This window comes from Perognathus longimembris, chromosome 10 (assembly GCF_023159225.1).
Source record: "Perognathus longimembris pacificus isolate PPM17 chromosome 10, ASM2315922v1, whole genome shotgun sequence".
NCBI classification, from domain to species: Eukaryota; Metazoa; Chordata; class Mammalia; order Rodentia; family Heteromyidae; genus Perognathus; species Perognathus longimembris.
In genome coordinates this window covers 20,301,467-20,360,253 of record NC_063170.1, presented here as the reverse complement: position 1 = coordinate 20,360,253, position 58,787 = coordinate 20,301,467, and the positions used below count along the sequence as shown (strand labels likewise).

Below are 58,787 nucleotides of genomic sequence, written 5' to 3'. Positions count from 1 at the left end.
AACTCCTCCACATCCACAGAGACACCCCACCACACACACACACACACACACACACACACACACACACACACACACACACACAGCCCAGCTCTGCTGTCTCCCCAGCTCGAGCCCCCAACGCAGGCCGGGAGTGTTGCATGGAGTTCTTCAAGGGCGCCATTCCCGTCAAAAGGCTGGCGGCATGGTATAGGACCTCAACCGAGTGTCCCAAGGATGCCATCGTGTGAGTCTCCCCCTCACCACCCCTACTTCTGAGACTGAATGTGCGGAGTGGGTGGGCCCTGGAGCTCCCAGGTGGTTGCTAGGGAAGGGTAGGGAGGAACGGCCCATGTCCCCTGTGCCCCTAGTCCCAGCAGGCCCCAAAAGGGCCACAGGCTGTGAGGTCCAACCTTGGGATGGGACAATCAGGCCACAGCAATGTGGTCACTGTCGCCATCCTGGGCCTGGGCCTTAGCCAGGCAGAGGGCAGCCCCCACCCCTGGTCCCTGGCCCCTGCCAGGGCCTGGGTGTTCTAGGGGCACAGTGCCCTGCAGGCCTGGCCCTGGGGATGGCTGGAACCAGGCAGAGCCATGGGGGAAGGAGGGTGAGTCACTAAGTCCTCAGAGCCTGGGGTCCAAGATCTGTGACAGATGGCTGTGTAACTGATTCTTGCCTCTAGGGACCCTGGAGATCTGGTCAGCAATGGGCGAGGGCTGCCTGTGAGGCTCTAGAAAGCTCTTCCCACCCTGATATTCCACTTCCCTCTGCATAGGTTTGTGACCACCCAGGGCAAGTTCATCTGCTCGGACCCCAAGAACAGGCACACGAAGAAGGCTGTGAGATATTTGGAAAACCTCAAGAGATCTCAGGCCTCTAAATCATCGTGATTTTCCCCCTGGGCCTCATGGAGATGCCCAGCCCTGTGCTCTGGGTCCAGAGACCTCCACGGGCCTCCACGGGCCCCTTGGCACAAAGGAGCCCCGAATAAAGCCTTTCCCCCTCAATCTGAGTCAGCCTGTTCTGTCCCATGGTGCAGGCCACCCTTCCACTCTGGCCTGTCCCAGGTCAGAAAGGGAAACAGAGACCAAGAGGGAGCCATCTGGTGAAGGAAGGCCCCGCCGAGAAAGGCCTGGGTTGTGGGGAGCAGGTAAGGGTGAACAGAGGCTCAGTGGGGAGTAGGCGAGCATCCCCCCTCTCAGGGTATGAGTTGAGCAGGGAAGGGTAGACAGAGGCTCAGTGGGGAGCAGCAGGCGTCCCCCCTCCCAGGGTATGAACTGGCAGCTGGTCTGGATCTTCTCTCTGTAGGCTAAGATGCTGACAGTGGCAGTGAACCCGCTTCTCTGTGATCCCAGGGTCCCCCCTGCCCTGAGGCTGAGTTTTCCTCCATCACAGTCCTGAGTTGGTGGGAAAACAATGCATGGGGTGAAGGAAGAAAGATCTAAAAGGGGAGAGGAGAAGAGGAGCCCCTAAGACAGCAGGGAGAGCAATGGCTGGGCCCCTGTACCCTGAAAGCCAAAGCCAGATGATCTGAGTACTGAGTATATGTGTCCCTGGGCTTCTTGTAAGAAGCAAGATCTTTTTCTTACCTAGCCCCCCATGTGCTAAACTCAGTAGGGCCCTGAGGAGACCGAGAAGAGGGGAGTACGTGAGAGATCAGGACTGCTGCAAGCCCGTGTCAGGGTGTGAGGAGGGTGGGGTAAGAGCTATGGGAGCCCTAGGGGCCCTGACACATTTTGCCTGCCCCCTCTGGTCACCTGTCTAATCTTGGCCCCCAGCTGTGTCTGTCCTTGTAATTGCTTTGCTGGGGAAAGGGGACAGAAGGGGCATAGAGACTCCCAATCAACTCACTGGGGGCAGCTATTTGGGTCAAGCAACTCAGTACATGACTCATTGGCAAGAGGGAGGGAGGTGCTTGGTGCACAGTGGACATCATTGTCATCAGCACAGTGTGGGTGAATTCCACCAGGGGCACCAGAGCAGAGGGGGAAGTTGCCCCAGAAGCCCTAATTGCTGGGGCGGCAGCACCACCTATGGTGCAAAGTGGGAATTCCAAGCAGAATGTTCCAAGAATGCCCACTAGAGGACACTCGGGCCCCATGATAAAGACCCAAGGTCAGAGTGGCTGCAGCGGGACACCTGTACTGTATATGGCCTCAGTACAGGTGTACTGGATGGTTGTAGCTGATGGCTCCTGTCCTAGGGGCCAGGAGCAGGGAAACCACCAAGTGGGATGCCTGGCCTGGAGGGATGGAGAGGAAAGCTGCAGAATCTTGTGAGGGAGGGGGTCCTAGGCAGTGCCAGGAGCACCAGGCAGTGCTGCTCTGCGATTCCTTACTGTCTATGTCTATTTGGCATCCATTCCTGGCAGGGAGAGATGAGCACCGAGGCTGTTCTATGCCCCTGCTCTTGTGGTATTCAAAAATCATCTCCTCCTCCTCCTCCTCTTCTCTTCTCCTCCTCCCCATCCTCCTTTTTTGCACTGCAGAGATTGAGTGAACTCAGAGCCTCACACTTGCTAGACAAAAATTACAAGGCCAGGTACAGTGGCTCACACCTTGCATTTCAGCTAACATGTAGGCTGAGGCAGGCAAGAAGATCCCTAGAGCTTAAGAGTTTAAAACCAACCTGGGCACCATTTTAAAAATGTGTGTGGTGGCTAGGCACCAGTGGCTAGCACCTGTAATCCTAGCTACTCAGGAGGCTGAGATCTCAGGGTTGCAGTTTGATGCCAGCCCAGGCAGGAAAGTCTTCAAGACTCATCTCCAACTAACCAACCAGAAAACAGAAAGTGGCTGGGTTCAAGCCCCAAGAAAAAGTGTGTGTGTGTGTGTGTGTGTGTGTGTGTGTGTGTGTGTGTGTGTGTGTGTGATTGTAAACCTTCCAAGCATCCCTTTCCCCCAGGCTTCTCCTTTATGAACTCACACACCCAAGTCAGTATTTCCGCTGCTTTAAATGACCTGGGCCAGGTACCAGCTCAGAACAACCCAGGCCCCCTGGAGCGTTCCCTCTCAGTGATACTAACTCGACTTCCTCCACACCCAGTCTGGCTCCTTTCTCCTGGCTCCCTTCTGCTTCTTGACTGGCTCCAGTGCATTCCTTGTGGATCTGTGCAGTGTGGTATGCCCGTCTTCTCTTGTAAATTAAGTAATAAGTTCTCCTTAGGCTGTCACCTCCATAAATTTTGTGGGTCTGTAATTCATAATGTGAGGGCTCAGGGACTTGTTTTTGGTTTCTACTTAGCAGCCAGGGACGCTCAGTGAATTTTCCTTTCCGTCCTTTCTCTTCTTTTCTTTCCCTCCCTCCCTCCTTTTCTCTCTTTTTCTCTTTTGCCAGTCTGGCAGGGGGAGGGGAGGTTTTACTCAGGGCCTGTGCCATCCCTGAGCTCTTTTTTTTTTTTTTTTGGCCAGTCCTGGGCCTTGGACTCAGGGCCTGAGCACTGTCCCTGGCTTCTTCCCGCTCAAGGCTAGCACTCTGCCACCTGAGCCACAGCGCCCCTTCTGGCCGTTTTCTGTATATGTGGTGCTGGGGCCTCGTGTATCCGAGGCAGGCACTCTTGCCACTAGGCTATATCCCCAGCCCCCCTGAGCTCTTTTGCTCAAGGTTCTCACTCTACCACTTTGAGCCACAGCATCACTTCCTATTTTCTGGTAGTTAATTGGAGATAAGAATCTCATGGACTTTCCTGCCTGGGCTGGCTTTGAACCACAAACCTCAGATCTCAGCCTCCTGAGTAGCGAGGATTGCAGTCATGAGCTAGTGGTGCCCGGAGAATTTCATCTTTTTTTTTTTTTTTGCCAGTCCTGGGCCTTGGAATCAGGGCCTGAGCACTGTCCCTGGCTTCTTTTTGCTCAAGGCTAACACTCTGCCTCTTGAGCCATAGCACCACTTCTTGCCATTTTCTGTATATGTGGTGCTGGGGAATCGAACCCAGGGCCTCATGTATATGAGGCAGGCACTCTTGCCACTAGGCCATATCCCCAGCCCCAGAATTTCATCTTTTTAAAAGAGGTGAAATCTACGCTCCTTTCTGCAGAGCAGCTTGGCCGAGCCTCAGTTTGGTTTCTGGATGTCATGGGGCTCTGAGGAGGTGAAAGGTCACATGCTAGAGGTGCCCCGTGGGTCACAGGGATCAGATCACAGGGGTGTAGGTGAGTCCCTGAAGAGCTGCCTGAGAGCCCCAGGCTGTCCTTGCCCCCACGCATCCCATCATCATGCCTGTGGTGGGGCTGCAATGAAATCCAAGGCAGACAGAGGGGACTTAACAGGAGCAGGCCACAGGAAGGAACCAGAAACTTTTCAGGACTCACGAAAGCTTCGTTCATTCATTTTATTGGTAGTATCCCATGGTTGGGGAGTTTGCTTGGCTTGGCATCTCATGTCACAGTCAGGCTGGCTTTGAACTCTCTCCATCCACCTGCCTCCTGAGCGCTGGGATTCCAGGTGTGCACCCCCACACCTGGCTCGATGCATGTATTTTGGGTTCATTTGACTATGCTGTCTGCTCTCTGCACTCAGCACTACCCATCCTTACAAGCGATGTTTCTGTTTCCTCACTGCTGCCTTACCGCGAGTCTTTCTTTGTATTCCCACCATACTGCCTAAAACCTAGAACAAGCAGGGAGCTGGGGCTGCAGCTCAGTGGTAAAGTGTGGGTTAGTACTACTCCTACCTCCCTCCAGCCCCAATTGAGCTCTCTCCTCTCCTTCAGCATCTTGGGTTACCCATGGGTATGTAATTACGTTACATGCATGCGTGCATGCATATTTCTTATTTCTGAAGTTAGGGGACTTATGGCCTTCTGAGTACTCGCACCCCCCTGCACACACTAGGTCTACTGTTGAGGATGGGGCCTGAGGCTCCAAGTCCCTGTTCAGGAGGGATGACCATCCACGTGCTCAGTGCCCCACCCACAAGTGCAAGAAAGCTAACAGGGCCTCGGGTTAACTGGGGGTGCTGTGTTCTTGGACAGTCCCTACTAACCCCAGAAAAGACATGAATTTCTCTCCCATCTGCTGGCCTGCCCTCCTCCTCTCCCTCCCTCCTCCAGGACTGCCTCAAGCCCAGGCTGAGACGCGGGTGAGCCAGCTATCTCCTAGTTCTAGGCTTGACCAAGATCTTGCTATTGGTCCTGTAATTTTGTGTTCACACCTGCATGCACAGCCAGGGCTCCTCGCTGCACGCAGCCACCTGCACGGTCCCCAGATTGTTGCCCTAAGTGCTTTTGCTAGATTCTGGTGTTCCTCTAGCACCCATGTGAAGTAGTTTCTCTTGGGCACAGTAGAATCACCTGGGAAAGCGTTGCAAAAATACTGCTGTCCTAGGCTGGGCTCCAGAAGGTTCGGACCTGACTTTGGAAAGGAAACCCAAGTGTAGGTGGTTTTTTGGGGAATGATCCAGGTGAGCCAGACTGTCATGGTGGTGCAAACCTTCAATCCCAGCACTCAGCAAGCTGAGGCAGGAGGATTGAGTTCTGTGTCAGCATAGGCTATGTGGCGAAACCCTGCGTGATGTGGCAGTAGTGCTGACCTGCACACAGAGATTCCCAGGGCTCCCGCCTGGCCACACATTCCCCTTCCTGTCCCCACAGTGGCTGGGCAGTGATCCACAGATCCGCCTCTCTCCTCCAGCCCCGCAGCCCTGTGACGCGAGGGCCACAACCAGGGGGAACTGGGCAGCTGGAGCGTCTCACCCTGGAGCACATTTGCCATTCTCCAGCTCCAAGACTCCTGGTCTCAGCCCTTCCAAGTCCCAGTGGGCACCTGAGGCCAGTATGATTTGCCTGCTGCCCCCGCCTCTCGCTGCTTCTGAGGGACTCCAGAAGGGGTCCCCCATGAACACTGACGGATCCTGGGCGGAAGATCTTAGTTAGGAAACAAGACACTCAGGCCCGCTGACTGTGCCCAAGGCCATCACAGGATGTCTATAGTCTGCATGTGTACACAGGTTAAGCTTGGTTACAATGGACTTCTTGGGGTTCTCATATGTGAAACAAAGGATAAAGCTGGCCAGGTACCAGTGGCTCCCACCTGTAATCCTAGCTACTCAGGAGGCGGAGATGTGAGGATCATGGTTCTAAGCCAGCCCAGGCACAAGTCTGGGATTCTTCCATTAGCCACCAAAATGCAGGAAGTGGATCTCTGGCTCACATGTACAGAGGCAGCCTTGAGTGAAAAAAGCTGAGGGATAGCATCCAGGTGCTGAGTTCAAACCACAGTATCAGCAAACAAGAAAACAAAGATTAAAACTTGCTCTCACACCTAGTGTCCTCCCAAGTCACAGACCCAATGACCTGCTGACCTCTCCCTGTGCACTCTGAGTGCTGGCTGAGACCTCATGTCTGCTGGCTGGCCAGGCCCCCTTCCACCTCCCGAAGGCCCTGACTGCACTGGCTGGCTTCCCTCTGAACCCCTGGAGAGGCTGCAGCGGCCAGCGTGGCTCCGCCGACCACCCATTCTCCATCTCCAGCAGCGGTGGAGGCGCAGGAAGGGAAGTCTGGCTCTGGAGCCCATCCTCAGCCTGGAGGCCAGGGCATCCTCCACCTAGGCAGCTGGAGCCTGAGCAGCTTCCCATCTACGCCATGTCTATGCCTCCTCACATCCATAGCCACTCACCACAGCCATTTTGTTGCCTTTCTCAACAGTTGCTCAGTTGCTCTGGCATGGGAAAAGAGCTGTTGACCCCAGCAGACCTCACACACAAAGGTGCTTTCCTGTGGTGCTGAGCTGCACCCCAGGGCCCTAGCGCCTTGATTTCTGGGCGGGCCCCAGGCCTCCAGGTTCACATTGTGCTGGCAGTTGTGGGGCAGATGCCATTTTCTCCACAGCCATGTGCTAAGGGTTGGGGGGGCGGGGAACATGCCTTATACCTGCAGTTTCTTGCCCACAAACCTCTCAACGTGGCAACTTGCCATCTGCATGGTTAGCAAAGAAAAGCTGTGTTCTCTAGTTCAAGTGAAGATCAACTGATTACCGTAGGCTCACTCAGTATAATCTCTCTTCTAAGTTAAGACCACTGGGAACTTTAATTACAGCTGCAAAACTCTTTTCCCTTTTGCTACGGAACCTCACCAGGGAGCTCCCAGGTCTTGCTCAATCTCCAGGGGTGCTTAACACGTCCCCTGGAATTCTGCTCCAATCGGGGCTCCTGGCCCCAGCTGAAGCTCAGCAGTGGGGACTGGCAGAAGCAGAGAATCAAAGGTTCAGGGGCAGGGATCAATCAACACTTTTATTTCTTGGTAAAACATAAAACATGTCTTCGAGCCACATGATCTTGGTAAGATCTGTGTTGGTGGTCAGCAAGGGGAGCAGGGGCCTCCAGCTTGGACTTGCTGCTGGTTCTGTCTGTCCTGTGTCTCCTTACACTCTGAGCCGCCTGGCCTGGCCTACAGGCGATGGAAGCCCCCTTTCACTCCACAGGCCCCCCCAGCCCTGTGCACCACACCACCACAGTCCTCAAGCAAGAAACCACCATCATCCCAGCTAAGCGGGGTGGATGGACAGACATCATACGCATGCCCCCCCACCCCACATACACACTACCATGGACACACAGAAGTATGCAAGTTTAATACTTGTTGGTCAACAGAAATTATGAAAGGACACAGATGTGACACTAGAGGGACACGGGTGAGACCACAGGAACCACGGAGTGATTCCTTTGGGGCTCAAGCCTTGAGCGGCTGGCTCATGGCTCTAAGCCCTGCAGTGAGTGGCCTCGCTCCCAGGGAGGATGAGGTGCGTCACTGAGTTGCCACAGGGGTGGGATTTCTGCAGGACGTAACCCCTCAGCCTTGGTCAGTCACTCGTAGCAGCACTAAACGCCACACAGCTGCCCCAGCCGGCTGCAGTCGGCAGCACCCTCCCCGCAAATGATTTCAGCAGGGAGTGAGGAGCCGGCGGGGGGGCCACAGTGGCGGGAGAGAGGTGGGGTAGGAGCGGAGGGAGGAGCTGTGTCCCGTGGGGGTCCCCTAGGCATCATGAAGGTTGCTGTTGCTCAGGAGCACCTGCTCCCCAGGTTTGAAGGCTGGCATCCCGAGGTAGGGGCAGCTGGCACAGCGGAAGGCATCGCCCAGGTAGCACTGCGGGAGAGAACAGGCAGTCACAGGAGGTGTCAGCCAGGGGGCAGCGGGGCGCAGCTGGAAATCCAGCTGAAACACAAATGCTACGTTGTCAACTTCTCTGGTTTTACGGAATATAATACCAGAGCCAGGGTGGCTCATGCCTTAATTGTCGCTACCCAGAAGCTGAGATCTAAGGACTGACGGCTGAGGCCAGCCTGGGCATCTCCAATTAACAAGCAGAAAACAGGCCGTAGAGGTATGGCTTAAGTGGTAGAGCACCAGCCTTGAACATAAAAGCCAAGAGAAGAGCCTGAGTTCCAGTTCAAGCCCTTATATCGGTACAAAAATTTTAAAAACAACAGTCAAGAATAGTCCCTTTAAGGGGCTGCACACCTACACTGTAAGCTCAAATCACAGCCAAGGGCAGCCAGGCCCCCATGGGTAGACAGAAACAGACAGGGCCGAAGGTAACAGAGGAGGAGAGGCCTGCCGGGGGCCCGCCGGGAGCCCGTCCCTCAGCGCCCTCACCCGCCCCCACGTGCCAGCAGGGTGTGGATGCTGAGCTGGCCCAGCACTTACATTTCCACAGGCTGACTTGGGCTGCGAGCTCTGGCTCTTGGACTTTTCCTTTTCCAGCTCTTCAGCAAGGCCACAAGTGCTGCGAGAAACAGTCACTGGTGAATGAGACTGCTATCCCCCAGAAGGCCAAGTCCCCCAGTGCCAGGTCCTTCAACATTTTCCTCCCCTTACCAGATGTCAGGACAGACGCTAAGACAACAGCAGGGGGAGGCTGCTGGGGAAGCAGTGAGGAGCCACCACCCCGCTTCCTTCGGGAGGGAGAAGACCTGCAGCTTTACCTGGACCCTCCTGATTCATGAGTGCTGTTGACCTGTGCACTCGGTCTCAAAAGGACAGCAGCATGCCAAGGCTGCCCGACATGTGCTGGGCTTGCAGCCACAGTAAAACAATCGTCAAACTCCAAGGCTTGCAGGTTAAAAGGGAAGACAGCTGTGCCCGACACCTTACTTTCCCTCAATACCTCGCCCTGGCTTCAGCGAAGATGGAAGTCTGCATAGCCAGGCGAGTGGAAAGGAGGTAACAGAATGTGTTTGATGTTGGCATAGCAGCACCTGGAAGGCCTGCCCTGGAAAGCCCAAGCAATCCACAGAGAAGAGAGCAGAGGTTCCAAGCATGGAACCCCCCTCTCCCGACAAGGCCGGCCCAGCTTCTAGTCCACAACGTAGTCACAATGACACCCACCCAGATGCTCGGGCACCCTTTCTTCCCCTTGTTTTTAATGTGTGTCAGTCCCAGGGCTTGAGGATTTTTTGCTCAGGGCTAGCTAGCTCTCTACCACTTGAGCTACAGCTCCATTTCCAGCTTTTTGGTGGTTAATTGAAGATAAAGAGTCTTTCCTGCCTAGGCTGGTTTAGAAGGCTGATCTTCAGAACACAGCCTCCTGAATAGCTAAGGCTACAGGGGTGAGCCCCCGGCACCTGGGGCCATTATGTAACACAAAAGCTCCTAAGGTGAGCACCAGAGTTAACTGAAAGAAAACTGCCTGAGAAAGTAGGCCGTGTTGCTGGGTGCTATGACCCAGTACTTTAGGAACAAAACACCAGGATCACAGTCTGGGTTTCAAAACCTTGACTCAAAAAAACACCACCAACAACAAAAACACAAAACAAAACAAAGCAAGGATTTGGGAGGATAAACAAGGACATCTCCCAGAAAGAGAAACAGGAGAAAGCTGAAAAACGTTAGAGAAAAGAAAATGGCAGGAGCAATGAGAGCCAACACCAAGGTCACAGGTTACTCAGAAGACCCACTCATGAGCAGAACTGAAAAACTATTTCCTAGGACCACACACATGGCTTTTCACACCAAGAGAATGCTGTGGGTGGTTACTGTGGGAGGGAAAAACAGATTCCTCCCCATTCAAAGGGCAGTAAGGACTACAGGGTTGGAGGTGCGGTCCCAGGCTAGGGTGCCCACCCCAGAACAGCACCAAAACCTAAACACTATGCTATTACAAGGTGATGCCAGGGATAAAGAAGATTCTACAAGCTCTCAAAATGGAATAGAAGTTCTCATGGACACACCATGAATGTCTCTCAGAAAGAGTCAGTTATTTGGCCTCAGATATCAGAGTCAAAGAAAACAATAGAACTATCTCCAAAACTACAAAAGAATGACTTCCAACCTAGATTGTGACATCCAAATGATCAATCTTTAATGAGTAGGAAGAAGGCAGACACACACACACACATATACCAGGAAAAAAAGTAAAAAGCAAAACATCCCATAAGAAACCGAGCTCCAGCACACAAGCTGTAATGCAGGGAACACAGCTAACACAACAGCAAAGGGAGCGGACGTGCCAGCTCTTGGACACGGAGTCACACCTGAGAACCGTCACCACAGCCATCTCTTGGCATCACACCAGTGTTCCACCCCAGTGTCCTTGGCTCACCTCCACCGCAGGGCTGCCCAAAGCCCCTCCACACTCCACCCCGGTGGTCTGAAGACCTTCCCCTCCACTCAGATCACACTCCCACTGGCCAGCCATTACTCCCCGCGCCTCACTATAACCCATGTTGTGCTGCAGTGTGCCTTCCCTCCCTATTCAGGATTCTTCCTCCAAGTTTCCTGGAAGGGCTCTTGTAGATTCTCTGGAGAAGCTGAGACTCACTATGACCAAAAGGCCTGGCTCAGCCAGGGAACATACCGCACCCTCCAGGGAAGGTCTCCTTTACAAGGCAGTATCGGACTGGCTCACACCCAGCAGCCCTAGCTCAAGCCAGCACTTACCAGTTTTTACAGGCTTTCCTCTTCTTCCCTTCCCCACACGAAGGAGCCCTCAGGGAGGCAGGATCTGGCTTTTTCAAATCTTCTGGATCCAGCAGCTCATCAGAGTCAATGAGATCCTGGAGAAGGTTCAAAGCAATCAGAGACAAGGAAGAGCTGACTTAACCACAGGCTGTGAGAACAAGGACCCACTGCCTGGGGCAAGGAAGGCACCAGCTCTCAAGTGCTGGATTATTATCATGTTCCAGAGGCCATCTCCCCAGGGAAATGGCAACTAATCTACATGGGGATAAGCTGTAAGACTTGGAGCATGCATTTGTGGGAAGGTGGGAATTGGTGGGACAAAGAAGCGTGAAAACACTCTTTCAGTGAGCCTTAAGCTACTTGCCCAAACCAAGGGCCAATAAACACATGGGGGCTGGTACTGCTTTCCGCTTCTCACTTGTCCTCAAGACAAGTCCACAAGACATCAAGTGGGGGAAAGAGATGCTAAATTTCTATCACTAGCAATATGGAGTGTTACCAGTGCCAGACAGCCATCACACTGGGCTTTACACACACGCGCGCACGCACACACACAGTCCAAAAGCTACTCCACACTGGCTATTCGCACTTGTCATGGAGAACAGGCAGTGCACGGGGCCTACTCACCACGCTCCCATCCTCCATGTCATTGGCTGACAAGGTCCAGAGCTTGGCAGCAGCTGGGTCCACAGCAGGCTTCACTGAGGTCAATAACGGAAGAAAAGAAATTAAAAAAAAAACATTCTGAAACAAGCTACAAGCATCCTCCAATGCCTGTGATTAAAGCACCAACACTGAAACTGAAAAGCTGCTCTACGGGTGTAGGCAGAGAGCCCTGGCTACAGGTACAGGGCATCTCATCTATCAACACCACGGCTGTGAGGCAGCTTGGGGCCTGAACAGACTTGTGAGCCAATGAAACACGGGGTTCACAGGCCTCCAGGGTGGAAGCCCTCGGTGCACCTATTGTTGCAGGCTTGGGGCCTAATATGCCCAAGTCAACAGTATAGTAAGCACTGTGCAGTTGAGAAATGACAAAGCTGATAGGACTCATCTTCTAAAAATATTCAGATTGCCAGCTGTTCCTCACAGGTGGGGTGACCCCCCTCCCCTCATACACGGAATGCCCCGGGTATGGCCAGCCTTACCTGAAGGAGACTTCTTGCTGATGGAAAGCTTAAGCTGAGTGGAGGAACCCACTTCGAAGTTGGGCTTTTTGCCTGTGATCTGAACAGAGAGTAGGCTGTCACTGCTGGCCCCCAGGTGCTCCTGCGCAGACTGCATCTCTTCGGGGCTCAGAGCCTCTCGCTGCAGCTGCAGTTGAAGACAGCAGGAGGTCAGCCCACATTCTGGCTCAGTTGCTTCTCTACATCCCTGTGCAGTGCTAACTCTCATCTCTGGGTGTTAAACTTCCAATAGAAGCTGACACAAACCACTTCACACCTCCTATCTCCTTTCTCACTATCAGAGCCCTAGGGTCTACTTTGTCAGCACATGTGCTTTAAGTCTACCCTCTGCAAGTTTTCAATTACCTATGAAATATTAACCATGATATGCTAGTCATTGTGTGTGTGTGGGATTATGATGCAGAGATGAGTCAGACCTGGTCCTGTTGGTTAATAAAGAAATCTGCTCACAATCAAGAGTAGAACTTTTATCCTAAAGGAGGGAAAGGAAGGGAAGTCCTTTTTTCAATCCTTGGGAGTATCAGATAGTAAAGGTATAGGAAAATGGTTAAGTGTGCTAACTCTATGTGCAATAATTGCTGAAGGTTAAGTAACTCCTTGTCTATAACCTGTTGTACTACTACATCATTGTTAAAATGAGAAGAAATATACTGAGATAGATAAGAGACATCTTCTGATGTAAGACACATAAAAAGCATACTTAAGGGTAGAAAAAGAGATAGTGATTGAACAATATCAGTATATGATCTTATTACATTAAAAAGTGAATAATGGGGCCAGGAACTGTGCAGAATTACACTTGTCATCCCAACATTCAGAGTATAGAGGCAGGAGAATCACAAGTATAGGACCAGCCTGAGCTACAGTGAGACCCTCCCTCAACACTGGCAAGCAAATATATGTGTATATATATGCTGGCAAATACATAAGACTGAACAGACATACAAAAATGCATTGCTGGCTTACTGAGAGGAGACCGTGACAAGGACTGGGATGTCACTACTCTATAGTTGGCATTCTTTAGTATAAATTGAATTTCTATGAGCACTCCTTATTTCAGATTCCTTATTTCAAGAATAAAAACCCTTAGGGCTGGGAATATGGCCTAGTGGCAAGAGTGCTTGCCTCGTATACATGAGGCCCTGGGTTCAATTCCCCAGCACCACATATACAGAAAATGGCCAGAAGTGGCGCTGTGGCTCAAGTGGTAGAGTGCTAGCCTTGAGCAAAAAGAAGCCAGGAACAGTGCTCAGGCCCTGAGTCCAAGGCCCAGGACTGGCGCAAAAAAAAAAAAGAAAGAAAGAAAAGAAAAGAATAAAAACCCTTAAACATTAAGGGAAAGCAAGGAGGAGCAGGCACAAAGAATCTACAGTCAACACCAGGCACTGGAAACAGTGTTTGGGTGATGTCCATGTGGCTGTCAGAGCTACCATCCTCCATGCTCAGACTCAAGTGCCTTTTTGGAAGAGAATGTTTCACTAAGTGACAAATAAAATCCACATAAAGTAAATAAAATGAAGCCCCAGATTATATAAGACACCAGAGGTTATTCTCTCCCGTACCCAGGAAACCTTTTAACAGTAAAGAGGAAATAGAAACACCTGTTTCATTTGAGAGTGGGAAGTTGTCTAGACACTACAATTTCATCCAGGCCTGGGATCTGTGTTGGTTGAGATGAACAGAAGCTGCAGAGTTCCTGCTCTCCCTGCCACAGCACGTCCACCACCACCATTACACAAGTCACAAGTGCAGGACAGACCAGAACAAGCCACACCATGGGCCCTGCTTCACTCCTCAAAGATCTTCTCCCAGGGGCTTGTCCTTGGAGGCACCTCCCGTTTGCAGCAAGGGCCCATCTGTTTCCTTGTTCAGTGTACAGATCACCTACTTTCCCCTCCACTGTCCTGACAGCTAGCAGACAGGCTCTGGGCTTGGTCAGCTAAGATTCAAATTCCCAGCAAACAAGGTCGTCTGCACACGTACCTCTTTTACCTCCACAAGGCCAGAAAGAGTCAGGGCTGAACACAGTTTAGATGCTGTCCTCGCTTTGCTATTGTTAACTGCCAAGAGGAAAACCCCAATTAGTAGTTTCCCAGGTCAAAGCGGGAAAAAGAACCAAGCACCTCTCTCTGCATAGGTCAGCAGGCTCCCTGTCCACTGTGTTTGTATTAGTGAGATCATCTTAGTTCCAACCATGCTTTTGGGCCACTGGTGAATGCTGTCACTCCATTGTGGCTGTTTCCCAGCAATGGGCTTTTTTTTTTGCCAGTCCTGGGCCTTGGACTCAGGGCCTGAGCACTGTCCCTAGCTTCTTTTTGCTCGAGGCTAGCATTCTGCCACTTGAGCCATAGCGCCACTTCTGGCCATTTTCTATATATGTGGTGCTGAGGAATCGAACCCAGGGCTTCATGTATATGAGACAAACACTCTTGCCACTAGGCCATATTCCCAGCCCTGCAATGGGCTTTTTTTGGAGACCCTGGCAAGGGATGTTGCCCACTGAGGTGATCAGCTCAGTGTTCCCTGCCAAGTCCTGACAGACAGGATATTTGGTAAACTGAAGTTTCAATTTCTAGCAAAGAATGCTAATGTCTGTCATACACATCACAAGGTTAGAGCTCCAAATAAATAGCAAATGCCTTTATTTCGAGATGCTTTAGTTTCTATTTCTTTATTTGATGAAATATAGTCATTCATGATCTCCTGCTTTTGCTTCCCAGGTACTGTGATACAGGGGGTGCACGGCCATGCTAAGATGTATAGTTATTTGTTTTATCTAAAGACAAGTGAAAAATGCTAAAACAAACAAACAAGCAACAGAAAAAAACTATCTATATCTCCAAGCCAGCCCTGGGTTCACGCTCTAGGATAGGCACAAAATAAATAAAAACAATCCAGAATTGAATGACAGCTATGTCACAGAACAACAACAACAACAAAAAGGTGTGTTGGTTTTTTTTATCTCTTGGATACAGTCATTGGCTACATAGGTTAATTATTACCTCTTCATTTTCAAACTTTTTTTTCTTTAATTTCCTGGTTGAGGGGCTTGAACTCAGGGTCTGGGCACTGTCCCTGAGCTCTTTTGGTCAAGGCTAGTGCTCTATCACTTTGAGCCACAGCTCCACTTCTGGTTTTTTGTTTTGTTTTTTGCCAGTCCTGGGCCTTGGACTCAGGGCCTGAGCACTGTCCCTGGCTTCTTCTTGCACAAGGCTAGCACTCTGCCACTTAAGACACAGTGCCACTTGTGGCCATTTTCTATATATGTGGTGCTGGGGAATCGAACCCAGGGCTTCATGCATACACTCTTGCCACTAGGCCATATTCCCAGCACCCACTTCTGGTTTTTGAGTGACTAATTGGAGAGAAGAATCTACTGGGAATGTTCTGCCTGGAATGGCTTTGAACCTTGATCCTCAGATTTCAGCCTCCTGAGTAGCTGGGATTACAGGTATGAGCCACCGGCGCCTGGCTACCTCTGTGATTTTAAAACTATTCTGAATTAACTATAAAATCACAAAAAGTTGGGGGACTAAAACCACCCAAAATTTCAAAACCTTCCAAATCCAGAGAAGGCTGTGGCCCTTTCCCCTCAAGTTACCTCACCGGACATGAAGACCAGGAACTGAATACAACCTATCTCTTCAGAGCCACATCTTCCTCCTCCAGCCCCTGGGCACCACTGATCTGACCTAAGTGCTCAAATGTTCTTTCTAGAAGAATAGCTATAGAGCATGGGGCTTTGGGACTTGCTTTTCCTCTCTCTGCATCCTTCTTGGGAGACCCTTGCCCCCTTCCTGAATACTAGGATGATAGGTATGTGCTCCTTGCCTTGTTATTGTTGCCACCCCCCCTCCCCCCGCCGCTTTCCATGTTACAGATATCCCAGTCTACGCTTTCACCTGCTGAATGATTCAGCCTCTTTTAGGTAGCAGTTACCTTCTATTTTATTTCCTAATTGGTCAAACAAAGATCACACAATTTCTTCAGACCTGTTGCCTCTGATTTTAACAATAATTTATCCCTAAGGAGGTTTATACAGAAATATTGCTCTCCAAATGATCTCCCTAGCTCAGGGAGATGGAGCAAATGAGCTCAAAGACTCAACTTCGTCAGTCTCTGTTTCAGCGAGGATGTCCTTACCTACAGCAGTCTCTACTGGCTCTTTCAGAAAAAGGCTTCCCCCAGGTCGAAGGATCCGGGCCATCTCAGCCAGAATCTCAGCACTGTGCAGACTGGTACTTCCTGGGACTACCCCCGACATGATAACATCAAAGCTGGATTCCTTGTGAGCAGCTGAAAAGAAGGAAAAGTCTCAACAGCAACTTCCCAGCCTTTCCATTCTGCCACAGCCACAGGCCTGACTGAGAATGCTCAGCACTATTAAACTGTCATTACTAGCAAAAGAGCCCAATGAGGCTCTGTCCTGTTTCCTTGGTCTTCCTTATTTCTTATCCTTTCCTAGTATCAGGAAAAGAAGGAAAAATAAAAAAAGCTGGATGAAGAGTAAGCTTTTAAAAAACTATATAGAATAGCAACTAAGGAACAAGAACATAAAGAAACCATTGGCTACAGGGTAGCCCACCTCTACTTTCATGAGCCACCCAGGAAAAACACTCAGATCAAGGCACTATAGATCAGTAGGACTCCCCTGAAATTTTACTTACACTGCAGCAGCTGGTTGATGTTTTCCACAGACACCTGGCCTTCGCTGCCAGTCAGCACTTGAAGGTTATCCACCAGCTCTTTCAGGGCCTCCACGGGGGATGACTTATCCCAGACCACGGCCACGCGCTGGCCAGCCGAGATCCCAAACTCTGCCATGTCTGCAGTGCTGAAGCACCTGAAGGCGATGAGCAGAGGGGAATCAGGACAGAGAGGCTACAGTGCAATTTAACCCATATGGTATCATCCAGTACGACTGGGATCACAACCTACTTCCAACCTCCTGCCAAAGAAGGCTGACATCACGTGTTAGTGAGTCAGTGAAACATGTCAACACTTAACAATACAACCTTCCCAGACAGCGCTAGGGCTGAGCACACGACAAGACAGAGGCAAAAAAGGGGGCCAGGGCCAGAAAGATTATTTCTTCTTAGTGATCACTTGCCTAGAGAGTATCAGACACACAGGGCATTAATTAAAGTGTGATTCAGCAAAGGTAAGTAAGTTGGCAGACATAACCCAACCTCAGCTTAATGGTTTTTGGTTTTGTTTGTTTGGTGGTACTGTGTGCAGGGCCTTGCACTTGGCTAGGCAGGTACTTACCACACAGGTCACTCTCAGCCCTTTTTTTCAGCTTTATTTGTGGGTGTGTGTGGGTGTGCTGGTTCTGGGGCTTGAACTCAGAACCTGGTTGCTGTCCCTAAGCTTTTTTTTGCTCAAGGGCTGGGAATGTGGCTTAGTGGTAGAGTGCTTGCCTAGCATGCATGAAGCCCTGGGTTTGATTCCTCAGCACCACATATACAGAAAAAGCCGGAAGAGGCGCTGTAGCTCAAGTGGTAGAGTGCTAGCCTTGAGCAGAAAGGAGGCAGGGACAGTGCTCAGGACTGGCAAAAAACAAAACAAAACTTTTTTTGCTCAAGAGTAGCACTCTACCACTTGAGCTACAACTGTACTTCCAGCTTTTCTGGTAGTTAATTGGAGGTAAGAGTTTCCCGGGGCTGGCTTCAAACTGAGATCTTTACATTTCAGCCTACTCTGTAGCTAAGATTACAGGTATGAGCTACTGGTACCCAACTTTAGCTTAATTTGTGTATGTGCCAGCTTAATTTGTGTGTATATGCGCGCACATGCACCTGTACTGGCACTAGGGCTTACTCAGGGCCTGAGCACTGTCCCTTATCTTTCTTACTCAAGGCTGGCATTCTACTACTTAAATATTTTTAAGACAACATATTTTGAACTTTGCAAAATGACTACTGATATTTCCCCTTTCATTAAAATGTAAACAATTTAATCCTAGAATCCTTGGTGGTTGATAGTATCTACTGTCCTTAACATGAAATGTCAGCCAGTTTATTCAAAGCACCTTACACACATTTTCTCAGTTGACCCATAGATCAGACTTCAACTTGGTTTATGCCTAGTTTACAGGCCAGGAAGTGAGACCACTGAGGCTGTGTGAGTTGAGCTGTGTGGGTAAGGTAAGGGCAGGGATCTGAATCCAAATCCACTGACAGTAGAGCCCAAGTTTAACCATGGAAATTTCCCTGCAGGGCCAGCTCTTTCACTTGATAGGCAGCTGAGATCTAAGTGTTCACCATGAAATGAGGTCAACAGATAGCACTGTTTAGCTCCTCCTTCCTCCAACATTAGTGTCACCAACATAAAGTGTTGGCAGAAGGGTTGAGCACAGGTTAGTAAACGCTCCGGACTTCTGCACAGGTGACAAGTATACCACCAGACACCCGGGACTGAATTTAAGTCCGTGTACTGCATTCTTTTTTAAATTCTCACATCTATGAAATCATTCACTTTCCGTTACTGCTTGTCTCCTCTGTCTACAAAAAACAGGCCCAATCACTACAGTGCTTTGTGTACTCAGCCTGCAGGATTCTCAGCCTTGGAAATTTGGCTCCATCCTTTCTCAGTGAAACCTTCCTTGTTCCGTGAGAAACCTGGAGGTCTTTCCTGCCTTTTATCCTCCTTCGTTACCCTGACTGAATTCAGCCCCGGTACAAGGATGACAAGCATTAGTGGCATTAGGCAGGTTTCCTTAGTCATTTAATTTTGAGGTTTAAATCCCTAAAAAGTGCACCATCAAGAACTGACAATTTTTAAGCTCTAATTGCCACATGATAGTAAGGAAGAATTCTTGCAAATCTTTAAGGTGAACCTGGGAACAATCTTACATTTAAAAACCAGACAGGAATGCTGGGCGTCAGTGGCTCACATCTATAATCCTAGCTATTCAGGAGGCTGAGTGGTTTCACACCACTCTGAGCAAGAAAGTCCAAGACACTCTAATCACCAGTTAAACAATTAACCACCAAAAAGCTGGAAGTGGGGCTGTGGCTCAAGTGGTAGAGCACTAGCATTGAGTGAAAAAGATAAGGGATGATGCCCAGTCCCCGGTCCCCAGTATGTATATACACGTACACGTACACGTACACGTACACACACACACACACACACACACACACACACACACACCAGACAGGAAAGATGAGAGTATGCTGGCAGTTAGGTTATAAAAAGTCAATGACTTGGGCCAGTTCTACCTGCCACTAGGTCTTCCCATTAGGTACATGGCTATGGGCAAATGACTGGTTCTCTCAGTATTTTCCCAATAATAAATAGGGAGAGTAGCCTCCTGTTTTGTAAGGTGCCTGTGAGAAATGAGAAGATAAAATACATAAAGTGCTCAAGTAGAGACTGGTACACAAAAATCAATAAAACAATACTCTGAGAGAAATCTAGGCCTCCACTTCTGTGGCCAGCTTCCTTCTCTTTCTTTCAACAGTCTTCTAAAACCTTTTTTTTTTTTTTTTTTGCCAGTCCTGGGGCTTGGACTCAGGGCCTGAACACTGTCCCTGGCTTCTTCTTGCTCAAGGCACTCTGCCACTTGAGCCACAGCACCACTTCTGACCATTTTCTGTATATGTGGTGCTGGGGAATCGAACCCAGGGCCTCGTGTATATGAGGCAAGCACTCTTGCCACTAGGCCATATCCCCAGCCCCCTTCTAAAAACCTTTATCTTCCTCATTAGCTGTGTTTCCTAGGAGGACTCCCCTGGGAGCAGAGCGATGCTTCTTTTTCACTGTTAAACTACACTGCTTAAGAGCCACACGTAATGACATCTTAGACATCACTCCTACAGAACTGGGTCAGTATATTAGAAGAACATGAATAAGCCAGCGGTCTGTGGCTCACACCTGTAATCCTAGCTATTCAGGAGGCTGAACTCTGAGGATCATGATTCAAAGTATGAGACTCCTGATTTCCCATTAACCACCAAAAAGCCAGAAGTACAGCTGTGGCTCAAGTGGTAAAGTGCTAGCCTTGAAAGAGAGAGGAAAAAAAAATCAGAGATAATGCTCAAGCCCTAAGTTCAAGCCACAGAACCTACACATGCATGCGCGTGCATGCGCACACACACACACAACAGCAAAATGTGCTGCCATCTTACTCCCTAATCTAGAAGCAGACATGTGACTTTGCTTCATCAGAGCTTTGTTTTTGCTGTGATTCAGTCTAAAAAAGAAACATCCATGAGAAAAAAAAATTCCAGCACCTAAGCCAGTATGCTTAGAGACTGTGTGACTCAGGGCCCAGTTTCACAACTACAGTAGAAGTCACTGTCATGCCCTTGACCTTGCTTGCTAGATGCCTGCAGCAAATGTACTGCACACACATGCCTATGCCTCTTCTAAACTTACTGGTAGCAAGTAAAAGCAGATGTCTGAGAATAACTTGTGGAAATAGGCTATTCTTATGGAACCAAATAAACATCAGATCTTGAGCCACTGGTTTCCTTTAAGAATTAGGTGACCAAAATTTGATGGGTAGCTGGGCACTAGTGGTTTACACCTATAATCCTACCTACGACTCAGGAGCTGAGATCTAAGGATCATTGGTTCAAAGCCAGCCCAGGCAGACAAGTCTAAGACTCTTAATGCCAATAAGCCACTAAAAAGCTAGAAGTGGAAGTATGGCTCAAGCCTAGAGTGAAAAAAAAGACAAGGGACAGTGCCCACACCAACACACACACACACACACACACACACACACACACACACACACTCACAGTGAGTAGGCAGAACTCAAGAAACAAGGCCTAGTTGAACTTAAGAGGTGGAAGACCAGCTGCTTGGGAGGTTGGGACAAGATCATTTGTGTTTAACAATTCTAGACCAACCTGGAAAGCACAAAGAACCCTTATCTCAAAAAACAAAGGAAGGGGGCTGGGGATATGGCCTAGTGGCAAAAGTGCTTGCCTTGTATACCTGAAGCCCTGGGTTCAATTCCCCAGCACCACATATACAGAAAACGGCCAGAAGTGGCACTGTGACTCAAGTGGCAGAGTGCTAGCCTTGAGCAAAAAGAAGCCAGGGACAGTGCTCAGACCCTGAGTCCAAGGCCCTGGACTGGCAAAAAGGTTTTGGTTTAGGAGGTCACCCATACCCACGGGGTAGGGAGGAGAGGTTGGATGTTTTGAAAATTTCACTGATGGGTGTAAAAATAAAAATAAAAAAACCAGACACAACTTGAAAAGAATGAGGGCTAACTGCACACGCGCCAATTTTTAGTATCAGAATCTTCCGCTTAAGTAAAGACTTAACTAACCTCCAGTCATCACCAGCTCCTCACGAGGATCCACGGAGGATAGACTCCCGGATCTCTCCCTGACACCAAGCCGCCGCCACCTCCTCCACCCGCCTCGCCCTGGACAAAGCCTTAGGCATTCCTCCAATAGACCAGCACCCTAGATCACGCCGTCCCACCAGACAAATCTAGCAACTATGCAACCCCAGACGGTGAGGGATTCAACATGACGCTTTGTATATGCTCAAGTACCTTCAAGCTTCGGCGCTTGGCTGCCTCTCCCTTCCCCCTCCCCCTCCCCCCGCCCCAACCCAGCGAGACAGAAAGTTTGGAAGAACTGAGATCCAAGGTCACCACAGCTGGCCACGGGGAGAACCAGACCGCACACCCAAACGTCCCCGATGCCAGCTCGGGTCTTTTCCTCCTGCCAGCACGACAAGAGCCCAATGGGCAGACACCAACCGGGACCGGAGCCCGGAGTGAGCCGGGGCCAGCGCCGCCCCGCACACCGGCTTTCCGGGTCGTCAGCCCGCCGAGGCTCTCCGCGGGTCCCCACCGAGGGACGGGACTGACGGGAAACGAGAAGATGGCCAGAGAGGACGGTTGGGAAAGGTCGGGCGCTCAGAGATCCGCAGAGCGCGCTCACCTGCCGCCCGGGTTAAGTCCCGGGTCTCTCCGCAGTCGCCGGCTCCTCCTTGTCTCCCGCCTCTCGCGAGAAGAGGAACGGCCGCGGGCCCCCGCAGGGCGGAAGTGCCGCGCGGACGTCCCTGACGCAACGTCAGCGTGCGTGCCCGCTTCCAAGATGGCGGCGGCGGTGTCCGGCGTCCTGGGCCGGACGGGCTGGAGACTGCTGCAGCTGCGGTGCCTACCTGGTGAGGGGGCGGCCGAGCCTGGGAACCGGGGAAGGTGCTGGGAGGGGCGCGAGGTCGGCCTAGGCCGGGTGCGGGGCCGAAGAGGCCGTGGTGGCGGCGGCCCCTGCGAAAGGTGAAATGAAGGGCATCGGTGTGGAAAGGCTGGCGTCGCGAACCGGCTGCCTTAGGCCGGCTTCGGCGTCTGGCCAAGGGCAGTGCCGGGCGAGAGCTCGGAGCGAGGCTGTCCCCCTCCACCCGTCTCGTGGCCTGTCTCCCGGTCCCATGGCCTGTCCCCCCGTCCCGTGGCCTGTCCCCCCGTCCCGTGGCCTGTCCCCCGGTCCCATGGCCTGTTCCCCCGTCTCGTGGCCTGTCCCCCTTGCCTCGTGGACTGTCACCTCGTCCCGTGGCCTGTCACCCCATCCCATGTCCCGTGGCCCGTCACCCCGTCTCATGAGTTACCGGAGTCTCCGCGAGCAGCAGGGCATCCAGGTCACCGAGCCCATGGGTCGAGGGACCCCCCCAGCCGTCACCCTGTTCCCCAGCTGCCCTTGGTGCCCAGGCTGGGGGGTCACCGAGGTACGGTGGAAGCTGTCCCGTGCCGGCAGCCAGCCCATTGTTTTCCGAAAGCCAATCATTTTCCTGCCGTCTCACTTGATGACAATCTCGTGCCACCTTTGGGGCCAGATGCCCAGTTTTGATTTGCTGGTTTTTGACAGAATTCCAGACTAAATACATTTAGTAGAAGTAATGCCCATGACCTAGTAGATCCACTTTTAAGTATTTACCCAAACGCAATGAAAGCATGTGTCTGAAAACATGTGTACAAATACAGTCATGGCATCTTATCATGGCTAAACACCTGAACAGCAAGTACTATGAACAAAAAAGTAGTGTTTCTTAATGGAATACTACAGGGAAACAAAAACTAAAGCCGTGACCAAGATATCAACACAGACACTAGTTAAAAGGGTAGCATTCACTATTGCAGTAAGGAGGTATCCACTTGCAGAAGCAACTGGATGTTTTGAGGAAGAACAAGGGAATGGGGAAGGGGTCAGATGGAGCATTAGTAGAACAGGAAATTTAAAAATAACAGGATTAATGTAAATGTGGCAATGAAATTAGGAATATATTCCCACAGGGAACAGTCTTCTTGGATGTTGGCTGAAACCAACAACAAAACTTATTGGTAGAATTAAGTTTCTCAGGAATACACATTAAATGTGGTTAGGTAGCCAGGTGCCGGTGGTTCACACCTGTAATTCTAGCTATTCAGGAGGCTGAAATCTGAGGATTGAGGTTTGAAGCAAACCAGGACAGAAAACTCCTCATGAGACTCTTTCCCAATTATCCACCCAAAAACCAGAGGTGGAGCTATGGTTCAAAGTGGTAGAGCACTCAGAGACAGCTAAACTCAGGCTCAAACCCCACAATCATCAAGAACAACAACAACAAAAGGCAGCCTTGGTAGGGCATACCTGTAATCTGGCTAACGCAGGAGAATCCTGAGTTTAAGGACAGCCTGGGCAACATAGTAAGACCCTGTCTCAAAATAACAACCCACTGTACACATGAACTGACATGTTGAATTCAAACCTTTTTGTACTACTACTTAAAGATAATTTTTTGTTTTGTTTTTTTGCCAGTTCTGGGGCTTGAACTCAGGGCCTGAGCACTATCCCTGGCTTCTTTTTGCTCAAGGCTAGCACTCTGCCACTTAAGCCACAGCGCCACTTCTGGCATGCATGTGTGTGTGTGTGTGTGCTTGTGTGCGTGTGCGTATATGTGTATATGTGGTGCTGAGGAATCAAACCCAGGGCTTCATGCATACGAGGCAAGCACTGTTGCCACTAGGCCATATCCCCAGCCCAGTATGTGACATTTTTATTCCCTTTTACTTTTTTTTTTTTTTTTTTTTGCCAGTCCTGGGGCATGGACTCGGGGCCTGAGCACTGTCCCTGGCTTCCTTTTGCTCAAGGCTAGCACTCTGCCACTTGAGCCACAGCACCACTTCTGGCCGTTTTCTATATATGTGGTGCTGGAGAATCGAACCCAGGGCTTTGTGTATACTAGGCAAACTCTCTTACCACTAGGCCATATTCCCAGCCCTCCCTTTTACTTTTTGTTTGGGCTTCACATTTTCCTTGAGCAAGTGGAGATTATTATTCTATATTGGTAGATTTCAAAATTTGCACATGGAGAGAATGGTTTGCCCATTTCCACACAACTGGCGATCATCAAAAGAGGCCAGGAGGCTTAGGTTGCTCTTCCATTCCTTGGTTCACCATTCTTGCCCACATATCTGTCTTAAGGTTTTTGTGTGGGACCCAACACTTGGCTGAGTCCTTCCAGAAGAGGCTAACTAACTTTTTTTTTTTTGGTGCCAGCCCTGGGGCTTGGACCCAGGGCCTGGTTGCTGTCTCTTAGCTTTTTTGGTCAAGGCTTGCCCTCTACCACTTAAAGCCACAGCTCCATTTCCAGCTTTTTTGGTGGTTAATTGGAAATAAGCATCTCCAGAACTTTCCTGCCTGGCTGGCTTGGAACCACGATCCTCAGCTCTCAGCCTCCTGAGTAGCTAGGATCATAGGTGTGAGCCCCCAGTTCTAAGGAAACCCTCCCCGTTGTAATGCTACCCTGGGTCCCAAAGGGTCTTCTCTGGTGCCTCTGACTGACAACATAGCTTATGTTTCAGTGTCCTGCTGCCGACAACCTCTGGTGCCACGGGCCTTCCATGCTTCTGTGGTGCTCAAGTACTCAGAAGAGCAGAAGCAGCAGCCTTCCTCCTCATCTTCTCAGCAGCATTCTGAGACACAGGGGGCAGGAAGACCTGATTCAGGGTCTCCTCATCCACCCCCCAGGTAGGCACCTGGACTCCAGAGCAACCATTTTTGCCACTTTGCATGCTCAGGTGTATCTGTTTCTCCTATACTTCTCTCTTCACCCCTCCTCATCTTTCCTCCTTCCTAAGGCTTTCTGAAAGGTACTCTTTGTTTTTAATATTCTGAAACATCCCAACAATACAGCCATGTTCACAAAAATAAAGCAAATAATCTAAAATCACACAGAAAACTTAGCCAACATTTTTGCCTCTTTTATGTTTCTGTAAGCGTATTTCATACTTATCTGTGTATATAATAAATGGCCAATTACACTCAACACTCTGTTCCAGAACCTATTTTTTCACTCAGTAGTATAGTGAGAAAGATTTGCACATTTAAACTTATAAGGTATTAATAATTGACATTTGTGTTAGATTTGGTTTTTCTTATTAATCTTGCCACTGGAAATTGAACGCTATGTGCAACTGAAGTATTCATTTTTCTAGTTTCATAATTCCCTGAGTTCAAACTCTAGCACTTTCAGAAAAAAAAATTAACAAGTATATTTTGAGGCTCTACTCTGTGCTATGCCCCACTGCCATGCCCTGGTGGGCAGTTACAAATGGGTGCAGCTCAGGTAAAGCCTCTGAGCTGGTCTGTAAACTGCAGCCCAGGTGCTTTGGCCCTTTTGCCTTCACATCATAAGCGCTCAGTCACAGTGTGCCTTCTCTGATACCGGAGGGGAAGGTGGCTAGAGTACACTCTGGCAGTGAAGAGAGGTAGGGCTCTGGCCTCTGGTGGGCACAGCAGAAGTGGTGAGCTGTCTGGTGTCTCAGGTACACAGAGCAGAGCGGAGAGGAGGAGGAGGACTATGAGAGTGAGGACCAGCTGCAGCACCGCATCCTGACTGCTGCCCTGGAGTTCGTGCCCGACCATGGATGGACAGCAGAGGCCATTGCCGAAGGAGCCAAGGTGTGTATAGGTGAGGGCAAGGCCGCCTGGAGTCCTAGGAGGCTGAAGGCCTCATGCATTCTTCTAGCCCAGTCCAAAGCTACAGGATTGTCTAGGGTTGTTTTTCTTTCTCCCCATTATAATGGAAATGATGTTTTTGGAGGAGGAGGGGTATTGAGACAGGGTCTCACCATGTAGCCCAGGCTGGCCTCAAACCTCTTGCCTCAGCCTCATGAATTCTGGTATTACAGGTGTATACCACCTACTTGTAAATTATTGTGCCATGGAGTTGGTTCTTGAGAGTTTCGTTCTAAGGACCCCTATTAGGCAAGGATTGTCTGTGATGAGAATTGCCATATTTTGATTCTGAGATTCCATTGTTTATAAGAAGTTCCATATTAAAAGAGGAATTTTAAGAACTTTATTAATTTGAAACAGGGTCTCAGTATTAGCTCAGGCTAGCGCTGAGTTTGAAATTCTGCCTCAGCCTCTCAAATGCTGTGATTAGATGTATGTACCACCATGTTCAGCTAGAGCCACTATTTTTTTATTTTTATTTGTTTCTGTCAGCTGTGGGGCTTTGACTCAGGGCCTGGGTGCTGTCCCTGAGCTCTTTTTACTCAAGGCTAGAGCTCTATCATTTTGAGCCACAGCACCACTTCCAGTTTTCTGGTGATTAGTTGGAGATAAACAATCAATCTCAGAGACTTTGTTGCCCAGACTAGCTTTGAACCTCGATCCTCAGATCCTGAGCCTCCTGAGTAGCTAGGATTAGAGGTGTGAGCCATTGGCGCCCAGCCTGAGCCACTATTTTAATGAATCAATAAAAAGGAAAAATGCTGCCCATTAAGCTAGGACATATGAAATTTCTGAATCTTACTGGTCTGTGTGCATGTATGTTGGTGTGTGCTTGCATGTGCTGGGACTGGGACTTGAACTCAAGATCTCAAGCTCTTAACTCGCCTTTCTGCTGGTTAAGTGGAGATAAGATTCTTTCGTTATTTGTCTGCCCAGGTTATCTTCAAACCACAGCCTCCTGAGTTGCTAAGATTACAGGCATGGGCCACCAACACCCAGCTCATACTAATTTTAATGAGAACAATATGTGTGCATCTTAAAATTAATTAGATGTTTGAAACATCCTCATGGATTTTGGATTTAGTTCTCTCAGCAAATTGCTGTTATTTCCCCTGCTTCAGAAGAGATGGCTGTTATAGAGTAAGCAGTCAGCCATAGCTAATCTGTAAGCAATCAGCTCCCATGTAGGCCACAGTATGGAGTCACCCTGTAAAAAGTTCTCGAAGACAAACTGAGGAAATGACAGTCTTATCTCCCATCCCAACCTGCTGCTGGCATTTTCGACCATGAGCCAGCTTGTGCCTTACTTAAATTTCATGGTTACTTTGTGTCTTCACCACCCTACAAGAGAAATCATGTGAGAGGGATGTATAAACTTTCACACCATTGCTCACTGCAAATTGAAAGGCATACAAATAAATTACCTTGAGTTTGATACTTCATATCACCAGAAGAAAAAAGGAAGCATCTATGAGCACACCAAAGATTCTACCAACAGTTGTTGTTTTTGTTTTGTTTTATTTTTTGCCAGTCCTGGGGCTTGGACTCAGGGCCTGAGCACTGTCCCTGGCTTCTTTTTGCTCAAGGCTAGCACTCTGCCACTTGGGCCACAGCACCACTTCTGGCCATTTTCTGTATATGTGGTGCTGGGGAATTGAACCCAGGACCTCATGTATACAAGTCAAACACTCTTGCCACTAGGCCATATCCCCAGCCCTCTACCAACAGTTTTGTGTGTGTGTGTCAGTTGTGGGGCTTGAATTCCGGGACTGGGCACTGCCCCCTGAGCCTCTTTGTGCTCAAGCCTAGTGCTCTACCACTTGAGCCACAGCACCACTTCGTGTTTTTGAGTGGTTAATTGGAAATAAGATTTTCACGGGGATTTAATTGGAAATAAGATTCTCACAGTGATTTTTCTGCCCTAGCTAGTTTCAAACCATGCTCCTCAGATCTCAGCCTGCTGAGTAGCTAGGATTACAGACAGGTATGAGCCACCAGTGCCTGGCTACCATCAGCTTTTTGATGTTTTGTTACTCATTGTTTATTTAGTGAGCAAGTAATATACACACACTGCGCCAGGTCCACCCAAAGGAAAAAAAAAGGTGGGAGCAGAGATGTGGAGACCTCATTTCCAGGAGAGCGGGTGGAGAGAATGCGTCAGGGAGGGGCTTGCAGGTGCTTCCCCAGCCCTGTGGTATTAGTCAGGGGTCTAGGTGCAAGTGCCACACCTTATACTCTTAACTGACCTGTGCAAGAAAAGGAATGTTTTAACTCATTCAGTGACAAGGGTCTAACAGTAGCTCTGGCAGTGTTCCTAGGCTGTGCTTCCAGAAGCATCTCCCCATCACCTGTACCATGCTCTGCTTCCTTGTCCAATCTTCCTTTTCAGAGGGTTTTTTCATGCAAAACTAACTTACAGGACAGGGGAAAGAGCATTAGATCCTGTCCTGTGCCCAACCTGAGCCAGTCACTAACTCACCCTCTATGTACCAAAGGCTGATGGGATGTGAGGGATTGATGGTCTGACAAGTGAGGGCTCCAGTACAGAGCAGGCCCCTGGGATGAGAAGAGGCCAGGCAGGAAGTAGATGCTCTGTTGGCCCCAGCTGCCCTGTGTCTTCTGCCTTCTACAGTCCCTGGGACTCTCCAGTGCAGCAGCCAGCATGTTTGGGAATGATGGCAGCGAGCTGATACTGCACTTTGTGACCCAGTGCAATGCCCGGCTCACCCGAGTGCTAGAAGAGGAGCAGAAGCTGGTACAGCTGGGGCAGTCAGAGTAAGTCCTGTGAAATTATGGGTCCCTGAATCCAGCCACTGTCCCCAGGAGCCAAACCAAGTAGAGCCAAAGAGCGATTACTAGATAGTTCTGAAGCCCAGCAGCAAGTCCTGACAGATTTCTTCAGGACCAACCCTCTCCCCGGGCTGAGTACACAATGTAGCCTCAAGTCCCTGCCTTGATCCAGAGACACATTCTTTTCTTTTCCCTCTTCCAGGAAGAGGAAGACAGACCAGTTCCTGAGGGATGCAGTGGAAACCAGACTGAGAATGCTGATCCCGTACATTGAGCACTGGCCCCGGGTAGAGACCACATCCAGGCCCCAAAGGAACAGGAATAGTAGCACCAGTCACTCAGAGGACCTTACACTGCTGGGAAGTTAGCTCTTACTCAATAGACCCAGGAAAGCTCAGCACACTCAGCAGGTTGGGAGCACCAGTGAGGGTAACACTGAACCCTCTGGGTCTCGGTGCTTTGATGTGAGTGGCATGGGGCAGGGGGTCCCCCAGGTCTTCCACAAGGAAGAATGAAGGAGACTAGTGTAGCCAGAGGATTCAATTGGCCATCATCACCTCAATAATAGCTGAGAAAGGACTGCTTGTCATATGATCAGTGCAGTACTTGGGGAAGGTGTGCTTATTCCAAGGACTGCTGCCCTTTTTCTGAAGCTTCTTTTTTTTTTTTACCTCTCTCAAAGCCTGTCAGTGTGGGCCATTCTCCAAGTTGAAAAGTACAGAGTCAAAAAGCACATCAGCAAAAACAAAATAAAACAAAACAAAAAAGCACATCAGCAATGATGTGTCCTCAGTCCAGCTGAAAGACTACTGAGCGTTTAATGTCAGGTGTCCACCGTTCCAGCCCTGCGGCCTGCCTAGCCCAGGCCTGGGTATGAGACCAGGACAGTTAGTCAAGTTGTGCCCCTGGTCTTAAGCCCTGAAAGCACATTGTTGGGCCCTTGGCTGCTGTCGTGATTCAGCACAGCCTTCTGGGATGCTTCCAGACCAGGCCAGGGCCCTCTGAGCAGCTCCATGAGCCATAGCAGTGGGTTCATCCAGGCAGGGCAGGAGGGCCTCTGACTAATGCTGTCACTAGTGTTAGCTAAAGGAAACAAACCCTGCAGTCGTCCCCTTCATACACTCAGCAAGCCCACTGTGTGCTTGTTATCTGTGTGCAGTACCCGTCCCTCTGTCCTCTCTCCACAGGCCCTCAGCATCCTCCTGCTCCCTCACAACATCCCGCCCAGCCTGAATCTGCTCACCAGCATGGTGGACGACATGTGGCACTACGCGGGGGACCAGTCTACAGACGTGAGTGTTCCCTGAATGCCCACAGGACACCCTGGAAGGCTTGGATGGAGGCTTTGATCACAAGCCTCCGAGGAGGCGTGCAGTGTCTCTCCAGTCAGAAGTGTGCCAGAGTAGGATCTAGGTTATCATCAGGGACCAACACTGAGCGTGCACTTGGGATTAGACTGCTTTTTATAACCATTTTCTCCCTCGGTCTCCTAAGGTGGAGAATCTGCAGAATTCTTCATTATCTGTCTTTGCTGAGGCTGATTTGTTTTTTGGTGGGGGGGTGTGTGGAAATGCCATAAAGTTACCCCATTGTTTTCCAAAGAAGCTCCCTTCTCGGACTCATCATGGCCTGTTTTTCTGGAGATCAATAAGCTCCTTTAAGCAGGTACCAGGAAAGATATGACTCATTAATGTTACAACATTTCTGGTGGGAAATTAAAAAAAAACCATGTATACCTTCCTAGAGGAAATTAAAATGTAGTTCTTTGTGGGATTAGGAGAGGAGGCACGCTGATAATCCTGGCACACCGAGTGCTTTAATAAACTTCCTCAGAGTGGGAATGTACCACCAACAGAGAAGGCAAGGAAATGAAATTAGAAAGCAGAGAAATGAAAGGAATAAAACACAAGCAGACAAACCGCTCCTCTGAAGAGTACTTTGCCAGGCCTGGCAGAAGTCACCAGGGACTTGAACTCTCAGCTTTGCCCAGGTGTTGTGACCGGCCCCTAACCCTACTTTAGGGTCCACTCTACTGGCAAGCACACGGAGGCATGGTCATAACCGGATTCGGGTGTCCAAAGACAGTTCTTCACTAGCAGTTCCAGAGTGGACTGGCTGCAGCCAGATCATCTGGAATGCCGACTAGACACACTGACTGCCTCCTGGCACACAGTTCAGGCCCACTGACCCAACTAGAAAGGGTTACATCCTGGAGTTCACTTTTTTTATTTTTTTGGTGCTGCTGGGGCTTGAAATCCAGTCATCATGCTGCTAGTTAAAGTGCTCTAGCACTTGAGCCATGCCTCCAGCCATTTGTTTATTTTTATTTTAGACAGAATCTTGCATTTTAGCACAGGCTGGCCTTGACCTCAGTCTTTTTTTTTTTTTTTTTTTGCCAGTCCTGGGCCTTGGACTCAGGGCCTGAGCACTGTCCCTGGCTTCTTTTTGCTCAAGGCTAGCACTCTGCCACTTGAGTCACAGCGCCACTTCTGGCCATTTTCTGTATATGTGGTGCTGGGGAATCGAACCCAGGGCTTCAAGTATATGAGGCAAGCGCTCTTGCCACTAGGCCATATCTCCAGCCCCTTGACCTCAGTCTTGTGCCTCCCAAGTGCTGGTATTACAGGCATGCGTCACTCATCAGAGTTTTAGTTTTTAACCTCACAGGCAGTGCTGATGCCCACACAAGTTGAGGATGGTAATGGTGTCCAGAGGGCCATGTGGATCTATGAGGGAAAGAAAACATCAGAGGGGATCCAGAGAGTCCCCAAAGTCTTGGGTAGGAGTTACCCTAGATTTCTCCAGGCCCTTAGAGCAGTATAGTCAGCCACCGTCTGGGTGGGTATCTCTGCAGTTTAACTGGTATACTCGCCGTGCTGTGCTGGCTGGCATCTACAACACGACAGAGCTGGTGATGATGCAGGACTCGTCCCCAGACTTCGAGGATACTTGGCGCTTCCTGGAAAACCGGATTAATGATGCCATGAACATGGGCCACACTGCCAAGCAGGTAGGTGGGGGCTGGCAGTTTGGGAACCCACTTCAGTCAGCACACCTGTCTGTCTCAGGCATACAGCTGGTCACCTGGCTGTTCCTGTGCTCCCTGTTGGCCTCAGTTAACAATACGGTGGCCTTCCCAGGAAAGCTGGCTGCTGCTTTCTGAAGAGTCATGCTTTGTCCATGTGTGACTGTTGTCTGTAGGCTCCTCCCCCATCCATAGGGTCATCTGGATTCCACTTATCTGGGCTCATGGGCTTTCTGGCTGTCCACCTGTGCCACCTTTGGACTCATCTTGGGGACTCAGGGAAATCTGATCCACATTCTTTCTAGGTGAAGTCCACTGGAGAGGCACTGGTTCAAGGACTCATGGGTGCAGCAGTGACGGTGAGTACCACCCACGTACCACCCCACTCAGGCCCGGTGCTGGCTCCACAGAGTTTGTAATCTTCAACTGAAAGATGATAATAAGACAGACACTGGTTTAGCTGAGTCTTCATCCCAAATGCCCACTTCTTTTCTTGTTCATGTTCATGTTTTCATGTTCATGGCCATGGTGTCAAGGAACATCATTGACTCCAGGCCCCTGGTGCATTTAGAACGTCTCTTAGCCATGCCTGCATTCTTGAACACCCCAGTCTTACCCATTGGAGACCCAGAGGTGAGGCCTCACACTCTGTGCTTCCATTCTTGTTCCAGCTCAAGAACCTGACAGGTCTAAACCAGCGCCGGTGAAAGGATGGATGCCAGCCTGAGTTCCCGAAAGGAAATAAGCGGCTAGATTTAAAGAGCTTTGATAAGTAAGTGCCATCCATGGAAGCAGATGTTCATGAGCACACACCGAAGGACTCCAGAGTCACTCCCACAGCCACTGGGAAACCTCAGGGCACCTGGGGCTGGGCCTTGTCCTACTGCCCATCCGGCCATGTGAAACCTGAAGGATGCTCTGATCCGAGCACTTGGGCCGCAGAAACAGCACCTCCCTCTGATGGTCTCACCTTGGTCATGTCTTAGACTTACAAGTAGTTGGTGGGGCAACAAGGCCACAGTCAAGGTCCAGTACCACCACAAGGTGGCAGCCCATCCCCAGCAGAGCATAGGCATTGTCCTGAGATGGAACACCTGCAGGTGCCCTGAGAAACCCGCTTCACCTGAGGTGGGTGCCTGCTGGGTGGAGAGTGATGCATTGTGGGATTGTTAGTGTATGTAAAATGAATAAGTCTGTAAAAATAATAAATATATTTGAAGCAGTTTCCTGTTGTAGTTTCCCAGAGGTGAGGAATATCCAGCCCCTGGGCTGTATAAGGACCACAAATCATTTTGTGTGTCACAGGACAGACACATATGCTTTTTACTAGCAGTCCTTGGCCATCTGCCTTGAGCTCTGCTCTTGGTACTACTGAGACCTACAGGAATTATAGCAACTAGGTTTTCCAGCCAGGCAAATTATGGTAGCAAGATATTTCCCAGTCCATTAGCTCCCTTGGTGTATGTGTGTGCATGCACGCACATGTGTGCATGAAAGCACACCCACTGTATACACCTAAACTCCAGCCATTATGCTCTCACTTGGCTTTTTCTTTCAAGGCTGGTGCTCTATTACTTGAGCCACACCTCCACTTCCATCATGATTCATTCTTCAGCTTTAATGATTTTTTTCAGCCTTTACCGTAGCTGCCCCCCTCCCCACTTTAGATCTCTGCTTCATTCTGTCTTCTGCATGGCTGTTTGCCTAAGTCAGTAGAATTACCCTGGAGAAATCAGGAGTTAATCGGACCTCAGGTTTCTTCATGTGGTCTTTCCACCGACTGTGCCTCTAAGCCCTGTGAAGTTCCTACAGTAGCTAGTCTATTACATTGCCATCTTGTGTGCCCTTTGTCTTACAGTCAGCAGAGTAATTTGTCATTACTGAGAGGCGTGGCTGTGGAACAAGGGCCCCTTGGAGCCCTTCCTCTAGTCTCAGGAAGACATGTTGCTCCTTGCTTCAGCAAACTCCTCTTCATTCTCGGGTGACCTTTCTGCCCCCTAAATGTAATTTCTACTATCTTTTACTTAAAGGCTGCGTTTCTGTGGGTAAACAGCTACCACTTTTTGAAGTTCATTTAAACCTGTTTAGACTATTTAAGGGACTTGGGTAATTCTTAAAAATGTGTATGTTTAACCGATGTGACAGCACACTCTGCAAGACACTGGTAATGAGGAGATGAGCTCCCAACCTCCATAACTCCACAGCATGGTAGATGAAGCCTCAAAGGGCACTGTGATCTTTTCCTGTGGTGTATAGAAGAGCATCAACCATATGAGGGTGGAATGGAAAAGGGATGTGTATCTGTCATTGAAGCATACTTTGCTAAAATGGACATGAATTCCATACATGTACTTTTTTGTGTGGTATTAGGGTTTGATTTCAGAGCCTCATGCTTGTTAGACTGACTGGCTGCTCTGTCATTTAAGCCATGCCTCCTGTGTGGCTTTTTGCTGGTTACTGTGGTGATAGGGTCTAGCAAACTTTTCTGCTTAAGCTGGCTTGGAACCTTGATCATCTGGATCTTAGTCTCCTGAGTAGTTAGGATTATAGGCACGACTGGCTGTGGACCATCTTTACTTTCCCGCGACTGGCTGTCAACCATCTTTACTTCATTTAAAAACAAACAAACAAAAAATCAGAGTTCCTGTGGTTCACATCTATAATCCTAACAGCTCAGGAGATTCAGATCTGAAGATGACAGTTCAAGGCCAGACTGGGCAGGAAAGTATGTGAAACTCTTATCTCCAACGAACAACTCAAACGTCAGAAGTGGAGCTGTGGCTCAACTGGTGGAGCACCAACCATGAGCAAAAAGGCTCAGGGACAGTGTCCAGTCAGAGTTCAAGCCCCAAGGCCGGCACTTAAAAAAAAAAAAGAAAAAAGCTCATTATATTTCTACATATGTATGTTTGTTTAAACAGATCTGTATTTAAAAATCAGTGTAATCAGTTTTATCTTTTGGTCTTACAGTATACCAGCATGAGCATGTATCGGCATGTATTGTTATTTACAACTGCAAGTGCTTCTGAGGTCCGAGTTAGAAGTTTATTGTCCAGCCAGTGAGTAGGGTTTACCACATTACCTTCCGACATGCTGGAACCTGGCAAATTTTGAAGCATCTAAGATTAGAAAATGGGGCTAGGAATATGGCCTAGTGGCAAGAGTGCTTGCCTCGTATACATGAAGCCCCGAGTTCAATTCCCCAGCACCACATAAAAGAAAACGGCCAGAAGTGGCGCTGTGGCTCAAGTGGCAAAAGTGCTAGCCTTGAGCAAAAAAAGCCAGGGATAGTGCTCAGGCCCTGAGTCTAATTGTGCCCCAGGACTGGGGGTGGGGGATGGGGGGTGGGTGGGTGGGGAAGATTAGAAAATGCTGGAGCGCTCCCGGCCTCCGGGCAGCAGGGGGCGCTGTGAGCACTTCTTGGCGGAAGGGGCGGTGCCGCATGGACTGACTTCCGGGACCGAAGACGCGCAAGCGCAGTGGGTCTGACGCGGGTGGCCGACGGCCGTGGGTCGCGATGCCGTACGCCAATCAGCCCACCGTGCGCATCACAGAGCTCACGGACGAGAACGTCAAGTTCATCATCGAGAACACGGACCTGGCGTAAGGCTGCGGAGGGCCGAGGCTGGCCGCTCTAGAGCTCGGTCGGCCAGGTTGGGAGTGGGGTGGGGTCCCTTCAGAACTGTCCCCTTTTCCCCCCGCCCCCCATGCAAGGCTTTGGCTGCGGGAGCGCGGAGCGGCCTGTGGGGCCGTGGAGGGCGCGGGGAGCGGGGCGGCCTGTGGGGGCCGCGGGGGGCGGGGAGCGGGGCGGCCTGTGGGGGCCGCGGGGGGCGGGGAGCGGGGAGCGGGGCGGCCTGTGGGGGCCGCGGGGGGCGCGGGGAGCTGGGCGGCCTGTGGGGGCCGCGGGGGGCGGGAGCGGGGAGCGGGGCGGCCTGTGGGGCCGTGGAGGGCGCGGGGAGCGGGGCGGCCTGTGGGGGCCGCGGGGGGCGGGGAGCGGGGCGGCCTGTGGGGGCCGCGGGGGGCGGGGAGCGGGGAGCGGGGCGGCCTGTGGGGGCCGCGGGGGGCGCGGGGAGCTGGGCGGCCTGTGGGGGCCGCGGGGGGCGGGAGCGGGGAGCGGGGCGGCCTGTGGGGGCCGCGGGGGGCGCGGGGAGCTGGGCGGCCTGTGGGGGCCGCGGGGAGCGGGGCGGCCTGTGGGGGCCGCGGGGGGCGCGGGGAGCTGGGCAGCCTGTGGGGGCCGCGCGGGGAGCGGGGAGGCCTGTGGGGGCCGCGGGGAGGAGCGGGGAGGCCTGTGGGGGCCGCGGGGGGGAGCGGGGCGGCCTGGGGGCCGCGGGGGGAGCGGGGAGGCCTGTGGGGGCCGCGGGGAGGAGCGGGGAGGCCTGTGGGGACCGCGGGGGGCTCGGAGAACTGGGCAGCCTGTGGGGGCCGCGGAGGCCTCAAGGAGCGGGGCGGCCTGCGGGGGGGGCGGGGAGCGGAGGGGGGCGGGGGGCGGGGAGCCGGGCGGCCTGTGGAGCCACTGGGAGCAGGACGACCTGGGGGGGGGCCCCGAGGGGCAGCGGGGCGGCCTGGGGGGCAGCGGGGCGGCCTGGGGGGCCGCGGGCAGCCGGGCGGCCGGTGGGGGCCGCGGGGGGGGGAACGGGGCGGCCTGTAGGGGCCGTGAGGGGGTCGCGGGGAGGGGGACGGCCTGTGGGGACCGCGGGGGACAGGGAGCGGGGCGGCCTGTGGGGGCCGCGAGGGGGGCGCGGGGAGCGGGGGCGGCCTGTGGGGGCCGCGGTGCCCTCTACACCACTTAGGCTTGGGTTTTCTTCTCCAGGGTGGCCAATTCTATTCGGAGGGTCTTCATTGCCGAGGTGCCCATAATAGGTATGCGACCCTCTTTCCTCCCTTCGTGGGTGAGGGTACTGAGAAAACCAGTGCTGACATTTTTGTACGCATACTTGTCTTTCTGAGAGTGGCTAATTCTATTTAACACCTTCATCTTTAGTTCCATCTATTTTTCTGCAAATGACAATTTCACTCTGACTGAATAGTACTCCATTGTGTATATGTCCCACTTAATCTTTGTTTCTTTAGCCGTTTATGAGTCTGTTGTTTCAGCCACGTGTGTAATTGCCAGTCTTTAAGTAGAGATGTATATGGATGTCAGACACTAGACAAAGCACAACAGGTGCCTTAAGGGGAATCTGAACAAATTTGTGAGAGCTGAGTTCACAGGCAGGGTGTGGTGACTCCAGCCTAGAGGACTGGCTGGCAAGGCTTTTAGAAGGTGAGCATTTTCACCTGCAGGAGGTTGGGTAGGAGGGGAGGTGATCAGCACACACCTGGGAAAGAGGTCAGGGGACCTGACCTGCTGGTAGGCCTTCCTTGATTTGTGAAGCATTGTAGACAAAGCACATTAGGGCCTGGCCATGTCTGGACCTCTCTGACCTCTACTCCTAGGACCTCTGCCCCTTTTTGGCATTTGGGCTCTTGGATCGTGTGTTAGTATGTTAGTACTGGGGTTGAACTCAGGGCCTGGACACTACCCCTTATCTTTCTCACTCAAGGCTGGCACTCTTCTCCCTTGAGCCACAGCTCTACACCAGCCTTTTTTTAAAAAAAATTATTAAATTTTATTGACAAGGTGTTGTGCCAAGAGGGTACAGTTACATAATCAGGTAGTGAGTACATTTCTTGCCATATCTGTTACACCTTCATTTTTCTTTCCCTTCCCTAGTTCAGGTTGGCATATATACAATATCCAGTGTACCAAAGTCATATACAGTAACCATGTAGGGTATGCCAAAAGGAAATTCACCTAGAACATTAAACGTAATGACAACAATAGAATCCTCCTGTGTCCTTCTCTTGGAGTTGTTTTTGCTTATCCTCATCTTATATAATCATGTATACATAGCTGTTGAGCTATTCACACCAGCTTTTTGGTGGTTAATTGGAGATAAAGGTCTGCCCAGACTTGCTTTGAAACTTGTTCCTCAGATCTCAGCCTCCTGAGCAGATAGGATTACAGGCTCAAGCCACCAGTGACCAGCTCTAATGGCATTTGGTCTCAGACTACATATTATATGTAGATATCTGTTTATGAGTTAAGAGAGAGATGATGTTTCATAACAAGCGTGTTTTGCCCACTGAAGGATGGAGTAATTGAAGATCTAACGGTGTGGACCATACATAAGTATTTCATTAAGGCATTCTGTAATATTTAGGTGCCCAAAGAGTTTTTGTTCTTAGATTCAGTATTGGCACGGGTAACAGATTCAAGTGCTTCTCAGGAGAACCTTCAGCTCAAAGTTAATGTTCCGTCTTATGCAGTATTCTCTTAAGTGTTTCTCTGTGGTACCAGAACTCCTGCTTTAAATTCCCCTGGACAGAGAGGCGAGGCATTTGGTTCTTATTAAATGCAATTTCCTGGCCCAACTCTAGTACTATGAAATGAGAAACTCTGGAAGCCTGACCCAGGCATCTGCAGTTTAGTTAGTATTGGTGAGGACACTGCTGTAAGTCTGAAGGTGAATTTGGTGGCAAAACCTCACACACGTGTGCCTCTCCCCCTCCCCCTCACATTGGTGTGTGGTGCTGGGGATGGAACCCAGGGTCTTTGCATGCTGGGCAGGTGCCCTACCACTGCACTAGCCCCAGCCCTCTCTCTGTGCTCTGCTTCCTCTTTGTTTAGCCATCGACTGGGTTCAGATTGATGCCAATTCCTCCGTCCTTCATGATGAGTTCATTGCCCACAGGCTTGGTGAGTGCCGGTGTTCAATTGGGGAGAGGGGGCTGTGCCTGGAGTCAGAGGAGGAGCCCCCCCCCCAGCTGTAGGGGCTGACTGTTGACTCTTGTGTACAGTGCTCTTCTGTGTCTTCTAGGACTGATTCCACTCACCAGTGACGACATCGTGGACAAGCTGCAGTACTCTCGGGTATGTGTGGTGGCTGCACTGTGGGTTTGGGGAGAGGCCTTGGATCTCTCTGGGATCTTTGTGGACATCTCTCCTTGCTTGGGCCGAACTGTAGTCTAGAGTTAGTGTAGACATAGTGTAGAGCCCACAGTAGATCTTCATTCTAATGTGACCAAGACCGGAAAGGCTCAAGGCCTCAGGATGCTGCCATGCAAGAGAACGCCCATTCACTCTGAGCATCTTTACGGAGGGGAGTGTTAAAGAGGAAGCCTGACAGACTGAAGGAGTCAGCAGCAGCTTGTGGGTGTAGACAGGAACAGAGGGAGTGGTAAGTACCTAGGGGCTCTGCCTGCTAGGTCCAATCCCTCCCCTATAGACAATGCCAGTTAAGAGTGGACCCAGGCTATGTTACGTCCTTCTTTGTTGGGGGCTGCATTTTATATGCCCGCCCTCTTGGTGGCTATGGCTGATCCCAAATCAGCCTGGTTGGTAGTATGCCCAAGTGTATAGCATTTTTGTGGTTGCCAGTTTGAAATGCCTTGTAAATATATAGGATTAGGAGAAATACTGAAAAGTGTGGAGCTAATATAATTCAGCTTAGCTTGTTAAATGTAACATTTTGCAGTATTTGCTTCAAATTGTGAGTTTGTTTATTGTGTGTGTTTTTTTTGGGGGGGGGGGTCTCGGGGTTACTGGGATGGAACCCATAGCCTTGTGTGCTAGCCAAGTGATCCACCCCTGAGCTGCATCCCTCAGCCCCAGATTTCAAAAACATGTAAAAGGGAGCTGGGGATATGGCCTAGTGGCAAGAGTGCTTGCCTTGTATACATGAGGCCCTGGGTTCGATTCCCCAGCCCCACATATACAGAAAACGGCCAGAAGTGGCGCTGTGGCTCAAGTGGCAGAGTGCTACCCTTGAGCAAGAAGAAGCCAGGGACAGTGCTCAGGCCCTGAGTCCGAGGCCCAGGACTGGCCAAAAAAAAAAAAAAAAAAACATGTAAAAGGGCTAGAATGTAGCTCGGTGGCAAAGTGCCTGCCTAGCAAGTGCAACGTCCTGGGTTCGATCCCCAGTAACTGCCCCCTCCCCCCCAAAAAAATAAAACTTTGCTAGGTACCAGAGGCTCACGCCTATAATCCTAGTTACTCAGGAGGCTGAGACCTGAGGATCATGGCTCAAAGCCAGCCCCAAGCAGGAAAGTCCATGAGACTCTTCTATCTGCAACTAACCACCAGAAAACCAGAAGTGGTGCTGTGGCTCAAAGTTGTAGTGTGTTAGATTTGAGTAAAAAAAAAAAATGCTTCCTGTCCCACCCATATATGATGGTAGACTACCCAAGTTATAGCCTTTAATTGCTGCTGCTTCCTGCAGATGTCAGAGTGTGCCAGGTTTTCCTCACTGGAATGAGGAAGAGAACTATTTGTTTTTTGTAATTGTTATTATAAATGTTACACAGGGGTTATGGTTACATAAGTCAGATTTTTTTTTAAGTACATTTCTTTTTGGACAGTGTCACCCTTCTTTCTCCCAGTTTTTCCCTCCTGTCCCCACCCACAGTTGTATAGTTCATTTTCAACACCGTGTCCAGTGAGTACCATTGCTGCATTTGTTGACCCTTTGTCCTTCCATTTCTGTGGGAGAACACAGCTTAGTGAACATTCATCTTGGATGCATGTGGTCCCCTAAGGTGGAAATAGATTGTTTCAAGAGACCTCGCTGGACACACACCTGTAATACCAGCATTCAGGAGGCCGGGGAGGAAAAGGGGGGGAATAAGGAATGGCAGATGGTGGTACTTGTGAAAGCCGAGTGCACCGACAGGTGCATGGTGGTAGTTCGTTATACTTTGTCCTTCCTGGTTTACTAGGTCAGTTTAGTTCATGAAGCAGTCTGCCCCTTCATAGCCCAGGTCCTGTGAGGGTGGTGAGGAGTTAGCCTTGAGCTCTGGTATGGCTTCATGGCAGTGGCATGGGAGCTAGTGAGTGTATCTCTACGCTTGTGCTGTCCTTAGGGGTGGCGTGCCAGATGTCGCTGCCACAGGAGCCTGGGAACTGTGGTCAGCTCATTTTGCAGATAAAGGCGCTGGGGAGTAAAGCGGGGTCCAGGTGGGCTTTGCTGTGTTTTTCTGTCATCAACTTGGTCAGCTCATTTTGCAGATAAAGGCGCTGGGGACTAAAGCGGGGTCCAGGTGGGCTTTGCTGTGTTTTTCTGTCACCAACTTGGTGCTTCGTCTCTGGCCTCAGGATTGCACATGTGAGGAGTTCTGCCCCGAGTGCTCGGTGGAGTTCACTCTTGATGTGCGATGCAATGAAGATCAGACACGTCACGTCACATCCCGAGACCTCATCTCCAACAGCCCCCGGGTCATTCCGGTCAGTGTCTGAGAGCAGTCGGCCCCCTGTGGGTCAGGTGGGAGTAGATCCTTCTGAGACCAGAGCTGGTTCTGGGTTCTTGAGCAGAGGAGCACGGGGCAATTCTGCCCGCTTTTCCAGGGACCCTGGCTTGACACATCTCAGGCTGGAGGGCATGGAGGGCTTGAGCAGCTTATGAGTGCATGTTTGTGCTGTACAGGTAACATCCCGGAACCGTGACAATGACCCCAATGACTACGTGGAGCAGGACGGTAAGCTGCTGGGGCACGCAGGCCCCTGGACCTGTCACCATGTGGGCCAGAGCAACACAGCCCAGGCACAGCCTCATCTTGTGCTGCCTGGCTATGGCGCATTTTATTTGCTTGCTTGTTTGTCTTGGCATCTTGTGGTTTGAGCTCGGGGCCTTACACTTGCTAATGCTCTGCCGTGTGAATCTCACCTCTAGCCCTTTTGCCTTAGATTGTTTTTGAGAGTCCTGTTTTGCCCATGGCAGGCCTCATACCTTAATCTGTGGCTTCCATAGTAACTGAGCTTATGGTGCCACCGAGCCTAGCTTGTTTGCTGAGATGGTATATGGGGTGGGGCTGGGGGGGGTTGGCACTAACTTTTTTGCCTGACCTGTCCTTGAGCTGAGATCCTCCCCATCTCTGTTTCCCAAGTAGTTGAGATTACAGGTATGAGCCACTATGCCCAGCTCTAGACTCATTTTAGCAGGTGTGAGTGGTTTCCCATCATTTCCAGGTTAAGAGCTGGAGAACTCTGCCTCTTCTGGCCCATTACTGACTCACGCCTCTCTCCACAGACATCCTCATTGTGAAGCTAAGGAAGGGCCAGGAGCTGAGACTTCGAGCCTATGCTAAGAAAGGCTTTGGCAAGGAACATGCCAAGTGGAACCCCACTGCAGGGGTGGCTTTTGAATATGACCCAGACAATGCCCTGAGGCACACAGTCTACCCCAAACCTGAGGAATGGTAGGCTCCTGTTAGAGGGAAGGTGGGAATTTGGGGTGAGGGGTAAGCCCTCTACTGATTTGCCCTAAAAGCAGTAGCTGCCCATGCTGACCTTTCGCTATGACCTCAGGCCAAAGAGTGAGTACTCGGAGCTGGATGAAGACGAGTCGCAGGCTCCCTACGACCCCAACGGCAAGCCCGAGAGGTAAGGCCTGGTCTCATGACGGTGAGTGGCAGGCTGTTAGCAAGTCCTCTTCCCCAGCGCCCCAGGAAGGCCACCGGCTGCCAGACTGTAATGATGTGCGTAGATCACACCGTGGAGATGGCCTCCAGTGAGCCCAACTCTGGGTATTCTGCTTTTGAACCTCCAAGGAGGCCATTTAGAGGTCCAAGCTGAGGGGGGCAAGAAGTGCAGTCCTGCAGGGAAGAATGTGAGGGGCTGTAGCCTGGGGTCACTGCCTGCTTGGTTCCCCTCCCTCTCCAGTGTGGAAAGTAGCTGTGGCCCTGAGCACCTGCGGGGTGGGCATGGATCACTCTGCCTACGTCTTATACGTGCCAAGGCCAAGTTCCTCTTAGGTGTGAAGTCACATGACAGGGAAGGGTAGTCCAGGGCTGATGACCAGCCTACATCTGCCTCCCGAGGGCTCTCACTGCACTCCTGCTTCTTAGGTTTTACTACAACGTGGAGTCCTGTGGCTCTCTGCGCCCTGAAACCATTGTCCTCTCGGCCCTCTCTGGATTGAAGAAGAAGCTGAGTGATTTACAGACTCAATTAAGCCACGAGATCCAGAGTGATGTACTCACTATAAACTAGCAGCAGCTCGCCAGTATCAGCACAGGCGGAGTTTGAGGCAGACCGTGTCTGGATTTCAGGTCTCTCGTGAGCCCTTGAAGTTTGTGGGCTGTGGACTGCTTGCTACTGCTCAAGCTCTGGGTGGCCATCAGTATAAGTAAGAATCAGGTTACAGGTACATTACTGAGATACATTTTTGGTGGTAGTTTTTGGTTGTTTTTTTAGGCAGGTTCTCACCTGATGTTGGTCTCAAACTCATGACTAAAGGTTTGCACTGCTGCACCTGGCTAGGCAGACAGCTTTCTACTTGAGCCAGTACCCTAGCTCTGCTAAGGATTGCCAGTAGAACTCCTCAACCCAGCACGTCCCTTGCATCCATCCCTTGCATCTGTTTCCTAGTGCACCACTAGGGGGCCCTGCTGCTTCTCTGTGGAGACTTAGCTGGACTTCTCATAATCATTCCAGCTCTTTGACTCCAAACCAAGGAATTTTCACAGCCGTACCCAGGGTTCCTGGTGTTCGGACCAAGTGCCAGAACATCCATTCAGTCCTTTGCCTGGGTGTCTATAATTTGAGAAGTAACCCTTTGTGGCCAGCATGGGATCCCCCTTCCTCTCCCAGATAAGCATGCTGTTGTGTTTTGTTTTGTTTTGTTTCTGCCCTTGGGTTATGAGCTCGTTCACTCCCAGCAGCCTGACTATTTGGCTTGGGGTGTTTGGTGGGGGGGAGCAGGAACGGAGGCCACCCCCCACATTTCCCCTGTCAGCAAAGGCTCCAGGTAGAGCACATGGGTAGCAGTCCCTGGGCAGCCTGAGGGAACCCAAGAGGCTGGTGCAGAGAAAGGGATACTTATTGATTAGCAGTACTTGTCTTTTTGAAAGTTTTTATTTTTGGCAATAAAGAGCACAACATAATCTCCTTCATGCGTCATCGTGCCACTAGCTGAGAGCCCGCTCCGCCTCCCTCCTGGGTCCTCTGCGGCCTGGCTTCTTTCGGGTGGCCGGTCCCTGGGTCACACTCAGAGTTGGGCTGGCTTCGCCACCTCCCTGACTGTGGGGCACCTCTGGGAGGGGACCTCTCTATCACCACCACCCTTCCTGCCACAAACATGAATAGTGGTTATTTACAAGGTCTGTCCATAGTATTAAAAAACAATATAAACAAAAGAACCACGCAACCAAAGGTTTGATGTGGGTAGAAAGATAGCCCTTCTGCACGGTAGTCAATAAATACCAGCACTAGAAAATCAATTGCTTTAATTGCGTTTCAGCAGGGAGCCTCAGCACCATGTAGGGAGGAGAGGGCAGAGTCTCTGGATTCTGAGTTTCCTGGCACAGGACAGCCAAGCCCAGGGTGAGGGACTCTGCTTGGGGTGCTGTCCGCCTTTGGCTAGTGAGGAGGCAGCAGGGTGCTCCCCATAGCACTCTTGCCGTGGCCTTCCTGCCTGGCCCAGCCCCGGCAGGAGCAAGCCCCAGCACCCTCCACCTCTGAGGTAATTGGCGCCCCTCCCCCCAGGGCATCTTGGCCTACTGAGCAGGAAGGAGCCTGTGCAGAAATAACGAGGCCCAACCAGATGTCACCTCTGCTTAAAACTCCAAGTGCAAAGCTGCTAAGTGGCACAGCGGAAGTCATAGCCTTTCTGTGCCACTCAAGGCCAGAGGAACAGAAGCCACCTTCTGTCCTGGTCCCTGGGCTGTTTAGGGAGTAGGCAGTGCCAGCTTTGAGTTCTGATTGTCGCCTTCCTGGTCCCAGCAGCTCAACCAGGTCCTGGGCGGTGGTGGTTGGTACCGTGGAGAACAGACACAGCTGCCCTCAAAAACAGCTTTGACCATGGTCTGGTCACGGGCTTAAAAAATGTGTTGGTGGGGAAGGATAGAGGGGAAAATCTCATTAATACAGAATGTCATAAGCCATATATATTAAAATCCTTAGAAGTATATAGTCTTGTGGTAGCTCCAGCCCCTCACATGCTCAAGTGGTATGGCCAGCCCTGTTCCTTGGTCCAGCCTCACCCTAGGGGTAAGGAGGGAGCTCCTGGCTCCCCTTCTCTGGCTCTTGGCCAACAGCCTCAGGAGGCTGTTCATAGGGGGCTGCAGCCAGCCCTGTCATCGGTGGCCTAGCAGTCATCGCTGCCCACCAGCCCTGCTGTCACTGTGAGGGGGTCTTGGCATCGCTGCTGTCCCCTTGACTGGACTTTGGCTTTAGCAGGATGAATCTGTTGAGGAGGTCTGTTTCCGAGCTGGCCTGGGCAGCCCCATACCCCTCACCTGTGGGCACAGAAGAAGGCTCAGAACTCCATACCAGAGCAGAGAAGCCCTGCCCAGGAGGCCTTGCCCTCCACACGAGACTCACCGGCATAGCTGGAGGCGTCGGCAATGTTCTGGGAGCCTGTGATGTGGTGCCAGTAAGCACTGCGGGGCAGCATGGTAGTGGGTGTGCAGGGGTACGAGTAGTGTTCAGTGCCCTTGTTCAGCAGCTGCAGGGAGGAGTGCCTCTCATGAGCGGTGAGACAGGGCCCCGGCCACCTCCACTGCACGCAGGCCCGCAGGAGACCCTGCACCAGCCTGCCCGCCCCACCTCCCCTGTCCCCTGCCTCACCCTCACATTCTTCTCCATTTCCAACAGGACCCGCTTGTGTTGCTCGGCAATGGCCAGGGTGGCACTGTGGACCCGCTGGTAGATTTGCTCTCCCTCCTGTGTCTGGAAGGTGTAGAGCCCCTCTCCCGCATCACACATCCTAGGGACACAGGTGGCAAGGGGGAGTGGATCACCATCGTGATGGAGGAGGGAAAGACAGTGCGTGGGGCAGTCCCCATCATGACCCAGGCAGGACAGTGAACTGCGCAGGGGGCAGACACCATGGTGATCTTGGGGGTATGGTGGGAGGTGAGAAGCTCCTACCGGCCAGCCTCGAAGGTAAAGCGTGTAGCATCCCGGCCATAGCGGCGCAGAGAGCACAGGGGCCACGAGACCAGCTTCAGGCGAGGGTTGTGCGTGTCCCAGAGGTAGATGTTCTCGTGGGTGATCTGCAACTTGCACTCACCATACACATCCAGGTTGGGGCAGGGCAGCAGGAAGACGTTGAAGCGATCTGAAACAGGAGCAGACAAATGGGTGGAGCTGCTCCCCCCTACCACCCTTCCCTGTCCCACACCGAGGGCTAGGCCTCACCTGTTTGCTCACTCTGCACCCCTGCAGCCAGAAGATCAGGCTCTCCCAGACTGATGTCATTGAGCCGTGACCCAAGACACTCCACAGACAGGGTCTTGTACCACTCCTCTGCCTCCAGCTCTGGAGAAAATGGTGCCTCTTTGTGGGCTGGCCCAGGTTCCCCAGCAGCCCCCCCCCCCCCCAATCTTCCTGGGCCTGAGTTTCCTACCAGGCATGGCACTGGCAGCCAGGCTGTGGCTAAGCACTGCACTCTCTAGAGTCCCCCCACCGGCCCCACTTCCCTGCTTGGCCTTCGGCTGGACCACATAAGATGGGGGGAGGGGCGGTGCTGAGGCCCCAGGGCCTCACCTGAGTCACAGGTGAAGGTCCGTGCTGAGTCATCGGTGAATATGATGGCCACTGCCTGCCGCTTAGTCTCCTTGGGGAGTCGGGTGACACACTTGACGTTGCTGATCTCAGTCACCTGGGACAGCACCCACAAAGCACTTAGCAGGGCTGGGGCACGTCCCTCTGCCACCCCCAGGAGGGAGCTCTGCTTGCAAGTAGGGGGAGGTAGGGCCCAGGACCCCTAACCTTGGGGCAGCCTCGGAGGCACACCGACTTCTCATCTGGATACTTCTCCAGCCGCTGGGGCCCTTTGCTGGAGGATTTCCGGAACACCAGCCAGCACCTCCGGTAGATCTGAGGGACAAGACAGGATCAGCCTCCCAGGACCACTCCCACCCCCCTAACAGCCATGTAGTTACCCCGGCCTGCCACAGGGGGCAGTGCCACACAGCCCTCCCAGGAGCCCTGCCTGGAGGAAACCTGGGACTACAAGTCCACAGCGACACTGCCTCCCTAGATAACCACAGCAGTCGTGAGTGGTACCCAGTTTCAGGTGCTTTCTGCCCGGACATTTTCTATCAGCACCCTCACTGTAGAGCTGACACCCACAAGGGAAGTTGCAGTAACCAATGGCAGGCTGTCCATTTATCCCACGCCACAGCCCACCACATGGCCCGCTCTGACCAGGGCTCCTGCAGCACGCAGCCATGTGGACGCCGGGACCCTTGCTCAGGGCCAGCCCGCACAGTGCCACAGCCCTGCTCCCAGGCCGGCCTAGGCACGTGGTGTGGCCCACATCCCTCTAGTCCCTCAAGGCTTTTGCTTCCCTCTTTCATCCACTTTCCAATCCTGCAGCATAGGGCCAGGGGCCAGTCCCTGTTTCCATGTGTGAAGTGAGGCCCTCGGAGGCTGGGCAGAACTAAGAACCAGGGCTGCCTTCCCCGCTCCCAGCACAGTGCATGGCAGGGGGAGGGATCCTCTGTCCACTGCCACCTAAACTTTCCAGCACTTCATGACCTTTGGGGTTGGGAGCTGACCACACGGTAGGGTTATCAGATTCCCTGAGGAAATGTCTCATTCCTGGCCTTGCACCCCTGACCCTGGCACCTGAGCCACAACAGCTCTGGGTTCTGGGCAGGGAGCGTCTTTAAGCAGTCAGTGCTGTGTTCTCAGATCCCAGGACTAAGGCAGCCTCTGCTAGCAATCTCCGTGGAATAAGGGATGATCATATGAAGAAGGGCAGTGGGTACATAAGTGGACAGATGGACAGATGGATAGATGAAGACATGCTGCCAAGCTGAGCCACAGACTGCCAACGGTGGGGGGGGGTAGAGGCATGGGGCCTAAGCACCCTGGTTGCCTGGTTACGGGACTCACACAGCCCCGGGGAGCCATCCCCGAGAGCCCTCCACCCCCTTCTGCAGGTCTTTGATGGGTGCTTGGGAAGCTTGCTGTCACTGGCTCTCCGAGCAGGCATGGGCAGGAGGCCCTGGCAGGTGAGAGGGGGGCTCTGATGCTTCCAAGCCCCTCCTCCTTCGGGGATGGAGGCCAGAGCAACTCCCTGGGGTAACTACAGCCTCCCACACCGGGACAGGCAAGGCTGTCTTCAGAGGGCAGCTGGATTCCAGGACAGAAGTGGACTGTGCTGGGGCCAGGCCACACCCCACCTCCCAGGCCTTTCCCTTGCTTGTGCACCTGCCACTTGGGCTCCCAGGACTCCTGCAGGAGCAGGTCTGAGAACAACCCCAAGCAGCTGCCCCTGTGCCAGTGTCTTCCCTGGCAAGCTGTGCCCAAGCCAGGGCCTCAGCCCTGCAGACTCCTGGGGGACCCCTATCTGGGTCCACACACGGAGGAGAAATGAGGTCCCAGCTCCCTGGGCCTCCCTGCCTGGCCTCAGCCTTGCTCTTTGTTCTGTGTTCTCAGACAGAATGTGAGGAAGAGCAGACGCTATACCAGGCTGGGCCACAAATTCAAATCCAACAAGACTCCAAATGCACCCACTGCCCTGCCTCCTTGTGGCTCTGAGGCTACTGCCCTGCCCCCTAGACATAAGGGACCCCTAAGAAGGGCCCTAGGAGGGGCAAGAACCACCCGTCTGCACAGCCAGGTGAGGAAGCCAGGTGATCCCATCCCCACCCTTCCCTCACTGAGGCAGGGTGGAGAAGACCCCATCACCCACCAGGAGGAGGGGACAGGGAGGCCAAGGATAAAACAGAGACTTGAGCCACCAAAATTAGGGTGCTCCTTACTGCTAGAGGCGGGAGAGGCAGTTCTCAGACACCCCGTAAAATCGTAAGATCATCAAGTAGGTTCGGGGTCCCCTGAGGGACTCCTGCCCCTGGAGGGTCCTCCCCAGCTTGGGGCTTGCAAGAGGTGGGAAAGGGTACCTACTCTTGGAGGCCTCATCTCCCCATCTCCCTCCACGTCCCCAGTTTGGGGGCAAGCACCTCTGAGCAAAGCAAGGGGCCACTTTGGGCCCCAAGTTCCCATCCAGTGGACCCCTCCGCCCAGCCGCCCCCCCTCTAGCCAGGCTCCTTCCAAACACCTGTTTAGCATCACAAACATCCGGAAAGGTGCTGGCTCCCCAGGCTCGGAAAGCAGCAAGGGGGGTGGTGAGGGGGGGGGGGTTGAGGCAGTTTAAGGCAAAGCCAGGCAGGTGGGAGCCAGGGGATGAGGAGGCTGGAGGCCGGCGGCGCTACAGCAGCTCTCAGCGCAGCTCACACTCCACAACTTCAACAATAGCGGGGCAGCCGCCTGCCCCACGGCTCCTCGCCCCGTGGCTGAGATGCCAGCCTGCCCTGTTGGGGCGAGGGGGGGAGCGGGCAGAGCCCGGTGCATGCCAGGCAGCCTGTGGCTGGAAGCCTCGAGCCACAAACGCACAGTGCCCCGGGCCGGCACCCGCCCCGCACGCCAGCCCCATGCTCGGCAGGGCCCCTGAGGGTCGCTCACCCCCAGCTTCCTGCTCTTCATCTTCACGTAGCCTTGTTTGACGATGTCGTTGAAATTGGTCGCCATGGTTGCCCGGCCGTGTTCGGGGTGCGGGGCTGGGCCCGGGAGGGTGGGAGGGGGTGCCCAGGTGGCCGGGCCTGCGGCTCGTCCGATCACCTGTTCCGTGGGGTCAGGTCCGTCAGGTCAGGTCCGTCGGGGCTCCTCTCACCTGGCCTACCTCAGCATTGTTCTAGCTCTTTCCACTCGCCACTGCTGGGAACACAAATGACGGGGAGATTAGAGACAGTGACATCTTTCTCTTCGCCTCGCCGTCTCAGGCTCGGCTTCTTTTTTCTTCCTCTTCCCACACTCCTCCCTCCCTCCCTCCGCCCAGCCTTCCTCCTTCCTTCCCTCCCCACCCCGGCACGGCAGAACCATTCAGGAAAACGAGGTGGAAGCCGGGCGAGGAAAATGGTCCGGCCCAGTCCCCTCCCTCACGCCGGGGCTGGCAGTTAACCCCTTCCTGGGAGGGCTGCTCCGCTCCCGCTGTGGAGGTGGGCTGAGGAAGGAGCGCCAAGGGCCCTCCGTCCCGTTACAACTTTGGGGTGGACTTGGGGTACCCACCAGGCACACCCCGCCCCTGCGGGGAAGACTTCAGGGGATGTTCCTGGTGAAGTGGCCTCCGCACACGCCGCGCCCATGCCTGCGCCCACCCTGTGCTGTGCCTGGCTCCCTCCAGCCCTGGGGGAGAGGCCGGGACTCGTCAGCTCAGGCTGGCCCGACTTTCCGCCGCTTCCTGGGAGGGAGGGAGGGAGGGAGGGCAGAGTCCAGGGGGCGGGTCCCCAGATAAGTCTGAGGAATGTGCCGGGCTGGCCAGAAGTGGCCACTGTGGAAACAGACGCAGGGCCCAGGCGGGAGGGGGGGGGGGGGGCAGTCTGAGGGCAGGGCTAAGCACCTCCCCCCAGGGACTGGGTCTGGCACGCCAGGTAGTGCCTATGTTCAGAGCACGGGCAGGAGTTAATTACTGTGAGAACCAGCCAGGGCCTGGGCACAGCCATCAGGTTGCAGAATTGAATGCCAGCGGGAAATGGGAATACAGGCAAGTCTACAGACAACACAGATGCCGTCCAACACCTTCATTCCACAGATGAGAAAAGAACAATGCTCAGAGAGGGTAAGCTATCAGTCTAGGGACACACCGCCAGCCCAAGGCACACAGCCAGGGATGAATGAGAAGTTCTGGATGGGCGATAGAAACCAGCCTGCGGCCCCTCTGGCTGCCTGCCACCACCAAGCCTCCGTCCGAGGCTGGCCATCAGCATGGCTTCCGTGACTCCTGGATCCTTGGGTGGGAATGTAGGAGCATTTCTGGGGTCAGCTGGGTATTGTGCTGCCAAGCATTCTGGGTCCACCAGCAGCTTGGCATTAATCTGGAGGCTGTCTCCAGAGCCCCCAACAAGTGGCAGATGGGACAAGGGAATGGCTCAAGCATAACTCCCCTCCCCCTTCCACATCCCCACGGACTCCTCAGGGCCCCCCTGCCATCCCATCCGCTTCCTCTCACACACTCCTGGGGCCCCAGAGCCTCCCTCTCATCGGCACACTTCCCCCTGCCACACCTGGGTTCCAGCAGTTAGAGGGTCCATGTTCCCAGCTCTACCTGGCTGCTTGCCTTGGGGGCTGCCTTGGGGGCTGCCTTGTCTCCAGACAAGGTCGGGCTCCTAGGATGGGTCCCCTCCAACGGGACCCAATAGGCCGGCAGCTGGCCAAGTCTACAGACAGAGGACACCACCAGGCCTCTCGAGGTGGGCATGGCACTGCCCAGAGTATGAATCCCATAGGCTGTGTGTGGTGCTGGGCATGCCACGTAATAGTTCTGGGCCTCTGTTTCCCCACCAGTTCAAAATTGCAGACGATATTTACATATTCCAATGAAGAAGTAAAGCCACTCGATCCAGAATCTGCACCTTGAAAACACCCAAGGGCTTTTTTTTTTTGATGGCTCATTTGTTGTTCAATTATTTTGTTTTACTTTTTCAAAAGCTACTGCCTAGTCAGGGCTGTGAGACCACCACAAGGCAGATGCCCACCTTCCCAACACAAACCCACTGCTTCCTGGCTCCATCAAGCACTCTGTCCACGGCCACTGTGGCAGGCTGCCTGGTTTCTCAGAGCACCCCTGCTGCATCTGTTACAGGCCGCAGCCTGCCCCAGAACCAAGGCCCTATCAGGAAGACTGAATTTTCTGGGAAGCCTGAGGTGGGGGCGGTGAAGTCGTGGTAGTACCCAGTTCCTGGGCGGGGGGGTCTGCAGGAGCCAAGTGCCAGCCTGGTACCCAAAAGGTATGGCAAAGAGGAGCTGGGAAGGTGAGGTTTGCCCAGAGGCAAACCTGTGCCTATCTGACCCCCAGAGGGACAGAAGCAGGTTAAATAGGAGAGGTGGTCCCAAGAAGGGTCAGAAGGTAGGGGACAAGCCAGGCGCCCGTGACTCACACCTGTAATCCTAGCTACTCAGGAGGCTGAGATCTGAGGATCACGGTTTGAAGTCAGCCCTGGCAGGAAAGTCGGCGATGCTCTTATCTCCAATAAACTACTCAGAAAAACCTGGAAGTGACTCAAGTGGTAGAACGCTAGTCTTGGGCACAAAGAAGCTCAGGGACAGAGCCCAGACATAAATAAATAAAGGACAGATGACACATCAGATGCATTGTACACATAAACGACTTTGTTGAAAGGCAAAAAGAAAATAATTCAATACATAGGTCTGGCACTGGTAGCTCACACCTGTAATCCTAGTTACGCAGGAAGCTGAAATCTGAGGATCGTGATTCAAAGCCAGCAGGCAGGAAAGTCTGTGAGATTCTTATCCCCAATTAATCACCAGAAAACTGGAAGTAGAGCTGTGGCTCAAAGTGATAGAGCACTGTCCTTGAGCAAAGGTGCTTAGCACAAGCACCCAGACCCTGAATTCAAGCCCCATGATTGACAAAAACAAACAAAAACACACACACGGAATTCAGTATATAACCTAAAATTATGTAAGGAAAGGGGTGGGTTGGGAGGGGTAGGTAAGAATGCCAACGGGGGTGACAATGATCAGGATGCGCTGTACTCATAAACTGCTCTGGTGGATGGCAACTCCTTTGTACAACTACTTAAAGATAATAAAAATATTCAAAAAAGGCCACTGTTCCTATTGAGCCTAAGCCACCACCAATTCCTCGTGGCGTGGGCAATACCAATGAGAGGGCGTGAAGTCTCAGCACTGGGTGTGGGACCTGTGAGCTCTGGGTGGCCAGATCTAGGCGAGTGTCCACCAAACCATCTTGTGTGGTGCTGGGGCTGGGGGTGGGGGGTGGGAACAAGGGCCTCCCATCCTTCCTCCCAGCCTATGCAGCTGCTCCCCAGGGACAGTACGTGTCCTGGCACCACAGGCTCCTTCACAGAGACAGCTCAGGCCCAGCTGGAAGGGGCTCTTCTCCCCTGGAAGGGCAGGTGTCTGGTGGGGAGGGCTCAGCGGAGGGGCAGGGCCCTCCTTGTCCACCTGCCCCACGGGGCCCACTTGGAGCTCCCTCCCTGGATTCTGCCTGGAGGCTTTGGCTCCAGAACAAAGCTACTCGCTGAGGCTGGAGCCAATGGCAGAGCAGGAGCGGCTGCTGCCTCCTGGCTGGGCCTCTCGGCCCCTGCCAATGATCGGATCTTATCAAGGCTTCAGAAACAACCCTACCTGGACACATCTCACTCTCATCTGTCTCCACCCACGGGAAGATGCTATCTGCAGGGTGGGTTCTCAGTACCTGGGCCACTTCCCATCGCCTACCCTTCAGGCCTTCTCTCCCCCAAGCAGATTTTTATCGAGTATCTGCCACTTCCAAGAGATCCACATCCAAGGAGCCACTACCCAAAACACAGCAGGTCCCATCCAAAGTAGGTGGCAGATAGATCAAAACCCAGGTGGGCAGAGGCGGAATGACATCTAGACAGCCAAGGAAAGTGGTGCGAGGCCCTATGTCACTGCCCTCTGTCCTCTCAGACATTCTCTGACATCACTCCACATGCCAGACTCCATCCATGAAGGTCAACTGCACTTCCTGTCCCTCCTTTAATGCTAGTCTCTCACATGGCCCCAGGTTCACCCCCAAAACTTCCTTCAGGTCTCTGCTCAAAGGCTGCCTCCTCTGAGAAGCCTTCCCTGACTGTCCTGGTCCAAGAAGCCCTGCTGGGTAGGTCCCTTGCAATGCCCCTGTGCCACTGTCCCGTCACGCAAGTCACTGTGGGATTTTCTAGTTCCTTCATCTGTGTCACAGGCCTGGAGAGACAGCTTCCCTCTATCCAGATCTCTCTGTCAGTTTCCACTCCATCCTAACTCCTAGAATACATCAGAGCTCAACATAGAGACCACATAATGCTTCTTCCCAGCACTGCCCTCATCCTTTCTCTCTCCTCTACCAACAGCCCCCTGGACCAGCACAGGCTCCCCCGCTCTCAGGGCCAGCAGAACCAGCTAGGCCAACCACCCACCAAGCTGCCTCAGTGGGCAGCAAGCTGCTGTGTCCAGCCCTAAGGACTGGGCCGGGTGGCCCCACCATGACTGGAGTTGTTAGGTGAGGTCATGTCCAGCCTGCTGCCCTCCCCGGAGCCCAGGCAGAGAGAGGTGATTAAGTGACTAGGTAAGAAACAGCTCCTGGGACCCATCCCAGCCAGACAAGGGACAGAAACAGGCTGAGCCAGAGCCAAGTCCCTCTGAAAGGGACCAAGAAAGAACACGCAGACCCAGCCCCTCACCTCTGCTGGCCAGTGTGCTGGAACTGACTCTGGGGACCCAGACTATCTTCATCAGACTCCAGCACCCCAGCCCTTCATCCAAGTGCCTGGAAACTGTCCTGCCCCCAGAGTTCTAGGCAGGCTTCACAGAGCTCCAGTCTGCCCATGTCACCTAAGCACTCAGCTCAAGGCTCTCTGCGGTGACAGAAAAGCCCCTGGCTGGTAGCGGGGTTCTGGTGGGGGGTGAGTGGTGACAGCACCTGGTGCTAGGGGAGAAAGGTTCAAGGGCAGGAGGTAGTTGGCCATGGGCAGAACAATGAGCTGGAGCCCCATTTGCAGGTGGGGGTGCCCACTGGGGGTAAGGAAACGTTTCCTGGAATTTGGAGTTAAGAGAGCAGGTAGCCAAGGGCAGAAAAGAGAAGGGGGGCTGCCAGGCACTAAGCTGGGTCCCTTCAGGGACCGGGGAGCCTGAGTGACCGTGAAGAGGTCCATGAGGAGCAGGTAGCCCTGGCCTGGGCCCCTACAGAGGACGGCAGGGGTGGGGACAGCTCAGGGATAGTTTCGGGCCCGCGTGGTGACTCTGGGGGGCGCGGCTCCCTAGCCCCGGGGAGGAGGCATGTCTCGGGGCTGGGTAGCCCGCGCTTCCGGAGGGGACTGAGGGTGCCCAGGGCGGGGGGTCAACGAGGTCTCGCGGGCTCGGCGCGGCCTAGGTTCCCCTCCCCGCTTCGTGCCCCTATTTACCTGGGCTCCGAGGCCCGGGCCGCGGGAGATTGGTCGGCGGGGCCGCGGGACAAGCTCATGCCCTCGTCAGCTGGCGACCGGCCGGGACTGCAGGGCGGTGGCGGCGTCGGGCTCCCGGCGGAGACGCGAGGGAGGCGCGGCCGGCCGCTGGGGCTCGGCTTCGGCTGCAGACTAAAGGCGCCGCCGCCTCCGCCGGCTCCCTCAACCCGGCCCCGCCCCTTGACTCGGCCCCACCCATGATCACGCCCTGCACACGCCTCCGGCCACGCCCCGGCCCGGCGCTCGGCTGGCCGGCCACGCCTCCGACCACGCCCACTTCCCGCCCACGGAGCCCTCCGGACACGCCCCTGCCGTATTCCTCTGAGCCGCAGGACCCGTGCTTCTTCCAGGTGCCCCACCTCTACAGGTAACCCTTGATACCCAGCCCCACCCCTCATTCCTGGATCCTAAAGCTCTTGAAAAGAGTCCGTGTCATCTCCTACCTCCAAATCTCTCCCTCATATCAGTTCTTAGATCCAAATCTCACCTTAACTGTGCACACTGAAACAAATGCTTCCAGGCAAATGCTTCCTTATGGTCCTGAGGAACCAGTGTACAGATTCTTACCCATGGGTGTCCATCCCTCAGGCACCTTTCCTGATGGTTCAGCTTTGCCCAGGGAACTAAGGGGCCACCTCCTTCCCTGAGGCTCCATCCAGCAGCCTCCAGCCCTGAGCTGGAGCTAACCAGCCCTAGACTGCTGGACAACACAAGGTAGCTTTTCCATTTCTAGCAGCTTAGCAGCCCAGCCTGCCTGAGCCTCGACCTCTTGACCTCCCCAGGCAGCTGTCAAACTTGACCCCACCTGCTCTGCTTCAAACCACAGCCCATAAAGGCTCCCGCACTTGATTCATCTAGCAGACAGCTTTCACCCCAGCCACCTCTGGAGAAGTTCAGTCCACAACAAAGGGCCCAGCTTCACAAGACAGAGCCATCTACCATCCTCAGAGTGTCCCAAAACTTGGCCTCTCAGCCTCAGAGGTTCAGCCCAATACACTCTCTATTTTCTGAGCTATTATGACCTCAATTTTCTTCCTCTAAATTAAAAAAAAAATTACAACAGGTGCTGGTGGCTCATGCTCATAATCCTAGCTACTCAGGAGGCTGAGAGATCTGAGGATCCAAATTCAAAGCCAGCCCTGGCAGAAAAGTCTGTAAGACTTTCATTTCCAATTAACCATCAAAAGGCCATAAATGAGCAGAGCACTGATGGCTCATGCCTGTAATCCTCACTACTTAGGAGGCCGAGATATGAGGATCTAGGTTCAAATCCAACCTGGGCAGAAAAGTCTGTGAGACTCTTATCTCCAATAAATCACCAGAAAACCAGAAGTGGAGCTGGGCTCAAAGTGGTTGAGTGCTAGCCTTGAGCAAAAGAGGTCAGGGACAGTGCCCAGGCCCTGAGTTCAAACCCCACAACTGACCAACAACAACAAAAAAAGACAGAATTGAAGGTATGACTCAAGTGGTGGAATGTTAAGCAAAACAGCTAAGTGAGAGTATGAGGCCCTGAGTTCAAGCCCCAGTATCTGCACAAAATTTAGTTAATCAAACCAATTTCGGGGGTGGGGTGGGGAAGGTTCATTGGAGATAAGAGTCTTATGAACTTTTCTGCCTGGGCTGGCTTCCAACCATAATCCTCAGATCTCAGTCCCCTGAGAAGGTAGGGTTACAGGAGTGAGCCACCAACACCCAGCTTTCTCTCTCTCTCTCTCTCTCTCTCTCTGTGTGTGTGTGTGTGTGTCTGTCTCTCTGTCTGTCTCTCTCTCTCTCTCTGTTTCTCTCTCTCCTCTCTCTCTCCCATCTTGCTATGTAATACAGGCTGGCCTAGAACTCTCCATCCTCCTGCCTCCACCTCCCAGCTTGCTGGGATTACACCCCACCCTACCCCACTATGACTTAAAGTTATTTGGAGATGTCTGTAGATCATCACATACCATGTATTACCTCATGCACTCGTTGAGATGTGCTGCATAGAGAGTTGCTATCTAATGTCTTACAGAGAAGTACCATACAACCCAGATACTGATTGGGACCGTACAGACCCCTCCTATACCTCTTGCAAGAATGTTATACCGTTGCAGTGATGAATATGTGATCTTGTATTAGCTTTGTCACTCAGTCGTCTGCTGATTCCTCCAAATCCATGGGTGAATTGGTAGTTTGTTCTTGCACAGGAGGCTGTGGTGTGGACTCACTTCTGTGTGCTTAGTGGTGCTTCCGTTCCAGGACAGCTGGGCTGTTTCCAGCTTGGGGCAACTGTGAAGAAAGCTGCGATGAACATCGCGTGTGTCACTTCTCCTACGAACATATGTCTTCTCTTTGAGATAGATGCCTGAGGCTTAACTGTTGTTGGACAGTGCTTGCAGACTTCAGAGGCTTTTTTCTTGGTTGGTTAGTTGGGTTTAGGTTCTTTGGCGGTATTGAGGTTGGAAATCAGGTGCTCTAGCTTTTGAGCCATACCTCCAACCTGCATGTGTTTTCTTTTAAAAACTGTCCCCCCACACATACAAATACACACACACACACACACACACACACACACACACACTACATCCACCTCTACAAAAACACTTAGCAGTTTTAATTTAAAAGAACACACACACTTACAGTGAGGGGAGTGGATATGCGCTGAGGATTAAACTCAGGTCCTTGACACTGTCCCCATTTTTTTGTGTGTATGTTGTTCCTGGGTCTTGAATTCTGGACCTGGGCACTGTCCCTGAGCTCTTGTGCTCTGGACTAGTGCTCTATCATCTGAGCCTCAGCTCTACTTGTTCAGTGCTTAATTGGAGATAAAAGTCTCACAGGCTTTACTGCCTGGACTGGCTTTGAACCATGATCCTTAGATCTCAGCTTCCTAAGTAGCTAGGATTACAGGTATGAGTCACCAGCTGCTGGCTGTCCCAATTTTTAAAAAACACTCTCTCCAGTATTTGCTGTCATCCCTACTTTGTGTGTGTATGTGAGGGCTTGAACTTGGGCACCGTCCCTGAGCATTTTCACTCAAGGCTAGCACTCTACCACTAACGATGATGATATTGAATGCATTTTCATGTGCTAATTTGCTGCCTAAGTCTTCTACAAGGAGCTGTTTCTTCCTGGTTTTGGTCCACAAACTAATTGGATTATTTACATAATTGCTTTTGAATTTTGAGAGTCTTTATAGATTGTAGGTAGTAGTTGATGTTTGGCAATATGACTTACAAGTATTTTCTCCCAGGCTGTCTCTTGTCTTTCCCTCAACTTAACATTCTCTTACAAAGCCAATGCTTTTTAACTTTGATGAAGTCTAAATTATCATTCTTTCTTGTTACGAATCAGGCTTTTGGTGCCAAGTTTATAAACTCTGGATTTTCTTTCACATTTTATTCTAAAAGTTCTATACTTTTATGTTTTACATAAGAACTGTGATCTTTTGGTGGAGTTTTTCTGGTTTTGCTGTTATTTTCTTTTGTTTTGCTTATAGACAGCTTATTCTTCAGATGTCATTTATTGAAAAAGTTCTTCCTGCCATCTAATTGCTTCTGCAATGCTGTCAAAGATCAGTTGGAACAGCCTCTAGGTTCTCTGTTCTGGTCCCTTGCTGAATGTTTCCACTCCTCTGCTGAACACACATGGTCTGGATTAATCTAACTACATAACTTGACACCAGATACACTCGCTCTTCAATGGATCCATTTTCAGACTGCTTTAGTTAGCCCAGGTCTTTAGCCTCTTCATATACATTTTAGAACAAACTTACCCCTCAGTACAGATTCCTTGAATATTGGTAGAATTTTCTAACAAAAGCATCTGGGTCTGGAAATATCATTTTGGATACTTAATTATTTTTTTCCTGTTTGAGATTAGGACTCAAATTCAGTACTTGATGTGTTCACGCATTGGTTGGTGCTCTACCGCACCTCCAACCCCCTTTCTTAAATCTTGACTTTCTTTAATCATTGTTGCGCTACTCACAGGACCTCTTTCAT

At 52.0% G+C, this 58,787-nt stretch overlaps 5 protein-coding genes across 8 annotated transcripts in view; 3 read left to right on the top strand and 2 right to left on the bottom strand.

Annotated features, from left to right (window-relative positions):
• Ccl17 (C-C motif chemokine ligand 17) overlaps nucleotides 1-1,051 on the top strand; it is a 1,567-nt gene extending 516 nt beyond the window's left edge. The window contains exons 2-3 of the mRNA XM_048355519.1: nucleotides 106-223; nucleotides 752-1,051. Of these exons, the coding sequence (XP_048211476.1) occupies nucleotides 106-223; nucleotides 752-866 (233 nt within the window). The 3' untranslated portion in view covers nucleotides 867-1,051. The remainder of the gene's footprint in view (nucleotides 1-105; nucleotides 224-751) is intronic.
• Nucleotides 1,052-7,516: 6,465 nt separating this feature from the next.
• Nucleotides 7,517-22,093, bottom strand: Ciapin1 (cytokine induced apoptosis inhibitor 1). 2 transcript variants are annotated; one of them, XM_048355516.1, is made up of 9 exons: nucleotides 21,972-22,093; nucleotides 16,725-16,900; nucleotides 16,201-16,353; nucleotides 14,041-14,117; nucleotides 12,019-12,184; nucleotides 11,498-11,571; nucleotides 10,850-10,965; nucleotides 8,618-8,696; nucleotides 7,517-8,056 (listed from the first exon to the last, which is right to left on the bottom strand). In XM_048355516.1, the coding sequence occupies exons 2-9, from the start codon at nucleotides 16,879-16,881 to the stop codon at nucleotides 7,946-7,948; spliced, it is 933 nt and encodes a 310-aa protein (XP_048211473.1). In that variant the 5' UTR covers nucleotides 16,882-16,900; nucleotides 21,972-22,093; the 3' UTR covers nucleotides 7,517-7,945. The 2 variants fall into 2 exon arrangements, with proteins under 2 accessions (XP_048211473.1, XP_048211472.1); XM_048355515.1 differs by lacking the exon at nucleotides 21,972-22,093 and adding an exon at nucleotides 21,788-21,915.
• Nucleotides 22,094-22,106: 13 nt separating this feature from the next.
• Nucleotides 22,107-33,061, top strand: Coq9 (coenzyme Q9). Its single transcript, XM_048355514.1, has 9 exons — nucleotides 22,107-22,197; nucleotides 24,869-25,034; nucleotides 25,832-25,967; nucleotides 28,657-28,799; nucleotides 29,017-29,101; nucleotides 30,002-30,106; nucleotides 31,669-31,824; nucleotides 32,145-32,198; nucleotides 32,511-33,061. The coding sequence occupies exons 1-9, from the start codon at nucleotides 22,128-22,130 to the stop codon at nucleotides 32,544-32,546; spliced, it is 951 nt and encodes a 316-aa protein (XP_048211471.1). The 5' UTR covers nucleotides 22,107-22,127; the 3' UTR covers nucleotides 32,547-33,061.
• Nucleotides 33,062-35,283: 2,222 nt separating this feature from the next.
• Nucleotides 35,284-43,762, top strand: Polr2c (RNA polymerase II subunit C). 2 transcript variants are annotated; one of them, XM_048355517.1, is made up of 9 exons: nucleotides 35,284-35,442; nucleotides 36,650-36,699; nucleotides 38,510-38,578; nucleotides 38,700-38,752; nucleotides 40,973-41,101; nucleotides 41,301-41,352; nucleotides 41,904-42,072; nucleotides 42,182-42,256; nucleotides 42,721-43,762. In XM_048355517.1, the coding sequence occupies exons 1-9, from the start codon at nucleotides 35,357-35,359 to the stop codon at nucleotides 42,863-42,865; spliced, it is 828 nt and encodes a 275-aa protein (XP_048211474.1). In that variant the 5' UTR covers nucleotides 35,284-35,356; the 3' UTR covers nucleotides 42,866-43,762. The 2 variants fall into 2 exon arrangements, with proteins under 2 accessions (XP_048211474.1, XP_048211475.1); XM_048355518.1 differs by lacking the exons at nucleotides 35,284-35,442; nucleotides 36,650-36,699; nucleotides 38,510-38,578; nucleotides 38,700-38,752 and adding an exon at nucleotides 40,290-40,808 and having other exon boundaries at nucleotides 40,886-41,101.
• Nucleotides 43,667-54,945, bottom strand: Dok4 (docking protein 4). Of its 2 annotated transcripts, none has more exons than XM_048355513.1 (9): nucleotides 54,775-54,945; nucleotides 49,292-49,540; nucleotides 46,589-46,696; nucleotides 46,364-46,478; nucleotides 46,016-46,135; nucleotides 45,746-45,935; nucleotides 45,449-45,581; nucleotides 45,197-45,320; nucleotides 43,667-45,111 (listed from the first exon to the last, which is right to left on the bottom strand). In XM_048355513.1, the coding sequence occupies exons 2-9, from the start codon at nucleotides 49,355-49,357 to the stop codon at nucleotides 44,993-44,995; spliced, it is 975 nt and encodes a 324-aa protein (XP_048211470.1). In that variant the 5' UTR covers nucleotides 49,358-49,540; nucleotides 54,775-54,945; the 3' UTR covers nucleotides 43,667-44,992. The 2 variants fall into 2 exon arrangements, with proteins under 2 accessions (XP_048211470.1, XP_048211468.1); XM_048355511.1 differs by having other exon boundaries at nucleotides 45,443-45,581; nucleotides 54,775-54,943.
• Between the last annotated feature and the right edge of the window lie 3,842 nt (nucleotides 54,946-58,787).

What these genes read in the sequence shown, in the direction of transcription:
- Dok4 (XM_048355511.1), bottom strand. Translation starts at nt 49,357, where the DNA reads ATGGCGACCAATTTCAACGACATCGTCAAACAAGGCTACGTGAAGATG. An exon ending in GCCTCCGAGGCTGCCCCAAG is followed by an intron (nt 46,479 to 46,588) that starts GTTAGGGGTCCT and finishes GTGCTGTCCCAG; the next exon opens with GTGACTGAGATCAGCAACGT. An exon ending in GACCTTCACCTGTGACTCAG is followed by an intron (nt 46,136 to 46,363) that starts GTGAGGCCCTGG and finishes CATTTTCTCCAG; the next exon opens with AGCTGGAGGCAGAGGAGTGG.
- Coq9 (XM_048355514.1), top strand. Translation starts at nt 22,128, where the DNA reads ATGGCGGCGGCGGTGTCCGGCGTCCTGGGCCGGACGGGCTGGAGACTG. An exon ending in TGGGCCACACTGCCAAGCAG is followed by an intron (nt 31,825 to 32,144) that starts GTAGGTGGGGGC and finishes CATTCTTTCTAG; the next exon opens with GTGAAGTCCACTGGAGAGGC. An exon ending in TCATGGGTGCAGCAGTGACG is followed by an intron (nt 32,199 to 32,510) that starts GTGAGTACCACC and finishes TTCTTGTTCCAG; the next exon opens with CTCAAGAACCTGACAGGTCT.
- Ciapin1 (XM_048355516.1), bottom strand. Translation starts at nt 16,881, where the DNA reads ATGGCAGAGTTTGGGATCTCGGCTGGCCAGCGCGTGGCCGTGGTCTGG. An exon ending in GCCTTGTGGAGGTAAAAGAG is followed by an intron (nt 12,185 to 14,040) that starts GTACGTGTGCAG and finishes CTTCAACTGCAG; the next exon opens with CTGCAGCGAGAGGCTCTGAG. An exon ending in AGGAAAGCCTGTAAAAACTG is followed by an intron (nt 8,697 to 10,849) that starts GTAAGTGCTGGC and finishes TGTTTCTCGCAG; the next exon opens with CACTTGTGGCCTTGCTGAAG.
- Polr2c (XM_048355517.1), top strand. Translation starts at nt 35,357, where the DNA reads ATGCCGTACGCCAATCAGCCCACCGTGCGCATCACAGAGCTCACGGAC. An exon ending in TGACTACGTGGAGCAGGACG is followed by an intron (nt 41,353 to 41,903) that starts GTAAGCTGCTGG and finishes CTCTCTCCACAG; the next exon opens with ACATCCTCATTGTGAAGCTA. An exon ending in TACCCCAAACCTGAGGAATG is followed by an intron (nt 42,073 to 42,181) that starts GTAGGCTCCTGT and finishes CTATGACCTCAG; the next exon opens with GCCAAAGAGTGAGTACTCGG.